Genomic DNA, 56103 nt, shown 5'->3' with positions numbered 1-56103 from the left:
AAGAGGTCAAGACATGAGAAGGAACCAGCCACAGGACTGGGAAGGACTGGCTGGGGAGATGGGAGTTTGGAGTGTGGCGTCCTGGATACAGGTGTTGAAGGCAGAGGGGCATGGAGAGAGCTGTTCTGTCTGCGTAGTCATTTCTCCCTCTGAGCACTAGCAGTTCTATATGAAAATGTGAAATACACGATGCAATTCCATTGTGTTGTCACTTTAAAAAAAGCACCATTCCAGCAGCATGTTGGAGTCTAGGAAAAGCAGGTGGAACCAGGCACAGTGTACAATTCCTGTGCTTGCTCTAATGCAGCCTGTGCACCGAGGTCCAGGCTGGGAAGGGCTTCCCTGAGACACGTGGCAGAGTTGCCTGGCAATTGTGCATTCAGGTACTGTAAGCCTCACTTTCCCCGTCTGTAAAATGGAGCTCTAATAACCTTCACCCTAGGGCGTTTATGAGGCTCAATGAAAAACTGCACCAGAATTGCTCAGCCAGGCCCAGGAACCTACCAAGTCCTCTGCACATGTTACTTACTGACTCTGTGACTCTCCAGGCCTCTGTCTGGGTTCTACACGTTGCAGCGCAGGCTCCCGTCAGAGCCGCATGGGATCCTCCGTGCAAATCCACTCATTTCTCGCCCCCAGTAAGTCACGCCACTCTTGTCATTCCAAGAAATCTTAATTTCTTTATTGATTTTTTTGACTCAACAATTTTTTTAAACTTTTTTTTTTCTGAAACGTTCTTGTTATGAGCCTTTTGTTTTATTCTCGTTAAATGCACTCGACCCAAAATTGGTTTGGCATATCGAAAAGGAGACCAAGGAGGGACTGGGTGTGTGTGTGGGGGGGAGGGAGGCCCGGATGGACAGAGAGAAATTGAGAGTGAGAAGAGGAACACAGACAGTGAGGAAGGAAGACACAGGGAAAGAGGTGGAGACACAGAGAAAAAGGAAGGCGAGGGAAACCAAAACAAACCAAAAACATAATTAACAAGATTTAAAAGCAAATGAATTCAGGAGCCCAAGGAAGGGAGTAGGAGAGGAAACCAAGACCCTTCCTTCTCTATACCGTCCCAGCTGGGGTGGGGGCATCAAGGCACCAGGTCTGGTTGGGGTGGGGGGGACACCTGGGCTCCTGGGGTTGGCTTTGCGCTGGACTGCAGTGGTGTCCAGCCCCACCAGGGGGCCCTGCCACACAGCTCTGAGGCCTGGGAACCCACCTTGGTGATTCTGGCTGGAATGAGAACCAAAGGACCCACTGCACCCTCTCTCTCCCTGCTTGATTGTCAGTGTCTGGAGAGATAAAAGGAGGGCTCAGCAGGGGCGAGGATGAGGGACTCCTTGCACGTCTCCAGTTCCCCTGGGAACTCTCCCACCCTGCCCTCTTGCAGTCCCCTTGCTGGTGTCAGAAGCAGCCTCCAGCCAGGTCCAGCTGGGCTGACACCTGGGCTGGACGACCACCTCCGTCTACCCTCGTCTCCCGCCAGCTTTGCACAGATCTCTACCCGCGCCTCCCACCATGGAGCTCCTGGCCTCCTGAAGCCAAAGCCGGCCACAGAGCTGGCTCCTGTGCTCCTCAGAGCCTTCTGGGCAAGACCATCCCCATCCTTACTTCTCCTCTCCGTCCAGACTCATCCATGATCTTCTGATGAAAGGGGTTAAGCCTTCCTACCAGAAGAAGCCAGAGATTGAACCCAACCCTGCCTTCTCCACACACCTGTCCCCCTATGCAGGACAAACCATCTTTGGTCTGACCCCTCCTCCCCTGACAGAGACAAGCCAGCCCCAGCTCCCCAGAAGGGAGGGGCTTTCTAGCAGCAAAAAGGGTCCCTCCAGCCACCTGTCTCTTTCCCCCAGTTCCTCCCTAAAGCCCCTCCCCCTTAACCCAAAGAAGTTCATGGCAGCAGCAGGCTGAGACCCGAAGATGTTTGAAAACTCATGGCACTTGTGAGAAAAGAGGGAGGGGCAAGAGACGAGGAGTCAGAGCAGAGGTGGAGGCCACCCCTGGGGAAATGGCAATGACGGGGCTGGGCTGGGGTGGCAATGGGACTAAGCTAACCCCAGAGTGTGTGTGTGTGTGTGTGTGTGTGTGTGCAGGGAAGGCCAGGGTGACAGGCCGGATAGGAGGGGGCTGAGAGGTACTCGGGAGACATCCCAAGCCTGGAACTCCTGGGGTCTGTATGTTTGGGGCTGAGCCCCATAACTTGGGAGTCCTACTCCAGGCCCTGGTACCTGGCTTTGCCTCCCCAGGGAGGGTGCAGGGTAGGGAAGGTGATCTCTCTCACCTTTGTGCCCTGCACCTTCCCCAACCTCCCCCGCCCCCCAGAGAAGTCCACCTCACCACTCCCAGCCCTCCCTCTTCACTCATACCCACCACTGTCAAATGCTGCTGCCCTCCTTTTCCTTCCGCTATCACCTCTCTAGGCAGGAAATCAGCCCCTCATCCCCAGCCCAGAGTTCCAGAAGCAATATACAAGAGGCAGGAACTCAAAGGGACAGCGCAGCCATCTTGGCAAAAGCATCTTTGGGTGTGAGGGGTGCCTCCCCTGGGCCACTGGGGAGCGGAGGGGGAAGACAGGCCCCTGGTCCTGGGGCAGGAGTGAGGTACAAGCCCCAGGAGGGCTGACTGATGCCAGGGGCAGGCAGAGCAGGGAAGGAGGCGACAGAAACAGGTGCCGGGAAGGAAACGGGTTCTTTGTTTCGCTGTTGCTTCTAGGTTTTTTTGTCTCTGAATTGTAAAAAGCTGCTCTGGCGCCCGCCCACCCCGGCTGGCGATGCACACGTACGGGAGAAGTCCTGGCTGCCAGGGCCCAGCGGCTGCTCTGCTCCCGAGGAAGCCGGGCTGGCGAGGCTGCAGGCTCCTGGTGGCTTCAAGTGATGAGATTTTCTTTGTCTTTTTTTTTTCTTTTCTATTTCGTTGAAATATTTACAGCAATGGGGGAGGAGGAGGAGAGTGGAAGGGGAAGAGAGCCCCCTAGGGAAAGATCCAAGCCCCGGACCCACTCCCCAGGGAGATCCAGACCCAAAATCTGCTCCCCAGATAGCCGAGCCCACAGGACTGGGAACTGCCCAAATATGGCCACCCCTGTGGGCTGGGGGCCCTGCGGGGAGTTGTGCTTCATCAGGAGTCACCCCAAGGGAGGGGGTCAGTGGGTGCACTTGAGGAGGGCTGAGGGGGCAGGCTTGCTGGGGAGGCAGGGATGAAGAGCAGAGGAAAGGAGCTTCAGAGAAAATTCCACCTTTAAACCACCAGCCACAAATGCACCATTCCTCTCACCCTGGGGCTTTCTCCTGGGCCAAAGGCCCCAGTCTCCAGGGAGCAGGGAACTGTAGTGCGGGAGGAACCTGTCCGTCTGTCCTCCTGCTCCTGGTGCAGCCCAGCATTTCTGGCTGCAGAAAGAGGAGTAGCTGACAGGTTCCATCCAGCAGGCTCTTTGGCCCAGGGATGCCAAAGCCCGCATTTCCCTCCAGCAGCTAGGAGTAGGGGAAGGGGGGAGTCAAGAGTGGGCTGCACCCTTCCAATTTCTCCTTCCTCACTCCCCTGGGGACCTCTTGGCTCCTCCTTACTGCAGTTCCCCCAAATCGAGCTGGTGCATGTGGCTGGTGGGAAACCCTGTCTGTGAACCCTACACCTCAGGTCCCATGGCAGAGCCTCCAAGGGGCCTGAAGGGCCTGTGGCCGAGGGGAGCCTGGAGAGAGTGGCCCACCAGCCACTGCCTCTGTCAGTCTCCCTCTCCCACCAGAGCCCTGCTCAGGGTTCCCTTCCTGGCCTGGGCCACCAGCCCTTGGTCCGTGAGGTCCCTTAGAGACTGGTGACCAGCTGCATCTGCCCATCCCCATCAGGCCCTGGCCCCTCGAGGCCTGGGGCCGCCAGGTAGCCTTCGTGGCTGGGCCGCCGCACCTGGTAGTAGCCCTGTAGGGGGTTCCGGGCCACCAGGGCCGGTGGGCGCGAGGTGTAATAGATTTCAGGGGGGCCAGGGGGCGCAGGTGGGGGTGGGGGCAGGGCTTCGCTGGGCCCCTCGGGGCTGCTGTCCGGGTAGGAGGGCGAGTCCCGCAGGTTGGCCCCGCTGGCGTAGAGGGAGTCCCGGCCCGGAGGGGAGGAGAGGGGCCGGCTGGTGGCCCCGTCCTCCGCCGTGCAGCTCTCCGACTCATCCAGGTCGCTCTGGTACAGCACCGACTGGGCCCGGGGCAGCAGCAATGGCTCCTCCAGGGCCTTGTAGAGAAGTTCGATCTCCGCCCGGTCAGCACCCCCGGGCCCGCCTGCCTCTTCCTCGCTGCCACCCCCTGGCACAGGTGGCACAGGGGGCTCGGGCGGTGGTGGGCCTTTGGCCCCGCTGCTGCCACCCCGCAGGTTGTTGTGCACCAGCTCTGAGATGATCATCTTTTCGAAGGCGGCAGCATCTGCCAGGTTCCGGCCTCGGGGTGGCTCAGGGGCCCCGTCCCCTGGAGGGAAATCCCCACTTCGCAAGGAGTAACTGTTGTTGAAGTTGCCGTTGAGGGGCAGCGTGTCCATGCCGCAGGCTTCCCGGCCTCCCAAGGGGTGCTCTGCAGGCAGAAAGGGGCTGCTCAGGAGTAGGGCCGGGCAGCAAGAGGGGTGTGAGCCGTGTGGCCTGGGGTGCCTGGCCTCACCCCTGCCCCTGGGGAGCGGGGTCTCCCATTCCCTCTTCCTCACTGACACTGGGGACACCCGCCATGCAGCAGGCTGGTGGAAGTGGGGGTGGAGACCAGTTTCCCGGGTCCCCTATCAGTTAGGGGTACAGAATCTCGGCAGCGTGAGGAGAATCTGGGTGTCTGGGTCCATTTCCTGTGCTCTGACCCTCATCACCTTCATTCCCCACCTGAGGCCCGAAGGCAACAGGAGCTAGCTGCCACGCCAGAGGCTGTGTGCGGATATGTTGGGGGGAGCACCCTGAGTTCTCCTCCCTAAGTGAGTGAGGCCATCTGAGGAGGCCACTGCCACGTTCCCCTCCTGGCCTCAGAAATGTTACCAAGCAAGTCACACTTACTGGGTTCTCGGTAGCTCCCTGAAGGTGCCAGCCAGGAGGGAAAAGAGAGAAGGTGAGTGGCTTAGAAGCCGAGGCCAGACCCCAGTTCAGGAGGTACGACGACAGCCCAAGTGAAGACCCCTCGGATGCAGGCCTCACACTCCCTGACCTGGGCTGTCGCCCTCTCCCACCACCAGATGCTCTCACCTGGGGAGTTGAAGACGGGGGGCGAGGAGGGATTGAAGCCCACTGACTCAGCAATGAGGGTGTTATAGGGGCTGGTGCCCCCACGGGGCTGCAGCACAGGGTTGGTCAGCAGGTGGTTCCCCATGGTACCTGCACGTGAGAACAGAGGTCACAGGAGGCCTGGAAGCTCCAGGGACTGGAACTGGGGGCCAGGGACACTGTCTCACCTCGGTTCAGGGTGGGGGTACTGTTGATGTCACCCGCCATGAAGGAGGATTCTGTCTGTTTCCTCACGGTGTCATTCCACATCCTCCGGATTCGGCTCTGGGGACATAGCCCAGACGTGAGGGGCTCTCGAGTTGCCCACCCCCCAGGATCTTTCTGAGACCACTCGCCTAACGAGCACTGCCAGGGACCTGGGCCGAGTGCTGCCCGCCTCTCAGGCCCGACACTCAGCCCCAGGGGGCCCTGCCTGTGCCCGGCCCAGCCCAGATACCTGCGTCCCTGTGTAGTAGCGGGTGTTGCTCCGCATGGCTGAGGTCTTGAGTGAGCCGTGAGCGCCCCCAGGCGGGGAGCGGATGCAGCAGTAGGAGTGTCGCAGGCACTTGCTGTACTCCTTGTGCACCTGAGGGGCGAGGACAGGCAGCTGGCAGCCAGGCCCCCACCTCAGCAGCCCAGAGACCAAGCTGCCAGTGGGCACGAGAAACCTCACCGTCTCCTGTACCCCAGCAGCCAGCGGGGAGATAGACTGTCTCTCCTCACTTAAGCCCATCCTCCTTTCTCCACCTCCAGGGATAGTTTCTCATCCATTCAGTGACTCAACAGCTCTTGAATGAGCATCGCCTCCGTGCCAGGCACAGTACAGAACCAACCAGACCCAAAGCCCGACCTCTCGGAACTGCTATCTTAGACACAACGTAGATGCCATCAGTACCTAATGGAGGATGTCTGATGGTGACAGACCCGTGGCTGAGAAGGGGCTCAGGCAGTGCTGGCTGGGGTTGTTTGCAATTTCAAATAGTTCAGGGGAGGCTTCACTGGGGACACATTTCGGCAAAGACCCGAGAGAGCTAAGGCAGCAGGCCCTGCAGATACGTGGGGAGGAGCAGGGCAGGAGCCCTGAGGAGGGTCCCAGTATAGGGGCCTGGGAACAGAGAAGAGAATGGCTGGAGGCGGCTCCTATAAGGAAGGGACTGTCACTGTATGTGAGGTGGGGGCCGTGCGAGGGCACTGCTTTTGACTGTGTGTCATGGGGGACATGTAAGGATGTCACTATCCCTGTGTGTCCAGTGGGGGCCACCAGATGGTTTTGAGCGGAGCAGGGATACAGTCAACCTTGCAGCAGGACTCTGATCACTGCTCTCTTCATTCCCCGCCTTCGCCTTACCCACCTCGCTGCCCCCCCCAGACCAACAACAGTCTGACGGGCCCCCCACTGCCTTCAGGACCGAGTATACAAATGCCTTGGCTCAGTTTCCATGGCTTGAGTCTTGAATGCCCTCTCAACATTCCTCTGCTTCTGTTATCTCCATTTATTTTAACATTTACATTTTAACACACTTTATTTAAAAAGGAAACTTTCTATCCCCACAAAACTCACAGTTCGTTCCGTAACTATTAAAGTAGGAAGCGTACGTCTGGGTGGTGGCCTGTCATTTCCCTCCACGCCGCGGAGCGCCTGTTGTCACGTCCCTGCCTGAGCCCCCCAGCTCCCCAGACCTGCCCGGCTTTCTCACTCCTCCAGTCTGTTGCATCTTGCTGCCTTCCAGAAGTCGCCACATGTGGCTGAACTGTCCCCGCCCCAAGCCCGTCCTGCCCAGGCAGCAGACAGGCCCCTGCAGAGGGGAAGCGCCGGGTCCCCTCCCTGAGCGCACCTTCTTCTGTAAGGCGCAGTGAAAGACAAAAATGAAGACGCCCTGGAAGGCGTTGAAGGTGGTGAAGAGATAGGCCATGACCAGCGACTCCTTGTTGATGAACAGGAGGCCAAAGGCCCAGGTGAGGCCCAGGAGGAACAGCAGCGCGATGGCCCCCAGGGCCCAGGATCTGGGGGGGGAGAGGGCCAGGGATGAGCAAAGGACCCGCCAGCGGGGATGCCTCCCCCTCTGGCCTCTTGGGGTGAGCAGGCCTCCGGGGGACGGCCGCCCAGTGACACTTGAGCCCAGCCTGGGCCTGAGCCAGGCACAGGTCGGCAGTCGGGGTTTGGGAATGAATGGCCAGCCCTTTCCCTGCATCCTTCATCCTTTTGGCCTTATTTCCAGCTCCTGAACTATCTATTGCTGCCTATGTCTCTTTAAGTTACCCGGAATTGGACTCACTTTTTGAACTCAGCTTCACCCTAAGAAGTCATGTCCCCCAAACCGGAGGATGGAGGTGCTAATGCCATGTACTGCAGTAATAAAACACCGTCCCTGTCCTTAAATCATATTGTGTGACACCACAGGAAGCCCAGTGTGGGGTTCTAGGGGACAGGGATGCGGGCAGAGGGGTGCTCACTTAATGTTGTCGAGGCGACTGGAGTCGGGCTTGAGCACAGACGAGCTGCGGACCATCTTGTGCAGGGTCACCATGAGGAAGACGAGGTTCACCTGCAGCGGCAGGGGCGCTGGGCTGGGCTGCTGCGCGGCCTTCTGGGCAGGCTCAGCCCGACCCCCTCCCTCAGGGCCTCCTCTGCGGGGGGGCCTGTCCCCTGGTGCATGGCTGGCAGGATGGGGTCCCCAGCCTGACTCAGCAGGGGCTCGGATCACAGCTCCGGGACGGACAGGCCTCGGTGCTGGAGCTGGAGCGCTACAGACCCCTGTGCTCCCACCTTAGCCGGCTGCTCAGTCCCCAGGGTTTGCAAGGGCTCAGGGAGAGTGGGGCTCAGCGTCAAGGCTAGCCAGGGGAAAGGACAGAGGTGCAGTACCAGGGCTACTACCTTCCGACTTACCACGATAACAAAGGAGACAGGCCCGATAAAGCTCCAGATGAAGTAATTGTCTACTCGGAGCCAGCAGCTGTAAAGGAAGCAGGGCTGGGGTAGAGAGAGCTGGGGGGTAGGGTGCTGGCTTCCCTCCAACCCCAGGAGCCCAGTGTCCTGGAGCAGCAGGGTCCTGCTGCTGAGCAGGAAACCAAGCAGGAGAGACGGGAGGGGGGCAACTCACGCCTTCTCGGTGCCATAGCTGCGGTAGTCAATGGCAGCCGCGATGCCCACCACCAGGGCCGGGAAGCAGTAGCCACCCAGGTAGTAGTACTTGGTACGGGAGTACTCGCTTTCGAACACCTCCACCAACAGCAGGTAGAGGTGCACGCCCTCCAGGCACAGCCACGAGAAGGCAGCCAGGAAGAAGTAGTGCAGGAGGCCAGCGAAGATGGGGCAGGCAATCTGCAGGATGGGTGCCACACGTGAGAGGCTGCGGGGCTCGGCCGGCGCTCCTCGCGCCCCCCACTCCTGCCCCAGGGCTGGCCCACCTCATACTGGGTCTTGTCTATGCCGACCAGGAAAAGCAGCTCGGCCAGGAAGAGGTTGATGCACAGGTTCTTGTGGATGGTGTTGCGGTCCGTCTGCAGTCCCCGCAGGAAGCAGAATGTGGAGATGCAGATGGCCAGGCAGACCAGGGAGATGACGATGCCCACCCACGTGATGACCGACAGCAGCAGTTCGTTGATGCGGCCCTGGTACTGGGGGGCAGCGGGGGGCACTCAGTGCCCTTGCTTGTGGGCAAGGCCTTGGGCCACAAAGAGCACTGGTACAGCCCCCCTGGCCCCCCAGCCAACTTGCCAGCCCCCACCCCTCTACAGGCAGCACGCTCACTTCCTCATGCTCTGGAAAGCGTGTGGAGAGATGACAAACGTGACACCAACTTGCTTCTCCAGAGTGCCTTGGCAGAAGGTGGGACCATGACCAGAGAGAACCAGACGTGTGGCCTCATGCCCTGGTGGCCCCCCATGCCCACGAAGTTGACCTTCCCTGGCACTGCCCATGCCGCACTCTATGATGCCATGCAAAGCCAGGCCAGCAGGCCCGCCCGGAGCAGCGCAGCAGAGCGCTGGCCAGCTTACGATCTCGCGGTGAGCCATGAGCACGGCAAAGTTGGTGAGGTGGCTGCAGGCACATGTCGTATGGGTCTTGTTGGATTCCACCAGGCGGCAGCCTTGGGTCGACCAGTAGCCCAGCATGGACCGCTCCGAGTAGTTCCAGAAGGAGCAGTTAGCATTAAAGTGGTTTTTCGCCTGTTATGTGGTGGTGACCGGGGAGTCAGATGTGGGGAGCCCCCCTTAAGCCCTCACACCTAGCTATGGGGATAGCAACAAACCTGGAAAAGTGCCTGGGGCTTCAGGCGGCTGTCTGAGATATCTGGGGACAAATGGCCAAAGCTGCTGAGGTGGAGGTTGGGGGCTGGTGGCCCAGGGAGGATTCGGAACTTGCTCTTGGGGTATATGAACATGCAGTGGGGGGAGTCACGGGGGAAGCTGAGACCACCATGAAGGGCGGGGTACACCTCAGCTCACCTCTAGGTGGGCCACGGTGAAGATGACAGGGTCCATGAGGAAGACTCGGCTCGACTCCTTGTTGATGGACGCTGCGATGACCTGCGAGTTCACCACCAGAGAGGCGCCTCCCGGGCCACCCGTGCTCGCTTCACCTGCCAGCTTCACCGTGGCGTTCTCGGTGGACAGGAAGAGGCCCAGGTTGTTATAGAGAATAAAGACAACTTTGACCACCCCTGGAAAGACAGGCACAGTGGGGTGTGCCGTCAGCCCCTGGCCAGCACACCTTCAGCCACCAGGACCTGGCTTCACGAGGCTGCAGCCCAGGCAAATGGGGCTCAGGGAGCCCTTCCCTGGGACCACGGCTCAGCTGTGGACAGTGCCAAACAGCAGGGCAGTAGGCTGGGCTGGGTCCCTGGGCACTTCTCACTTGCAGTGTAACCTCGAGTGAATCCCTAACCTCACTGAGCCTTAGTCTCAAACGGGACAATCCTCCCTGAGCTGTGAGGACCAAATGCTGCTGCACAGGAGTGAGCCCTGCAGACTGCAAAGTGTCCTGGGCTCTGTGGGGCTTTGGGTCCCCACACGCTTGAGCAGAGGACTTCTCTGTGTGTTGTTACAGGTCCCAACCTTTTCTTGGACCCTTCAAGCCCATAAAAGCTGAGAGCCACTGTGGCAAGCACAGCCAGCGTGGGGCCGGACACTGACCGTTGCGGCTGTTCTGCTTGATGGTGTTGGCCGACAGCTGGATGGAGTTCTCGCTCGGGTACTCCTGGGGGAACACCAGCTCCTGTACTTGGCCCTCCGTGTTCAGGACCGTGACCTCCAGGACTGTGGGGACAGAGGATGATGCGGTTGGGGACTGTCTCCAGTCCGGAGATCCGAAGTCAAAGGCCAGGGTGCCAGGGCATCCCCCATGGTCTTTGGAACAGGCGGACCCCACGGTTCAAGGTTTGCACCCTGAACTTGCCACAGTGAGACCGCAGCACTCACCCACATTTTGCTTGGCAGCCAGGAAGCGGGCCGGCTCCCTGACATTGTCAGCCAGCAGGAAGGCACCCTCCTCCAGGACGTCCAGGAGCATGGTGGCCGTGTGCACCTGTTCCGTGGCATTCATGTCCTTCCAGGACTCGAGAGCCTCCGGCCGCAGCAGGTTGTCCACTGTCTCCACCACAGCCTGCACGGGTTTGGGGGGGTGCACTGTGAGTCCCCCCACATCCTCCAGTCCATCGAGCTGGGCTCTGCATCCCCTCCTCTCAACCTCCGTTCCTCAGTGCCAAGTGGAGCCTGTCCCACCGCCCTCGGCCAGCAGGAGCCCTCTGGGCCTCACCTTGATGTAGTCCTTGCAGGTCCTCTCCCGCTTGTGCATCTAGGGAGAGATGGAGGCGCTGACAGGCCCGGCCTCCAGCCCCACTCCCTCACCCACTCTCATTTGTCTGCATCTGCCACCAACCTGGGGCTGGGCCATTAGCAAGAGTTGTTCCTAAGGGATCCCTGACCCCCAGGACCATCCAGGGCAGCCTAGCTTGAAGGTACCAGGCCAGAATCTTCCCGAGCCTCTGGGGCAGTGCCCACTGTCAGCCCCACTGCCAGCCCCACCTTATTGTAGTTCTTGCCAGCCGACTCGCGCTCGATGGGCCGCAGGGCCTGCAGCTGGGCATCCAGGATGTCTAGCAGCTGCTCCATCAGCTTCACAGAGGAGGACACGTCCCCTGCATAGATGGAGCCCCGGGTGTGGCGGGCCAGCTCGCTGGCAATGTTGGCTGCATTCTCCCCACTCTTGATCTGTGTGGGGGGACACGGCGGTGTCAGGGGCCATCGTGCTTCCCCCACAGTCCCTTTGCACATGCCTAGCCTGGTAGGCCCTTCTCACTGCTCTCTGCTGTCCCTTCTCCCTGTCAGCCCTCTTCCCCACTCTGTAGGCCAGGGAGGAGAACCCACAGTCTTTTCTCTCAGACCTGTTGCCCAATTGTCTCCCTCTGTCTCCCATTGCTCCATGGCCCCCGCTGCACCCTGCGCCCAGCCACCCAGGGCCCAGTGTGTGAGCACAGGTGCCTGTCTGGGAGGGGCGGCTGCTGCTGGTACCTTCTGGGCCACCTGGTTGACCCAGGGGGAGGTGCAGTTGCTGAGGTCAGGGCCCCGGGGGTTCCAGAGCCCCAGAGCTGGTAGACACTGGAAGGAGGCAATTCCTGCAGGGACAGACAGACAGGAACAGAGAAGGGGGCCACAAGGAAAGAGAGAAGGACGGGCCAAAGGAGATGACAGAGGGAGACAAGTGGGAGAGGAAAGTGGTGAGGGGAACATGGAAGACCAGACATGAGGTGGACCAGACAGTCAAGAGAGGTGTCACTCTGAGGTGACATAAGCTACCCCCCATTTCCCTAAGCTCTCCCTCTTGGCTCCCCTTCCATCTTTACCTACCCAAATTAGAACTTTCTAACCAAGGCCAACTTGGAAGCCCCCTCTCCATGAAGCCTCTTCTGACACTGCCCTCAAGCCCCTGGAGCATGTGGTCCCGGCCCACCCCTCCGGAAACTTCAGCTGCTGTCTCCTGCCACCAGCTGTTGCCAGGGCTGTTCCATCTCAGCCCTAGGCTGGAACCCACCCAAGTCACCTCTGTGGGCTCCTTGCAGGGTCTGCCTGGTGCTTTGCATGTGGCAGGTGGTCAGCACTGCAGGGAAGGACAGGGGACAGGATGACTGGGGACTAACTGAGCTGCTACTGTGCCCTGGGAGCTCTGCTGGGCTCTGGGGACACAGCTGCAGCTACCAGGCGTGACCCCTGCTGCATAAAGCCCACGCACTGGCAGGGGAGATGGACAGGTAAGTGGACCTATGCTAAGATGAGTGGTGGGCGTGTTCCCTGTCCCTTCCCTGGCCAGGCCAGCAGTGGCTACCCCCCAAACCAGCCACAGTGGAGGTGACCGAGGCCTCTGTACTCACCTCGAGTCCCCTTGGGGCAGGGCCTCTCCACCAGCATGCCCTGCTGGGTGGCTGGCCACTGGACCCGCCGTACCTCTCGAGGTTCACAGAAGAGCTCTGGGGACACATGTAGATTGGGGGCTGGGGGCCGCCTGGTGCTGGGGGCCGGGGCTGTGGCCGGAGGCAGGTCAGGTCCCAGCTGGTTGATGGCACCCACTGGGTGCGTGGTGAGAGGTGCCCGGCGGAGCGGGGTGGTAGCTGCGGGTGAGGCCGTGCTGGTGAGGGGCGTGGGCCGGACTGTGGTGGTCGTGCTGAGGGGCGGCGAAGTGGCTGGACCTGGAATGCAGAGGGAGTACGAGAGAAAGTCACTCCCATGCTCGGGCCCCACCACAGTGTGCCTGGGCACCGGGTCCCTGGCATCCGAGCATCTTTCTTGCCACTGAAGTGAAAAGGTGTCTTTGGTCCTCACTGGGTCTGGGAGTGGATCCCCTCTGCATTCTCTCTTTCCACACAGGTCCCTCACACCCGTGGGACCATCTAAAGCATCAAAAGGCAGTAAAAATTCACTCGTGTGCACTGTGAGGTCTGAGAGAGCAACGAGAGAGGACAGGCCAGGAAGGGTGTGAACACCACCGCTTCTCATTCTCACTCTCACTCTGGTCTCTGGAACTCTCCTTGTCCCTTTCCTCAGTTCCCCATTAGAAAATGAGGCTGGATTAGGTCAGCCTCCCTGGAGCTCTGGGGCTGCTCAGAGCTGGCTCAGGGCAGCTAAGGGGACAAATGAGACTGCAGAGGGGCCTTCATCAACATCAGCAGTGTCTGCCTTGTTCTGTTTTACCCGATATTTCGGCTTCCACCCAAGATTCTGGTTGATAAAAGTTCCACGGCTAAAAGTGCACAGGACCCTGGGAAAGGCAGTGAAGCTCCGTGATTAGGTCCAGAGTCCTGGGGCCAAATCCTCAAGTAAGTTATTCCCCAACCACCCAGTGCCTCAGTTTCCTTATATGTAAACTGGGGGAAGTTAACAACCCCTGTGTCACAGACTACAAGGATTAGACGAGTTAGTTACCAGCTGCTAAGTGCTTAGAACAGCTCGTGCTGTGTGAGTGTCTCCGACCTTCAGAGTTCCCCCAAACCCACCACCTCCAGATCCCTAAGAGCTCCCAGCGTGCACCCCCACTCCCGGGACCAGTGAACACGAGTTGTCCTCACCGGCACTGGGGTCGGGCGGCCCAAACTCCAGGCTATAGCGCACGACGAAGTAGTTGTTCCAGACATAGAGCTGGTTGTCGCGCGGGTTGTAGTCCACAGAGGAGACGAACTGGTAGGGGTTGGGAAAGGCCAGGCTGGCGGGCTCCTCGCGGTTAGCGTTGGTGTTGAAGGCGTAGTCCACGCGGTTGCCCGCGGCCTCGCTGTCGTCGTCCACGTAGACGGAGCGCAGCACGTAGAGGACGCCGCACACCATGAAGGCGTTGGAGGCCGAGCGCTTATCGTAGCCGGTCTCCCACGTGCCCTCGAAGCGCAGCGTGTAGGGGTTGAGCTGGCTCACCACCAGCCGCCCGTTGTTGCCCTCGGTGGCGTAGATGACCCACAGTCCGTTCTCGTCCACGGCCAGGTCGATGTCGGTCTTGCCCCCCCAGCGGTAGGGCGACGTGTCGTGGTAGTTGGCCGTGTTGATGACCGTCTCCCCGCTCTTGATGCGCGTGCGAAGATCGTACTTGACGATGTTGCGCGTGCGCTCCTTGTTGTAGAAGACGGCGCCGTCGTAGACCACGAAACCCGTGCCGTCCACGCGGTTGGGCAGGCGGTAGGTGGTGGTGTGGCGCGCGGCCACGTAATCCTCCCACGAGGCGTACTCCGTCAGCGTGTCGGTGCGGTAGGGGATCCACGGCATGACATAGATGCGGTCGCCGGCCTGTAGCGGGTCCTTGCACCACGCGCCGGACTGGTGCTCTGACTCGTGTGTGGAAGTGGGCTCCAGCACCTTCTGCAGGGTCCCTGGGCACACGAAGACTGGGTGGGCCGGGGTGGGTGGGGAGGAAACAGGACAGGAGAAGAGGTAAGGGGGGGGCGGGAGAGAGGGGAGAGAGAGGCAAGTTGGTCACAGGGTCGGGCTGGGGGAGCCAGGCTGTCCCCTCCTGCTGCTGCAGTCACGGTTGCTTGGTAGGGCTGGTGATGGGAAGGGGGTTTCCGGGCTGGGACCCCCCGCCCTGCCCAGCTGCCCCTCTCCCTGGAGATGTCAACCCTGGAGGCCATTAAGAGCAGGGTTAGTGGGGGGGAGGTAGTGTCCCTCTTTCCTTCCCTGGCTGCTAGAGACCCCACAGGCTGGGGATAAGGAGTTTGGCAAGAGCCCTCCCAGAGCCGTTCTCGTGTGCCTTAAGCTGGGCAGAAAATTCTCCTCACTGCAGCCACTGGCTGGTGGCTTTGAGGTTTCAGGGACTCAGCCCCCTGCCCCTGCGCCATCGTCTCCGCCCCCTACGGAAGAGCTAGAGTCCAGGGTCCCATCCTTCACCAATCACACCAGGACACAGTTTTGTTTTGTTTTTTTTAACTCCACTTTCTTCCTCCTGCAAAAATTGCAAGGTAGTAATGTTTCTGTACCCACTACGGGTGTCAGGTCGATGTCAGTCTTGCACCCCCATACCAGGGTGGGGGAAGCACCCAAGATTCCTGATGCAGCCTGTGCCCCCCACATGCAGTACCCACACAATCAGGAAAGGTTTTTGGAAAAGTTCAACCCCTCCCCAAGGCACCCTGCCCCAGCCGGCAGGGTCTCTCATGGGGTTTGTTCAGCAGCAGGCACTGACACTGGTGCACAGGGATGGGAGGATGACATGGGGGGAGGGGACTCCCCGGGAGAATTGGGGAGGGGAAGGAGAGCTGCGTGGAGGGAAGAGAGACAAGGTGGGGGGGCCTCAGCAGAGGTCCTGGCTCCAAGGGAGGCACACTGGAGACCACCTGGGAAGAAAGGGTTAGTGCTGGCAGAGGAGAGAGGGGGTGAGCAGAGAATTCACTCCAAGGCCCAGGCCGGACTGAGGGTCCCTCGAGGGGCAGTCCCAGGTCCAGCTCAGAGGGGGCAAGGGAGGGAACCAGGTGCTAGGATAAAGACCCAGCCCGCCCCAGCCAGGCCCACCACCTCCCCTGTCCCGACCCCGATTTACCTGCAACCATCCCCGGCTCGGGAGGAGGGACCAAGGCAGCGCTGATGTCAGAAAGGTGGGGGGCCCCGCCCCACCCCCCCATTCCCTGAAAAGGAGGAAAACCTCAACTGCATCTCGTTGGCCCCGGCTGGCCTGCCCACCCTTGCCCCGTCACATCCCAGTACCACCTACTCCTAGCCTCCCCTACTGACCCAGTGGAGGTCTGGACTCTCACGGTCAGTGGTCAGGCTCCCCTCCTCCTCCCAGAGTAGTGACGGCCAGAGGCCCCTCCATCCAGGATAGCTGGGGCCTCCCTCTCACTTCCCTGCTAGCAGAACCCACAGACAGGCCAGGGTGAGGGTTTGCAGTGAATTCTCTGCTTCTGCTTGGCCTGTGACCAAAGCAGCTGGCCCCAAGGGGGAGAGGGAGGGCTGGGACCTGGCACTGGCTTGGGGGGCAGCCCAAGGGTCCTCAGGCACAAAGCAGGCAGGAGCATGCCCTGTTTTAGGAGGGGGAGGGAAACCCAGGGTACAGAGGTGGGCTGGAAACAGAAGGATCCTGGCTTGGGCCCTTGGGCTCCACCATCTCCCTGTCCCCATCCCTGAGGTGTTGGCCTGCACCTTCTCTCCAGGACACCTGGCCTACACCCATTTCCTCTGTGCCCAGGACTCCCCTCTCCCCAAGCCAGGGGGGCCACCTGCCAGCAGTGTGTATGAGGGGAGCGGTGGGAGGTCTCAGAGTCTGACCTGGTCAGAAGGGCATGGAGGAGGAAAATGTGGTTAGAGGTTACCCCGGGGTAGAGGGAAAAGATGAAAAAGGGTCTGCCTGGGGCCTTTGCCAGCAAGGACCCCTCCCTAGCACCAAGCTCCCAACACCTCCTCTTCCACCCCCCACCCACATATTGAAGAGAAAAGATCCAGGGCTTCGTATCCAAACCACCACCGGGCCTGCAAGAAGAGTGTCTGGTGCTGGGTGGGAGAGAGACTCCGGGAGAGAGAGAGGGAGAGAGTGGTGGGGTGCTGTGAGGGGCAGACTGTGGCATGGCTGCCCAGGCCTCTCTGAGATGCGGGAGAGGGGCAGGAGGGAGGGGAGCAGCTCGGAGGGACCCCGCCCCACCTCCCTCAAAGGGGATGCTCCTCAGACCACCGTAATTTCAAGGCAAGAGATTGGAAAGGATGTCTCACCCAGCACTGCCCCTTCTGCCAGCCTCAGAGCTGTCAATTTCCCAAAACTTTCAGAGGAGGAAGCCACCATCCCCAACATCCTGCCCTCCAAGCCCTTCAGCGGAAGCCCTTGCCCACCCCCCATGATGGACAGCCCTATCCACCAGAGTTCTCCCATTCCCCTGCTGAAGGTTAAAGCCCCAAGAAATTACGGTGCTCCTAGAAGACCCAGCCTACACCACCCCCGCCCTCCCCCCTGGTCCTCTAACCACAACAGCCCAGAAGAAACCCTGACTGCAGCTTCGCAAGTGTTTCAGAACCAGAGGAAAAAATCACTCCCCCACCCGCACTCCCCACACCATGAGGCCCACCCCCACCCCCTTGCCCCAATTTGGCATGATGCCCTCCCAGGGCTAGAGACAGCTTATACCCCTCCCCAGGGCTGGGCCCCAGCTGGTTGAGGATGGGGGTTGGGGAGGGGAAACTGGCGCTCTGTGCTCCAAAACAGCTCTGGGCCTTGGAAACACCAAACCAGAAGGAACTTAAGCCACCAGGAGCCCGAGGGATAGGACGAATCTGCTCCCACAAAGGAAAACAAAGGTGTGCCTTCCATCCCACCTCCCCCACCGGGAAACAAGTTACTAAAGTTGGGGCAGGAAGAAGAGAAGAGAAAGACGCTTACCCGGTGCCCCCCCACCCCCGCCCCCATTTGGGAGCCAGGGAAGAGGGTCCCCACCCACCCCTGATGCTTACAAACTTCTCCTGAAGGAGGCAAAAGAAGTATGAGAGAAGGCCAGGTCCCCCGGAAGGGCCAGGGACTAGGAAGCAGGGACAGGGAGAAAGAGAGAGAGAGAGAAAAGAGAGAGAGAGAGAGAGAAGGTCCTGCCCGTGCTCAGAGAGGAGCTTCTTCGGGTGTCTGGAGGGTGGAGTTCCCCGTGGCTGGACCAGGGCTGGCCCCACCGGGAGGACACCGGAGTGGGGGCTAGCAACTGGACCCAGTGGGGGGTGGGAGAAGAAGGGGCCGAGAGGGGAGGGCGGGTCACATAAGTATGGTACAGGTAAAACAAAGTGTGAGTTAGGGGTTAGCATTGGTAACAGTGCGTTTACCTTTCTGCTCCACTTCTACTTTAAGCATCGGAAGAGAGAGAGAAAACAAATTGAAAAAAAAATGTGCAAGAAAAAAAGAGAAAAAAAAAAGAGATTAAATTGCTTTTGTTTCTTTTCTGGAAACACGCCCCCTTTTCCTTTCTTTCCTTACTTCTGGTTCCCCAACCCCAATGTAGCATCAGCTCAGCCCCCACCCCCCAAGTCCCTTCCTCTGGGGTAGGGTCAGGGTGAGAGGTTGTTGGGGAAGACAGTCACAGGGAGGGGGAGACACGCAGGAGGACAAAGACCAAGAGTGACACAGGGTGAGGCGGGAACAGGCAGGCAGGTGGACCATGGCCTCATATGAATGGGCACCCTCAGTGTAGCGGGGCAGGGGGGGAGTCCCAGCTGAGAGGCAGGCTCTGGTTAGGGGGATGCCAGGGAAGGAGGGGGAGAGGAACCACTTAGATCCCCTCCCACCCTGCCTGCTGCCCTCCCAGAACCAGGGCTCCAGGGGAGGGGGTTCAGTGCCTCCTAGGCCCTGGGCACTGGGAGCTAAGAGAACGTGCTGAACTCCTTTCGTGTCTGTGCTGGCCCTGCCCGAGTCCAGCTGGGTTCCCCCAAGCCCTCACAACCCAGAAAAAGCCAACACAGACAGAGGCTGGTAGAGCTGGACACAGAATGACTGAGAGGCAGACAGGCAGAGCCCCCGGGCATCAGAGAGCTGGGGTGGGGTGACAGAGGCGGCTGGGGTGGGGAGACGGCACAGACGGGGCAGGACAGCAGGTGGGGGCACAGACAGACTCCCACGCTCCCCCAAGACTCAGTTTCTCTGCCAAGTCCCGCCCCCGGGGGGCCCAGAGCCAGGAGCTCCATGCCACCCGCTGCCTGGTGAGCTGGCGGCACCTGGGGGAGGAAGGGGCCACGGTTAGACTGTGCTCAGCTGCAAGGCAAATGCATTGTTAGTCGGGCCTGTCCAATGTGTGTTTGTGGTATCCCACATCGTCACTGCCCCCTACCCACGGCAGCGCCTGCACCTCCCCCCTGCCCCGCCCACACCAGCACGGGGACCACCCCAGCCTCTGAAGCCCAGGGCAAGATGGATGCCATGGCTGCATCCCTCTAGGCTCTGTACCCCGGCCCCTCAGGAACCTCTGACCAGGGCCAGGCTCTCCTGCCACCTCTCTGGAGGTGGAAGCAGGGAGTTCTACAGGGTTTGGCTGCCTTCCTAGCGCCTCATCCAGGGCCCGGCACACAGGAGGTGCTCAGCGAACATTTTGGGGACAAGTGAGTACCCAGTCTCCCTGTTCTGGGGCCTATCTTCCACCTTCCAGTTCTCTTCCTCTGGAACCAGGAACTAGCTCAGCCTCCAGCTCTGCCTGCCTGGGGCACACATGGCCCGGCTGTGCCCCCCACACACCCACTGTGTGTGAGTCGTGTCTTCCCCAGGGCTCAAGCTAGCTCTCCCCCATCACACTGGGGGCTGCTCATCCCCTGCGCCGACCTGCCTCCCTCCTGGTCCCTGTGGGTTACGCCCCTGCCCACACCAGGCTGTGGCTCCAGGAGGTCTCTCCGCCCCAGGCTCTCTAAACTTTTTTCCTGCTTCTTTACCTGTATGTTGTCCACTTACTTTGGACTCCACTTGGACCAGGGGATTTTCCTCCTGCCCTTTATCCTGTCTGCCTCAGGAGGAACTAGGTTCATCATCTTTCATTAGTTTTATTTTTGATTACCAACAGCAATGATAATAATTGGCAGTTACAACAGCAATAACTACAAGTGCCCACATTCACTAGGTGCCAGGAACTTGCTAGGCACTTCCCGAGCAATCTTTTAAGAACCCTGTCTATAGATGGGGAAACAGGCTCAGTGAAATGAAGCACACAGCTGGCAAAAGTAGGCACCACTTCCTTTGCACTTATGGCTCAGGGAACACAAGGAGTTTTACTCCTGGCGGCATCCAAGGGAAGGTGTCTGGTCCTTTCCCCACATCACAGATAAATATACCAGCTTGAAAGGGCACCTGGACCATTACTGAGCACATCCTGAACGAGGAGCAGGTCTGAGGGCTGGAGGGTGAGAATGTGGCCTGTGCTACCAGGAGCACATTCTGAGGCTGGCCCTGTGCCAGCCGCTCTGCACGCATGAGCTCCTTGACTCGCCTCCTCTTACAGCAGCCCAAAGAAATTAAGTCATTTGCTCAAGTTGCACAGCCAGAAAAATCCAAGAGCCTGGCTGAGCTTCGAACCCAGCCTGATGTCCCTGCTGTGCTACACTCCCCACCTCCACCCTCCTTCCCTGCTGTCCCAGTTCCCGGGGTGGGGAGTGTCCCCAGTGCTGTGGGGAAGCTTCAAGGATCAGATGGGTGTCCCCCTCAGGCGGTAGCTGGAGGTCTCAGATGCTGAAAAGAAAAGGTGAGGAGTGAAAGAAGAAAGTTATGGAAGCACATAAGCGATCCTGTTTTCCCCAGTGTAGGTTGTCACCTGCAAGGAGAAATCAAAGGTCGGGGAAGAAGACTGGAGTGGGAGGGGAGAGGAGGGAGAGTCACAGGGCCTCCTATTCCTCCACCCCCACCCCCCACACTCTAGTGGCCCTGCCTCCTCCCCCCTCTGCCTGGAGGCCCTAACTCCAGGTTGGCTATGTGAAGCTGGGGGGTTGGGGGGAGGCGAGAAGCAGAGGGAAGAGTGAGGGCAGGAAAGAAGGATGATGTTAGGGTGGGGTGCTGAGGAGGAGAGACCCTGTCTTTGTCTGTTCCCCTTGGCCAGGTGCAAGCAAGCCAGGTCCCTGGCTCCCCAGATTACCTTTCTCAGGCTTCCTGGGGCCACCCTCAGTCCAACATGGTGGCACTTCCTCTGCAGACAGGGAGTGCTACGATAGTAATGGGCAAACCAACCGGAGACGGGACTCTGCGGAAGATGCCCCCAGCCCCACACACCGAATCTGCCACCAGGCCTCAGCAGGTGGTCTGCCTCTCTATAGGCATAGAATCCAGCTTCCAAGACAGGGAAGGGGCAGGAGTGGGGGCATGTGAGGGTTCAGGGGAACAACAGGAAGGAGAGAGAGTTCAGAGAGGAAGGGTGGTGAGGAGAGGGAAGAACAGGTATGTGACAGGAGTGCTCAAAAGGGACGAGATGAGAGAAGCAGGAGGTAGAAGGCGTAGAGGGCAGTGGGGTGAAGGCTGAGGGTGGGGAGAGGTGTAAGTATACCAAGCAGAGTATGGGGGTGTGGCCTTGAAGTGTGTAAATGAGCCAAGGGCATGGGAAGAAGCAGGGCAAGTGGACCAATGTCACAAGAGTTGGAGAAGGCAACCCGTGGAAAGGGACAGTCTTTGAGGTGAGGGGAGATGGGGCAGGCACTGAGAGTGGACAAGGGTGTCTGGGAGAAGAGAATGTGTAAGGGAGGAAGCAGGCTCAACTGTCCCCTTGTACCTGGCCCTGACTTGGCCGTGTGTGTGTGTGTGTGTGTGTGTGTGTGTGTGTGTGTTGGGTCAAGGTGTCTCCTCCTCGCTCATTTCTGGGAGGGGGAAGGGCCCACGCCCGCACAAGGAACAAGAAGACTCACTGTAGGGGACACAGTCGTACTGCACCTCCAGGTACTTGTAGGTCCCGGGACAGGGGTCAGGAAAGGCGTCAGAGCCAGCCACCACCACGCACTGGGTGCGATTGTTACACCTGCAGAGGAAAGACAGGGAGCTGAGAAAAGACAGGCTTAGAAGTGGGGGGCATCCCAGGTCAGGAGAGGAATGGACACCCTCTCCTGGGAAGGAGCCATGGAGCCCAAGGCCAGGGGCCTTTTGTGGGCATTGTTCTCTGCTTCCTGCCTGCTCTCTCTTTTCCACCAGACAGGGTTCTTCTACTCTCAGCCCCAGCACGGCATCAAGCTCAGGGCCAGGCCTAGCGCATCACCCCATAAACTGCTTCCCCGGCCACCCTTCGTCACTTCCATCCTAGCTGCCAGTCACTGGTGCCATCACATCCTTGGAGATTTTCCCTAAATGGACTGTGAAGCCCCTCCTTTGTCACAGAAGAGGAAGACATTAAAGCCACACATGGGAGGGGGTATCTTTGCAAAGACAAATGCTATTACTGACGTGCCCATTGTCTGTCTGTGTTCACCTCTTTGGATAGCGCTGCTGTGAGGATCTGCAACCAGGACAGGGGCAGAGTTCATGCCTCACAGCGAAGCCATTCTTGATTCCCCACGGGGAACTCGCTTCTCAGGGTCTCGCTAACATGTCACGTGAGGCCCACTTAACAACAAGCAAAAGATGTGTTTCTCCTCTGCTGTCTGTCCCCATAGTCAGGGTCTCCGTTCCCTGGAGCAGGCCAGGTCTCAGCCGGAGGAACAGTGCCCTGACCACGGGTGTGCCGCAAGCAGTTTGGAGGGCTTCCCGAGAGGTACAGGGCAGAGCAGGCTCCTGTGTCTTCTCTGTTCAAACCTGCTCTTCAATGAGGATCTGCTCATACCCACCCACATCAACCCCCTTCTTTAAAAACAGAACACTGGCTTCAGAAGGTTAAACAGAGTTACCTATGAGTAACCTATGACCCAGAAGCTCCACCCCTTGATAGACATGTATTCACAAAAGAACGGAAAGCAGGTGCTCAAACAACTGCTTATACACGAACGTTCACAGTCACCAAAAGGTGGGAATAACCTCAGTGTCCACTGGTGGATGAAGGATACAGACAACGTGGTCACCCACACAGTGGAATGTTACTCAGCCATAAAAAGGAATGAAGCACTGACACCCGTTACCACGTGGATGGACCTCAAACACATGCTGTGTGAAAGCCAGACACAAAAGGCCACACGTCTCGTGACTCTGCGTAAAATGTCCAGAAGAGACAAATCCAGAGACAGAAAGGAGACTAGTCATTGTCAGGGGGAAGGGAAATTGAAAATGACTGCTCGTGGATACAGGGTTTCCTTCGGGGTAATGAAAACATTCTGGAACTAGGTGCAGATGGTGGTTGCACAACGTTGTAAAATGTACTAAACACTACTGAATTGTTCACTTTCAAATGGTGAATTTTATGTTATGTCAATTTCCCTTCAATATCAAGAAAAGAGAAAGCCGCTGGCCTTCCAGCTGGAGACTGCATGTCCCAGCCACCCCTGCAGCTGGAAGTGCCCATGACCGAGATCTGGCTGGGGAGGTGGGAGTGGGCATGACATGGCCTTTAAAAGGACCGGGTGCAGGTCAGCACAAAGACAGGGAAGTGGGTACTGAGGGGCTTCTCAACTCCAATCACTGTATTTCTGCTGGGGCGTCTGTCAGAGCAGTGCGGTACACCGTAACTGATACAAAGTACCTCCAGGTTTCCAGATGGTGGAGCAGCGCCCTCAGAATACTGCCTCTGCTCTAGTGACCACAGCGCTGTTCCACCCTCTGGAACTGAGAACCTATGAGCATCTGAACGGGGCCAGTCACCGTGCTAGGTGCTGGGAAGATACCACAGATCCTGGAGCCAGTGCTCAATGAATGAAGTGGAGGGAGAATTTGGAGAGGCAGAAGGGGGAAAGGGGTACGATTATTGGAGGCGGATGGACGTTGAAGAGAGTAAAGAGGGAGGGGATGAGGCGCTCCTGCTCAACCAACCCATCTAAGTCACCTGACCACGTCCATCGCCTGCCCAAAATTCTCTGGAGGTGTTCAGAGATCACACCCAGCGACATATTCTGGAATCTTCTGCCAGCACTCAAGTTGCTGCAGAGCTGACCACAGCCCTCCTTCCCTTTTCCAGTTCTATGCCCTGGGTACAGAAGTAAACCCTGCATTCTCCCAGGCATTTGGCAAAAATTCAGTAAGTGCCTGCTGCAGACACAGTAATGACAGACCAAACTCCCTGTCCCCGTGGGGCTGACAGCCCAGTGAGGGAAGACATAAGATAAGTACCATAAAGAGGCAAAATATCTGGCGAAACTGTGGATGGAAGTCAGGGCTCGGAGAAAGATAGGGAAGGGGCAAGGAAGTGGGGGCTGTGATTTGAGAGCAGGTGGTCAGGCAGGCCTTGCGGAGGGTAACGAGGTGAAAAATCCCTGAATAAGGGGAGGGAAGAGCCATGTGGGTCTTGGGGAACAGCATTCCAGACTGGGGGGATCAGCCAATGCAAAGGCCCACAGGAAGCCCTTAGGGGAAGATGCTTGCTATGTAAGGAGCAGGCGGACTGGCTGGAGCAGTGAGGGGGTGTGGAGGAGGTGAGGGCTGGGAGTGGACAGGGCAGAGCATGCAGGTCTTTGGGGACCCGGGGGGGGGGGGGGCTGAGGTTTTTGCTCTGGGTGAGGTTGGAGCCACGGAGAGTTCTGAGCACAAGAGGGACGTGCCCAGACTCAGGTGCTCACAGGCGCCCTCTGGCTGCTGTGAAGGGAACAAGCTGCAGCAGGCAAGGGGGCAGGGAGAGGGGGCAGAAGGTACTGACTGCAGGACGTGGGAGGGCAGGGTGGACATGGATGTGGAAACAGGGTCAAATCAGTACAATTTGAAGGGAGCACTGACCAGCTCTAAGTGGCCTGGCTGTGGGTGTGAGGCTTCTGCAGCTTTGCACACACAGTGCCTCTGCCTGGCACTCCCCACCACACACTCACACACAGAGCAAGTCTTACACTCAGGCCCTCACACACACTTCTGTCATCCTTCTGTCATCCGTATTCAGATGTCACCTCCTCAGGAAGCTTGGCCAGATCTCTGGGCCCTCCCTCAGCTCCCATGACACCTTCACCCTGTCCTGCCATTGCCTTTACATTGCAAGCCCCCACGGCCTCCCGATAATCTTGGCCTGAGCTTCTGGGGGCATTAGGCTCATGTGTGTTAGGGGGTGGCATATAGACTTGTGGGGGCGACAGGCTGGGGATGGCATGGGCTGGGTCTTCTTTATTATTTGCATAGCACCTGGCACCCAGTAGGTGTTCAGGAAACGGGTATTGAATGCGTAAAAGGAAGACTGAAGGTGAACACGGTGCACTGGCCAGGGAGTACGTGGAGGACAGGCGCTGTATTCAGGGACCCCAGGAACGGACACGGCCCTCCTCCCAGGAGCCGGGCGGGACCGCTCACCTCTGCGACATGATCTTAAAGGCATCTGGCAGGTAGCACTGCACATTCTCCATCTGGAAAGGGTCAGCATCGCAGATTTTGTCATCTGTGCGCCCGTAGTTGGCGTTCTCCACCATGATGACGTCACTGCCTGGGCACCGCAGCTCAATGGGGTAGCCTTCGCATGCCAGCTCTCGGCGCATCAGTCCAAAGGGGAGCCCAGCCCTGCTCAGGCCTGTGTGGAACAAGGGAGGGCATCACACCCGGGCCACAATGAAGGGAGGGAAGACCCCGCCGAGGAGGTACCACCTCCAGCTTGGCTGTATCCAGGATACAGGCTCTATAAACCTCACTTTATTCATCTGTAAAATAGGCTTCTCAGTGTGCCCACCTGTGTAGTAAGTAAGGTCATTCACCTCAAAGGGAGCCTGGTCTTTACCTCAGCTCCTGGGAGGTGCCCTCCAAGCCCTTGGAATGTTCTGTCTGACAAGAATATCTGTGTACCTAAGGGCCTTGGGCCATGCCAAATAGTCTATGCTGCTATGGGCGGAATTGTGTCCCCCCACTCAAAATTCCTATGCTGAAGTCCTAACCCCCAGGAACTCAGCATGTGACTGAATTTGGAGACAGGGCCTTTACAGGGATAATCAAGTTAAAAGGAGGCCATTAAGGTGGTCCCTAATCCAACATAAATGATGTCCTCATAAAAAGAGGACATTTGGACACAGAGATACACACAGAGGGAAAATAACGGCCATCCACAAGCCAAGGAGAGAGGCCTGGAACAGATCCTTCCCTTGCAGCCCTTGGAAGGAACAAACGTGCCGATACCTTGATATTGGACTTCCAGCTTCTAGCACAGTGAGAGAGTAAATGTCTGTTGTTTGAGCGCTCCCAGCCTGTTTTACTTTGTTACAGTAGCCCTAGCAAGGGAGTACCCCAACAATGTGGTTTTGGGAGGGAGCTTTGGGTCATGAAGTCTCAGTTGACCTCTGGAGGGGCTGAAGATGAAGGCGAGCTGTGTGGGTGGTCAGTCATGTCGACATGACGGCCCCAGTAAAGACGGTGGACACCAAGGCGGAAGGGAGCTTCCCAGGTTGGCAGTACACCATGTGTGTTGTCACCCAGCATTGCAAGAGAGTTAACGAGGCCCACAAGTGCACTGGGAGGGGACAGCTGGAAGCCCCGTGTAGGGAACTTTCCTGGACACTGCCCATGTACCTCTTCTCTTGGCTGATTTTAGTCTGCGTCAGGTCACTGTTACCAGTTCACCGCAAACATAAGTTGAACAGCATTTCTGAATTCTGTGAATCCTTCTAGTGACTCATCAAACCTGGGGTGCTCTGGGGGACCCTGAACTGCAATCAGTGTCAGAAGTGAGGGTGATCTTGGGCACTTTGTTAACTTCACACCACCCCATAGAAGGAGCAAAGGTGGCACTGGGTGGGGAGGGGAGAATGCACTCATGTTCTGGAAGAAATCATAGTGCCTAGCTTTGCCACTTCCCAGCTGACAGGCCAGGCGTGTCCCTTGGGCCAGGGCTTCTCACAGTGTCGCCGGGAGATCAACAGCACCAGATGGCAGCTGGTTCAGAATGCAAACTGTGGGCCCCCCGGGCCCCGCCCCCACCCAGGCTTGCTGAATCAGGATCTCGGGGTAAAGCAGGGGCCTTTGGATCTACACCAGCAATTCTAACCTACACTCAAGTTTGTCCAGCCATTGCTGTAGCTTCCCCGGGCCTCAGTTTCCTGATCTACCGCGTTTCCCCGAAAATCAGACCTAGCCGGACCATCCGCTCTAATGCGTCTTTTGGAGCAAAAATTAATATAAGACCCAGTCTTGTTTTAATATAAGACCCGGTCTTTATAATATAATATAAGACCGGGTCTTGCATTAACGTTTGTTCCAAAAGACGCATTAGAGCTGATGGTCCGGCTAGGGCTTAATTTCGGGGAAACACGGTCTAAAGACGGGCACCCAGAGCCCAGGGCTGCACTGAGGAATCCACGTGCTAGAGAACGTTTGTGAAGGAAGGTCTGAGCATGGTGCTGTGCCCATCGAGGGCGCAACAGGTGGCCTCATTATCATCTGGGGACCCTCACAGGGTCCTGTGACAACGAAACGACATACCTGGGCAGGCCCAGCTCCCGGTGGGGTCCCAGCGTCACGGCAGTCCCCGTTATGTGCCATGTGGGGATTGAGAGCTTGGATTGAGGGGTTTAAATCCCAGCTCGGCCACTCCTTGGCTGGTGGCTTTGTCCCATCACTGACCACCTCCGTGCCTGTTCCCTTCCCTATAGAGCTGACAGCTCCCGCCTCATAAAACCAGGATGAGGGCTGCAGTGTGTGCAGCGGTTCTCAGCGAGACATGGTGCTAACTACTCTTATCATTAAGATGATTAAGGCAGCTAGTCTCTGCAGGATGGAGCAGGCGTGGACGGTTCGTGCCTGCCAGGGCAGCCACCTTCCCAGACACTGGGCACAGCTTCACAGGGTGCCAGTGGGGACACACAGAGTAGCCCAGACGCTCCAACATGGGGGTGACTGTCACTTGTAGAGGAAGAGAAGGTACCAGTGCCTACTGGTAGCAGAGCCAAGCAGGCCCTTTTCTGATATCTTGTCCCTCCAATGTTGGCTGAGGGCCCATGGAGAATGGCAGGTAGGCCCCTGGGGTTTTCTGGGGTGAGTTGTCCCACTTGGGGGAAAGTTTTACATGTGTTCCTCTAGCACCATCTGCTTCCACAGCTAATTTTAGCTGTTCCCGGGCCTGGGAGGCAGGCCGGGGGTGGAGGGCTGGCTCAGATGAGTCTGAGGGTGGAAGTGGCCCCTCCTGGCCCAGCTGGGTCTATGAGACAGGACCCGGATGGGCAGAAAACTCGGGCACTGGGGGAGCAGAGGGTACCAGCTGGTCAGATCAGTGCCAGGGCCCTGGGGCATGGCTGAACAATGCCCCTTCCCTCTTTGTGGCTCTCTGAGGCTGGGGCTGTATGTCCGGGCACTCGGAAGCAGCATCCACTGCCAGCACCCTCCAGGTAGGGCTGCAAGAGGCAGGCAGGGGACATGCCCCAGGGTTAGGGACAAAGCCAGTGGGCTCCTTCTCTACTTCCCTCATCACCCTGCCCTTGCCCCCACTAGGACCTGCCCTGGGGACCATAATTGAGTCATCGGTGAAGGTGGGCGGGCAGGCTCGGGGCACTAATTGTGGCGTGTGCAGGATCCCAGGGCCGGCAGAGGGCCGAGCAGGGTAATTAGTTGTTTTTAAATAAACGTCAGCGGACATGCTTTAATTAAGCCTCTTCCCAGTGAGAGCCTGGGAGATGTAATGAGAGAGAGAGAGAGAGAGAGAGAGAGACACGAGAGGAGCCTCAGCTCCCCAGGAAGGCCTGTGCGGGTCCCAGAGAGCCCCTGCCTGCGTCCCAGGCTCTGGGACCTGTGGGTGTTGGGGATGAGGGGCTGGGGACCCCTGGGTGGTGCTGGGGGTATGTAACCACCAACTCTTTCTCTGACTTATTTCCTGCTCGGTGTGGGGTGGGGTGGGAGCCATGGTTCTTTAATGAGTGGTCAGAGGTATTTCAATGCCCTACCCGTCCTCCTGGCCACACTTTGGAGACAGGGCCCCTCTGCAGCCCAACAACACCTACCTTGGGTGGCCGAGGTGACCAGGACGGCGGTGATGCAGAGACTCCACAGCACTGCAGCCAGGCGGGCCATAGCGGCAGCTGCGGGCGTGTTCGCGGCTCTCAGTGGCTTGTGCAGTGGGCCTCACCCCACATCACCAGGTGGGCTCCGCGGCCTGGCCCACCAGCCTGGGGGGTGGGAACAAGGACAGTGAGGCGGGGGCCGTCCCCCAGTGAGCCCAGGATGAGGGGCGTTTGGGCCACTCCCTCCTGTTGGTGGCCAAAGCCATCTGTCTGGCAGCACAGAGAGGGGCTAGTCCAGGTCCACAATCTCCACTGATAGAAGCCGAACCCTCTAGCCAGAGGCTGCCCCCTACCAGGGCCTCTGGCTCACACTGCACTCCCACTCCCACTCCCACCCCAGCAGACAGACCCACCTGTCTTGTCTGAGCACCTTGGAACTTCCTGGAAGCACCTCCCATGGTCTGATAGCCCCCCTCAGGTGGCAGGGGCAACTCACCAGGATGTCACCAGGCAGCCCCCAGATCCTCCACCCCTTTCGGGATGGGGAAAGGGACCCTCTGGAAGCCTCTTCCCCATCCCGAAATTCTAACTCTGTCCATTTGACCTCCTGCCTAGCTTCCTCACCCAGCATGGCGGCATCCAGGGTGGGGGACCCAGGCATACTGGCCCGACTCACAGCCTTTCCTTCCAGATCAGACAGGAACCCAGGCCCCACCCCCAGTCCCCTGCTTCCTCTCTCTCTTTCTCCCCCCCCCCCCCAGAATCCAGCTGGCTGGCATGCCACAGATTAGGGATCAGGGATAACTGTGTCCCCTCTTTCCTTTCCAGGGAATCCTCAGGGTAAGCTGGAGATGTGTGTGTGTGAGTGTGTGTGTTGTGTGCCCTCCCCTGCAGAGCTCTTTTCCTCCTTCATGGCTGCTCCTTCCCACTTCTTGCTGCCTTCGTTTCCTCTGGATGCTCTCAAGGTTGCATGCCCAGATCTGCACTCAGCCCTTTGTTGTATCTACACCCAGTTCTTCACGTGTGGCCCTGGCCCAGCAGCACCAGCCTGGCCAGTAACTTGCTAGAAACACATATTCTATGGGGAAGGCCAATGCCCATGTTTTAACCAGCCATCCAGTATACAAACCTCTGCTCTGCTGTCTCTCACTGTCACCCCAGCCTGTCCCCCAGTTTCAACACCATTCACCACCCAATACTTCCCAAATCTCTTATTTCCAGTCTGGAATGTCTCTAACAGAGTCCTGGCTACTGTTTTTCCCCAAAAAAGAAAGCCTATTGACCGGTGCAGTTAGTTCCTCGACCCCTGTCTCTGCTCCGGTCACACCTGCCTCCACTTCACCAGGCCCTGCCCCAGGGCCTTTGCACCTGTTGCTTCCTCTACATGTATCTTCTGCCAGCCAGTTGTTCACACGGCTGTTCCCTCTGCTCCCTTGCCTCCTTTAGGCCTTTATTCAAATGTAACTATCTCATGTACGGAACGGCCCCTGCACGGGCAGGGATCATTGGGATTGTTTACTTACAACCTATCCCCAGCTTCTAGAACAGGCCTGGCACACAGCAGTGAGTATTTGTTGAATGAATCTCAGACCCCAAACGTAGGAATGTGCCTTGATTCCTCACTTCTCCCCTCCCCTTCATGAGCTTCGTCAGCAAGTCCTGTGGGCTCTGCTTCCAAAGGATCTCACCAATCTGCTCACTTCTGGTTCCCAATGCCACCACCCAGGAATAAGCCACTATTCTGCTGCACCTGGACACTGTCCTGGCTCACCCTCCTGGCCTCCCTGCCTCCAAACCTGCCCTCCACTCAGTGCTAAGAGATCATTCAATGATATAAATTCCTCTGCTCTCCACTGGCATCTCTGTTCCTCACCAGAGCCTAGTGGCCACTGGAGATCTGGGGCCCCCGCGCTCTCTAACCCTCCGGCTCCTAGAACATTCCAGCCTCCTTCTGCTCCCCTCCCCTTTGCCTGGGCTGTTCCCGCACCCATGCCGCAGCTTCTCACTGTTCAGAGCTCAACTCCAAGGTCACCGCAGCAGAGTGACCAACCCCAACCACCTCAAACACTCCCGCCACCTTCACTCACCATCCTTTTGCCATTTTTAATTCATAGCCTTCAACCGCGCCTAACGGTACCTAATGACATTAGCAGATCTGCTGTCGCCCTTCCCCACTAGACCATGAGATCCTTGTGGGCAGGGACTCAGCACAGATTCTCAAGAAATAAAGATGGTGCGCCAAGCTCCTGGGGCAAGACACCCCCCCCCAGGTCTCAGTCTCCTCTCATGTGAAACGGGACAGTAAGTTCACAGTGCATCCCTGCACCACGTCCCTGCAACAGTTCTCTGCCCCATCCCCAGCCCCAGCCAGCAGGAAATCACCCCTGGAATGCCTGAAACTACAGCTCCTCCCACAACCCTAACAGACGTGGCCTGTGGTACTTCAGGTTCATTTCACAGCATTTTACATTTCGCAGCATTTACAATTGGGGGAGGGGTGCTCCTCACCACCTCATTTCTCCCCCCACCCTATCTCCCAGCCGGGGTCAGGCTCAGGGGAGGCGTTGACGCCAGGCTGATGGACACTCCTTTCCCCAGCTTCCCTGAAGTATTCAAACTGGTTAGTGGCTGGGTAATGCTGGGGAGGCTGGGATGCCAGGCTCTGGCGGTCTGTCATTTACGCACTGTGTGACCTTGAGTGGGTCCTTTCCCCTCCCCCACCCAAGTTCCCTCAGTAGCTCAAATCTGCAGGATTCTGGTAAGGACAATAGTCTATATACACGACAGGCGAGCCAGGACCCATCAGAGGGCGCTGTCCACTGCTTGGTGTGAGCCAGGGCACAGGCTCCGCTCCCTCCTCCCAGGTTGCACCCCAGTACACTGGGACCCCAAATGTAGTCCTCAGGCCTCTTCCCTATCCATAGCCTCCTCCTGGGAATCCCAAGCAGCCTCTTTAGACACCATCTATACCACGACGACTGCCACATTCGAGCTCCAGCTCGGTCTCCCTTCTCACTGTCTACACCTCCATTCGGGTCTCCAAGTCACTTGCAGCCTGACCAGACCAAAGCAAAGCCCCCCATATGAGTCCATGGTCCCACCATCCTCTCAGGACCTCAGGCCAAACGTTCAGGAGTCAAAATGCTTGGCTTCTCTGTCCCTCACTCCCTACACATACAGTTCAGGAGCCATGTTTTGGTCTGTGCCTCCAGAACATTCCAGAGTCCATCCATCCTCAGTAGCCACCCTCCAGACCTGGGCTCACCATCTACCCCAGATGGCGCTGACTCCTTCCCAACTTCCCTCCAGCCCTTCTGACTCCCACACTCCAGACTCCCGCAGCAGCCAGAAGGACCTTTTTTTAAAAATTATGATATATACATATATATGCGTGCGCGCACACACACACGTACAAAGTCTGACAATTAAGTTTGCGAACTCATCCTAGAAAAAGTGCTACATACCTCATTGCTGAATATCACTACGGCTACCTTCAAAGTACTCCCCTTGGGAAGCTATGCACCGACGCCAGCCCCTACCGTGTTTCCCCGAAAATAACCTAGCCAGACCATCAGCTCTAATGCATCTTTTGGAGCAAAAATTAATATAAGACCTGGTCTTATTTTACTATAATATAGGACTTAGTCTTATATTAATTTTTGCTCCAAAAGACGCATTAGAGCTGATGGTATGGCTAGGTTATTTTCGGGGAAACAGGGGAGTCCACGCTTCAAAGCAGTTTGGGAACTCTTTTTCTGGAATGGCCATCAGAGCTGTCGTATTACCCTTGATGTTCTGAATGTCATCAAAATGTCTTCCTTTCAATATTTCCTTTATCTTCGGGTAAAGAAAGCAGTCATTGGGGGCCAGATCAGGTGAATAGGGAGGGTGTTCCAATACAGTTATTTGTCTACTGGCTACAAACTCCCTCACAGACAGCGCCGTGTGAGCTGGTGCATTGTCGTGATGCAAGAGCCATGAATTGTTGGCGAAAAGTTCAGGTGGTCTAACTTTTTCACGCAGCCTTTTCAGCACTTCCAAATAGTAAACCTGGTGAACTGTTTGTCCAGTTGGTACAAATTCATAATGAATAATCCCTCTAACATCAAAAAAGGTAGCAACAACGTTGCATCAAGTTGGCGAACTTAATTGTCACATCTCATATATATGTACACACATATACATATGTATACACATACACACATATACGCACACGCACACAGAACATAAAATTTGTCATTTTAACCATACGATTCAGTGGCATTAATTATATTCCTAATGCTGTGCCAACACCACCATGATCTATTCCCAAAACTTTTTTTTATCACCGCAAACAGAAACTGTGCCTGTTTGGGGCAAAAACTCCTCCCCTCTCTCCCAGCCCCCTGCAACTGCCAATCTGCTTTCTGTCTCTATGGATTTTCCTATTCTGGATATTTTACATACAGGGAATCATACAACATGTGGCCTTTCGGGTCTGGCTTCTCTTACTCAGCCTGATGTTTTCTGGGTTCATCCCCGTTGTAGCTAGTGTGTCAGTGCTTCACCCTTTTTTATGGCTAAGTAATGGTCCACTATGTGGATGGACCACATTCTGTTTATCTATTCATCCAAAGATGGACACTTGGGTTGTTTCCACAGAGAGGTCTTTTCCAGGACAATCTGGATAGGGTGCTCCCCAGCTGAAATCCTGTACTGGCTCCCATTTCATGGTCCACAACGCCACGTGTGTTCTGACGCCTGCCCCCTCCCCCCTTGCTCCAGCCAGCCAGTTCCCACCACGAGCCCTCAGCCTGTGTTCCCACCTTCACATCCCTTAGATTTCAGCTCAGCTGCGCGCTCCTCAGAGATGCGCACAGGCCTCCAACACCCCATATCACAGCACCTGGCAATCAGTGCCTGCCTGTCCAGCCCCTGCCATCCTGGAACCTGTATCCCCCTTTTCTTCTTGGTACAATGGGGATACCTCATAGGATAGCTGTGCAACAAGATGAATTCACACACATGGAACACTCGGGGCTGCACCTGGTATGCAGTGAGTGCAAAATGTCCCCTGCAGCAATCGTCACCACCATCACCACTGATCACATCTCTGTCATGTGACTTTACCTGTTCATTCATGGATTTCTTTTGTACCCTCAGGAGAATGGAAGCCCCTAAGACCGTCTCCTGGCACCTAGACATGCAGTGTAGCCTCAAACAATTAACGAAGGAACCAAGGTAAGTGACTAAGGACGATGGTGGGTACTGCTGGAGACGGGGTGTCTGCCCTGTGACCTGAGGGCCAAGCCTAGCCCACACAGGCTAAGCACCATTGCTTTAGGGGCACAGGAAGTGTTCCCACAGGTTGCCCACTGCTCCCTGAGTTCACCTCCCTGGAGCTTCCCCAGGAAGCCCCAGGAACCACCAAAACTGAGCCCAGCTCAGGAGCTAGGCACTGTGGCTCGCGTTCCCGCCCTTCTGGCCTGACTGCACCCCCCCCCCATCCTGGAGAGTTTTGCTTGCCAGCTGGTGCCCACTTAGGTGGGGAGGCCAGGTGTAGATATGTGGGACCCACCTGGATCATCCCTGAGGCCTTGAGAGGGGGTTATTATGGACTGAATATTGAATTGTGTTCCCCCCACCACCAGAAAAGAAATGTTTGAGTCCTATCCCACAGGACCTCAGAATAGAGAGAGGGTCTTTAAAAAAGGTAATCAAGTCACTGTGAGGTCATTAGGGTCAGCCAATAAGAATGGTGTCCTTATAAAAATGGGAAATGTGGACACGCACACAGGGAGAACCCCACATGAAAACAGAAGCAAAATCAGGGCGATGCTTCTACAGGCCGAGGAACACCACGGACTAACAGCAGCCCCCAGAAGCCGGGGAGAGGCGTGGGGTGGGTTCTCAGAATTCCCAGGAGGAACCCACCCTGACAACACCCCGATCTTGGACTTCTGGCCCCCAGAACCGGGAGACAATACATTTCTGGTGTTAAAGCCACCTAGTCTGGGGCAGTTTGTCAAAGCAGCCCTAGGAAAGTCACACAGGTGTCAGGACACATGTTGGGGGGGGAGGCAGAGATGGGGGCAGAGCCCTGGGCTGCACAACTTCAGGGAATCTTTCACAAACTGCGGGAGAGGGGTAGGGTGGAGGGCTGCTGGGATACCTAGTGCCCGAACCACCTGAGGTGCCAGGCACAGCAGCTGACACCTCGTGCTCCGTGAGGAGCATTATGGGCTGACCACGAGAGTACCCCATTCAATCCTCACAAATTATCTCATTTAATCCTCATAAGGACTTAGTAAATGGGGGAGAGAGGACATACATACCCACATTTTACAGAAAAGAAAAGGAAGGTCCCAGAGGCACCCAACTGGTGACGGGGCTTTAAACCCAGGCAGGCTGGTCCCCTAGGCTAGACACGAGGAACTGGGGAAACCCTGGGGGCCCAGAGAGCCTCACCTGCTGGCCCCCGCTGCTTCTGTGTGACAGGCCCTCAGAGCTGGACGTGCCTGCAGTTTCCTCACCTGCAGGGCCAGGTGAGCCTGCACCTGCACCTGTCCCCACCTCGAGCCTCAGTGAACTTGGGTGACCCCAATTGAAGCCATGGGAAACAGGGCTCACTGCCCTCACCCCGAGAGGGGGACTAGCCCACAGGCATGTCCAGCTCCCAGGTCCTATGACTGCCCACCTGCCTCACACCTGCCTCAGTGTTTGCACCTGAGACCCACATCAGTCTCAAGCCAAGTGGGCGCAGTGGGCGTCCTGGGGGCAGGTGATGCAGCTCAGGCTCTGTCCTTGGGTACCCTGGGGTGGGCCAGGGGACGTGACAGGAGGAGAACCGGCTGCTGGAACAGGGGGAGCACCTTCAGCCTGCCTTGGAGTATGGCTGCCATGGCAACCCTCAGTGCTCCAGTGGGTGAGAGTCTGAGCGCCTGGGGGGGAGGTGCTGACAGAAAGGCTCTGGGCCCCTCACTGTCCCGCCCTTCCACACAAGACTCTGGCTCTTCCTCCCTCCCTAAACCTAGCAGCCTCCACAGGTCCACCTCCTCCAGACAGCCCTCAGGCATGACAGAGTGGGGAAGGAGCAAGCCCTGGGGTAGGTAGCACTAGGCTCTTGGGTCTAAATTTGCTGCCCACGGCTGGGCCCATTTCCTTTTCCCTACTCTGGACTAACATGTCTACCTCGAACAGATGGAACAACTGCCCAGACAGTGCCCTGCACGTGGCTCTCCTTCAGGAAGGGGACTGTGGCTCAGGAAAGGCAGGGTCCCGGCCGCACATTCAGTTCCACCACCACCACTCTCCACCCACCATCTTTCCACATACACTCAAGAACTGTACCGTTATCCTGGACCCCTTTCCCCCCTCACCCTAACATCCAACCACAGCAGCTCCCCCTTCAGAATCTGCTCACTTCTCTCCGCCCCTTGGCTCCCTCCCTGGCACAGCCCCACCATGTCCTACCTGCCCTAGCCCCACAACCCCCTCCCAGGTCCCTTCCCCCACTCTTGCTCGCCCTGCCCCCAGTCTGTTCCCCCCACAGCAGCCAGAGGGCGCCTTTGAGCACCTGAATTGCAGCATGTCCCTCCAAAGCTCAGAACCCTCCAGGGTTCTCACCTCACTCAGGGCCACAGCCCAAGTACCCCCTGGACAGCAAGCCCCTGCAAGCTCTGCCCTCTCACCTCCCTGTTCTCAGCTCCTCAGTCAGTCAGCTCCCGTTTTCCTGGAGGAAAACACCAGGCACAATCCCTCAGGGCCTTTGCACAGGCTGTTCACTCTTGTCTAGCCACCCACACAGCTCCTCCCTTGCCTCCTTTAGGCCCCTGCTGGGCCCAGCACTCCTACATCCCACTCTGCCGTTTTTTCCTTCACAGCACTCATCACTAGCACACTAGCCACGCATCTTACTTATTTGCTTATTATCTCTCTCCCACTAGATGTCTGCGCCACAGGGTGGGGTTTGCCAGTCTTGTTAAATTTCAAAAGGTCACTGGTTACTGAGTAGTGCTGGACTGCAGGGGAGTGAGGGCTGTTCAAAGCATACCCTTCCCTCTTCTCTGGTCTCCCCATCCATCTGCCACTCCCACCCCATCCCATTTCCATCCTGTAGCCAGAGTGACCTTTGCAAAATGAAAACGCAATCACTTCCCTCATTGCCTACAGTCCTCCATGGCTCCCTATTGCCTCAGGGCACTAACATGGTGTCTCAGGCCCTGGTCTCCTGCCACCTCGTCATCACCCCCTCTACGCTGGCCTCTGCCTGTTCTCTGCTCCCCACCAAAACTCTCTCTCACATCCACCCTCTGCCCCACTCTTCCTCCCAAAAGCTCTGCCCACCAAGACTGTGTTGGTCTCTTCTGTACCCACATTTGCAGTACACTGGGCCTCCACCTTTTGCTCCCCTAATCGGATTTGAATTCTGCTGTTGATCGTCTGCTTTGTCTCCCCACTGGGGACCCCACAGGGAAAGTTCCATCACTGTCACTTGGCGCTTCCAGCCCAGGGCCAGGAGTGGGTACTTGTTAATTTGTTTAATGAACAAAGATGAAACAAACCTAGAGAATAGGTCATCCATTCAGTGGATAGTTATCTAGTTCTCGCGGGGTCACAAGTGCTTTGGGGAAAAATAGGCCCAAAGGGGAAAGACAGTGGTGGGGGGAGGTTATGTTTGGGTGGCATAGATGGGGTGATCGGGGACTGCCTCATTGAGGAGGTGACATTTTGGCACAGATCTCAAGGAAGTAAGCCATCTAGGTACCCAGGGAAAGAGGATCCCAGGCAGCAGCAACAGCATGTACAAAGGCCCTGAGGCTGGATGTGGAGTGCAGCTGCAGCCAGGTGAGAAAGAGGGAGAGTGGGCAGAGGTGAGGACCAGGTGGAGGGGGGAGTCACAGGGCAGAGCATGCAGGGCCTTGTGGGCCTCAGGAAGGACTTGGGGTTTTTTCCGGGTGAGGTGGGAGCCACGAGGTTTTGAGTAGAGGAGAAATGAGACCTGACTCAGGTGTTCATGGACTCTTAATTGGAAGAGGAGATTAGACTGTGGGGGTGGGTGCTGAGAGTGGCAAATGCTCCCCACCCCACCCTCTTCTTTTCTCCCTGTCTACCCACTGTCAAAACTAGAAACCTGGGGGCAGCCCGGTGGCTCAGGTGGTTGGAACACCCGGCTCCTAACACCGAGGTCGCAGGTTTGATTTCCACATGGGCCAGTGAGCTGCGCCCTCTACAGCTAAGATTATGAACAGTGGCTCTCCCTGGAGCTGGGCCGCTGTGAGCAGCTGGAGCTCCGCGTGGGCTCCTGTGTGCTGCCATGAGTGGCTGGAGGCCAGTGTGAGTGGCCGGAAGTCAGCGAGAGCCGATGACCCTTGACCGACTGCCTCAGCCACGGGGAGCGCAAGACTCATAATACCAGCATGGGCCAGGGAGCTGTGACCTACACAACTAGACTGAGAAACAACGGCTTGAACCAGAGCGGGGAGGGAGGCAGAAAAAGCAGGGGGGAAAAACAACCAGAAACCTGCAGTTTCTCCCTCCCCCTCCCCTTTTCCTCCGCCCTCCAGCCAAACATCCACCAAATCATGTCAACTCTGACTTGAAAACCGCACACCAGTCCATCTCTAATGTTTCAAGGTCCCCACTGGCGCCCTCACCTTGACAGCAGCAATGGCCTCCTCTTCTTGCCCTCCCTTCCTGCCCTCTGCAGTTCTCTCCCAGGCAGCAGCCAGAGGGATCTCATATTGGACATTCAGACCCTGTCCTGTGGGACTTGACCCCTCCACAGGCCTTCCCAGCACCATGGACAAGTAGAAATGCAAACTCACAAACTCAGCCCTAGATCAGCCTCCAGTCTCTCTTTGCATGCCAGGCTCTGAAACTACATCTTTCCTTTTCCCCTTTAAGCCACCACCTTCTTTCTGACCTCAGGATGGGCCCCTCCTTCTCACTCTCCTTCCCCTCTACTTTATCTTTCCTTCTCCCTCTAGGCTGCAGCTGAGAAGCTTCCTCCTCCAGGAAGCCCTCCCTGACTTGCAGGCCAGCCAGGCACCGTCTCTGTGCTCCCCATAACAGAGGGTGGTACCATAGTGCTCCGTGGTCTATTTCTCCACCAAGTTGTTCACTGTCCAGCTCCAAGCCTCGCACTCCAGGCTCAGCAGAGCAGAGCTGGAAACAGTCACAGAAACAGAGGGCATGGGAGAAGGCTCTGGGTCCTCTGCTGCCACTAGACACTGGCAGAGACCAGAGACCTAGGTTCAAATCCCACTGTGCCCACTTCAGGCCATGTGATGAGGCCCCCTTTATTCTCTCTCTCTCTCTCTCTCTCTCTCTCCTGAAGAAATGGAACAGAACGGTGGTTGTAGGGCTTAGAAATATACGCAGCAATTCCACATGTTTTTTAGAGCACCTACTATGTGCCAGCCACTGATTTGGTGCTGGTGACACAGCTGTGGAAAGCCAGACACAAAGAGCACTAAAGAAATTCTGTGGTGTACTAATATCATGGAAGGCCCGACATTTCAGCAAAGCCCTGTGCAGGTGAGGGAGGAGTCATACAGGTGTCCAAGAAAGAGGAAAATGTTCCAGGCAGAGGACATAGCTCATGCAAAGGCCCTGCGGCTGGCCCATGCATGTTTGAGGACCAGTGAGGAAGCCAGTGTGACTGGTGGAGAGTAAGCACAGGAGAGCCAGAGGAGGTGAGGGCACAAAGGTGACAGGGACAGGCTGCACTGGACTCGCCCCTAATGGCGCTGCCCCTCTGCTGATGCAGGTACATCCACAGGTCCCCAACCTCCATTACCAAGGGTAATTTGGGGACGCTGTAGCGCAGGAGTTGACCACCTACGGTCCAGTCACCACCTGTTTTTGTACAGCCAATGAATTAAGAATGGTTTTGCTACTTTAAAAGGGTTGAGAAAAAGAAGCAGAGGAAGGATATGCAAAGAGCTGGTAAGAGGCCCACAAAAGTCTCCAATATTATTATTTGGCTCTTCACAGAGAAAGTCTGCTGACCTCTGATCTAAAGCAGTGGTTCTCAATGGGGGGAGGGGGAGAGGGGTTGTGGGGGACAACACAGGAGGAGGAGGAGGATTTTGCCCCTCATCCCAGGCCATTTGGCAATGTCTGCATTTTTAGGTGTTACCACCAGAGTGTGTGTCCGGGTGGCGAGATGCTATCTGGGATTTGGAGCATGGAGGCCAGGGAAGCTGCTAAAAGTCCTATGATGCACAGGACAGCCCCCCACAAAGGATGATGTGGCCCCAATGTCAGGACTGCCACCCTTCAGACTCTGCCCTGGGCCCCTCACCTGCCTGTACCACCTCCCCAGCAGCAGGCAGGAGCCCCACCTGCCTTTCTGGGTATCTTTACCCTCTGAGGGAGGGGCTTTGACTATTTTTAGCTGGTGGGAGGGCAGGGCTAGTTTTAGACTTGGCATCTATTTATTGAGATTTCTATCTTCCCCAAATTTTGGAGTTGGAGGGGTGGCAGTGGGCCTCTGCTTAGCTAGTTCCCCAGGGCCAGGGCAGACTGAAACAATGGGTCCTATCCCATGAGAGAGAGGCTGGGTCAGTGCCCCAGGAGGAGGTCGGGGAAGGGCTGCTCAGGCTTTGACGCTGAGGCTCTTACCCCTGGCAAGGGCAGGGGGCCCCCATGTTCTCCCTCTGAGCTCTAAACTCTATATTGCACACAGCCCCATAGAGGAGCTACCTGCCTGCCCACTCAGCCTCACCCACAAACACCAAAAGGCCACTTCAGAGACAGTTTGCCTAGATGTGCCAGGGGACAGCTGAAGAGCTGGTCTAGTCTGGCCCCTGGCAGGCAGCCTTCAATCCTCCCAAGGAGGCCCGGGCAATGGGAGCCCTAGTTGTGCACAGCCATGGGCGTTACACAGAAGTCTCTGGTCCTTTATGAGACGCCCTTCCATTCACTCAGGCAAGATTTCTTAAACACCTACTATGGGCCAGGTATGAGTCTAGGCACCTGGGATCCCAAAGCAAACCAAGTTACAAACCCCCCTGAACACTTGGATCCTGGTCAGGGAGACAGACGATAAATGAGGTACAATAAATCAGGAAATTACAGAGTGTGCAAAAGCCATCCATGCTAAGGAAAGTCAGGAGGCGGGTGGGAGGCTGCAATTTTAAACAGGCTGCACGGGGTAAAACTTACTGGGGAGGTGATATTTGAAGCAGGTGAGAAAGCAAAAGCCTTAGAGAGGTCTGGGTGAGGTCCCAGGTGGAGGGACAGCCAGTGCAAAGGTCCTGGGGTAGAATCGTGCTTCCCATTTTAGAGAAGCAGCAAAGAGAGAGAGGTGGTGAAGGGGAAGAGGAGACAGGGATGATTTTGCAGAGTCAAACCCAGGATGCCCCACGCCTAGGATGGCTGTAGTGCTGGGACCCAGAGGCTGCTGCCTTCCAAATCGGGGGCTGCCCTCCCCAGCTGCGACTCTGGCCACCCTGAAGGGGGAGACACAGCCTTCTCCACAACTCCTATGATATGAGCCCTTGACTGAAATCACTTATGTGTCACTAGACTGTGAGCTCCATGAGGACAAGACCAGGGCACTGTTCCCACGACATTCCCAGCATGGCACCTCGTGGAGAAGGCACTTGGCAAATGGTCACAGATTGTATAAAGAGGTGACCAGCCTTGCTCCAAGGATCCCGGCGTACACACACCTGGGCAAATGCCTGCACGTACACACAGGAGGCAGACAGCTGCTCACGCATGGAGATACATACACACAGGGCCAGCCCCTCTCCAAAACTCAAACATCAGCACACAGGAGACCCCTATGAACATAAGACAAACTTGATGACACATGGCCACACACTGGCTCAGCCAGGTCACTCAGAACTGGTACACACAGGTACAGAAGACAGACAGGGACAGAGGACTGATTCCAGGGACAATGAGACCCCCTCCCATCCTGGGACCCTATTTTCCTCTTGCATGGGGTGACTAAGACTGGGCCCAGGAAAGATGCTAGCTCACTCAGGCGTCGCCAGGGTCACTGTGGTTCCTGGTTCCAGACCCAGGGAACCCGCACTTCAGGAGCCCCTCCCCCTGCCGTCCCATAGCAGGGGCTGGAGGACGGGAAGTGTCTGGCCTATGGAAATCGGATCCTCCGGAGGAGCCCACACAGAAACCAGAGCCTTCCGTGTCCTTGGCCACCTGTCTGGCTGGAGAGGCAGGAAGGGGCATAGATCCTGATGGAGCTCTCTGGGGCCAGCGGCTGGGGATGGTGTTCCCCATTAGAGGTACCCAGTCCAGGGCAGAGCAGTGCAACCTCCTGGGGCTCGCAGGGAGGACACACACAAGACAGAGCCCCACACGCAGGAGGAGCTGCCCAGCCTGGAGCCCAGACCTGATGCAAACAGACTCCTGAGCAGCTTTGGCGCCTGTAGTCCCCTCCCCCACATCCCACATACCCACAGGAGTGGCCCCTGTGGGCCCCCTGGAGAAGGGGCTCCCCATCCAACCTTCTACCTCCTCCCTGCAGGGCTCACAGCTCAGGGGCACTGGTCCCCTGCTCCCCATCCTCCCCCCATCCCAGGCACCATCTCCATGCCCAAGGGCAGGCATCAGCTCAGGTGATTGAGCCTCACACGCCAGATCCACGCCAGATCCCCATGAGTGGGGGTTGAGACTGGCACCCTATGGCGGGAGGGCTGGCCTAGCAGGGCATTGGAGAGCAGGAGAGATGAGCAGGGGGTGGGTGGAGGCCCTGCAGGAGTTCAGCAAGAAACAAGGAGGAAGGTAGTGATGCCAGCAGCAGGGTTGGCGCTCACATGTGGGCGCGCACACGTACGTGGCTTGGTGCTATTGCTACCAGCCAGGGATCGAATTAGTTCCCTTTTCCTCTTTCCAGATGATTTTTCATCTCTGTAATTAATGGGCAAGTCAGTTCTGAACGGCATGGCAGGCAAATTGCTAGTTAGGAAAATCACGGATAATTTTCTCGATATGATAATGAAGGTTGTATTCCTTCTCTTATTCTCCCCATTTTCATCCTACTTTTAAGTAATAAATTCAGCATTAGTGGGAGAGGAGTGGGGAGGAAGGAGTAGTCACCTGGCCCCACAGCTGGGGCCTGACCGAGGCCCAGCCGGATTCATCAGCCCCTGGCCACTGGGCATGTGGAGAGGATGAGAAATGGGGACACTCCGTGAGGCACCCTGACACCCCAATGATCAATTCAGGGTGCCAGGCCTAGGAGACCTGGTGGAGGGCAGGCAGCCAGCCCCTAGGCTGTTAGCCTGAGTGAAGAGATTGGGTCTGGGGTCAGGTTACAAGCTCAGGCAGACCTTTGGGGTGTTGGAAAGGGGAGCAGAGACCAAAGGCCTCTACCCAAGCAGCATCGAGGTCAACAGGCCCAGAGCAAACATGCACCCTTAGGTGTCCCCAACACCTGTCCTCACATTGTCCAACCCCTTCTGGGCAGTGACTCCGGCAGTGACTCCAGTAGCTGCTAAGGAAACAGGGCAAGCAGAGGGAGAGATGAGAGAAAGGGAGGGAGGGACAGAGAGAGGGAGGGGAGGGAAGAAGGGAGGGTGGGGGAGAGAGGAAGGGAGGGAGAGGGGGAGAGGGAGAGAGAGAGAGAGAGAGAGAGAGAGAGAGAGAGAGAGAGAGAGAGAGAGGACCAGCCATCTTGGCAGCCATTTTGGACCCCTCCCCCTGCTCCCCCAGGCACACCACATGTTTGGATGTGGGCAGACAAACCCAGGTTCAGGGTCCTGCAGAAGCCAGGAGGAAAGGGGGGCCTGCCTCAAGACTGGGATGGAAGGACACCCACGCAGCTGCCATGGCTGGGGGAGGGGGGAGGACCAGGAAGGTACAGCGAGGTGCTGGGCAGGGATGGGGCTGGGTGTTGACCTAGACTAGAAGAGTATGGACAGGGCTGTTCCTGGGGGTTATGTGCAGGCAGGGTTCTGTCTTCAAATGGGGGACGGGAGCGCACTGGAGGGGCATTTTCTGGCAACGGCTGGAGCATATACAGCACCCTCACTCTTCTGGCCCAGACTCCTGTCCCAGGACCCTCAGATGGGAGGATGGCAATTGAAACCCCCCAACACCTGGTAGAGGGGGTGAGCTCGCCTTCAAAGCCCGAATCTGGTGGCTCAAACCCGACAGCTCCCCATGCTTAACTGGGTACCACGGAGAGAAGATGCTGCAGGATGCACCCCTCCTCCTGACAGCGGAGCCCAGACAGACCGCTCCCCATCCCCCGTACCTATGCCTCCCAGAGAAAAACAACCCCCAGCCCAGAATCCTGCGGTGCCAGCCCCCGACACGGCTCCTCCGAGGCCCGGGGCCCGCGCGCGGCGTGCACAAGCATCCTCTCAGCTCACACCCAGACACCTACACAAACAGGGCGCCAAGCACCCGCGCGCACACGCACCAGGGACACGCAGGCACTGCCGCGCCGCTTCCCCACAAAGGCTGGCGCGCGCGCGGGCACACGCAGCCACGCGCGGGCACACTCGCGGTCCCCTCCCCCCACCGGGTCCCCGCGGCCGCCCATCTGCACCCCCGCGCCCCGGCGCTCCGTGGGGACCGCTCCTCCCGGCCCTCTCACCCGTAGGGGTGAGGTGCCGGCCGCCCCCGACGCCCCTTCGGCTTATGCGCGGTGACCCGCGGCTCCAGCATCCCCTCCCCCTACGCGGCCCAGAGAGGCCCCAGCTTCCAGCCTCCCACCCTTGGCCCGCACACCTGGCCCAGGTGCGGCGTCCCCCTCGCCCTGGGCCCGCAGACACTCACCTGTCCAGCGCCGCTCTGGGGTCGGCCCTGCGCTTCTCTCCTGCGGCTCCGCGACCCCGGGCCCCCCGCCCGGCACATCTCCCGGAACCGGGACGGGGGGGAAACGGGTGGGGGATGGCGGGGAGAGGGAGGCCTCCGTGTCACCTCCTTCCCCTGGCCCAGCACCGCCGCCACCAAGCAAAAATTTAAAAAAAAAAAAAAAAAAAAAAAAGATCACACAGCTCCAAAGGCAGCCCCCTCGCGGCGGCGGCGGTGGCGGCTCGCGGCTGGGGGCGAGCGAGTCCGCGCCCCTCCTGGGTAGGGAGGCGGTGGGGCGGGGGCGGCGTCAGAGCTCCGGGGTCTGGGGCGAGGCGGAGCCCCCCGAGGCGGCGCCGGCAGCGGCCCGCATCTCCCCCGCAGCTCCGCAGCCCCGACGGAGGTGGCACGTGTACGCCCAGGCGACTTCCCAGCCCCCTCCGACGGCGGCGGCGGCGATCGAGGGGTTAACGCGGCAGAAGAGGAGCCTCTGCAGCCCCCCGCCGCCCGGCGGCGCCACTCCCGGGCCCGCGCGGCCCCATTCGCCGGGGCCTCCTCGGCAGACGGCGGGGCGGGGGCGCCGCAGCGCCGACAGCTCCCGCGCGGACGGCTTGGGCTCCCCGCAGTGGCCGCGGGGGGCTCGGTTGGGGGGCTGGCGGCGCAGAGCCTGGTGGGGGCGCGGCTGGAGGCGGGCACGGCGGCGTCGCGCCCCCGGAGCGGCCGGAAGGGGGGAGCCGGGCCGGGCCAGTGGGCACCGCAAGACGCGCGGACCGAGCCGGCGCCGGGTACCAGCAATGACAAGCCGCCTGCTCGCCCCGCTCCCGGGCGCACTAGCTCCGGGAGGGGGACGACGGACGCGCGCAAAACCCGGCCCGGAGCCACCGCCCGGGACCGGCCGCTGCAACCTGCCAGGGCGCACCGAGGGCAGGCCTGAAAACCCGGGCTGGAGTTTTCTCCCCTGCGCTTCCTCCAGCCCTCCTGGAAAACCTGGGAGAGGGACAGCGACGAGCTAGATATCAGCCTCGGAACGGGGAGTGGGTGAGGGGAGACGGGTGCATGTAAGACTCGGGGAGGATTTTTCCGGCAGGGAAGTAAAGTAGAGGCGTAGAGTCCAGAGAGAGGAGAAATGGGGAGAACTGGAAGGGGTATGCAAAACCCGGGTTGGATTAAACAGAAGGGATGAACGGGGAGGTGGGAAGCCGCGACTGGGCCAAATGTACCCGGGGGCACGCAATTTTCGGGCCGGATCCTTCCTCGGGAGACGGAGTAATGCGTCATGCTTAATGCAGTGGGAACAAGTAAGACCCGGCCTGTAATTTCCAGACCTGGGCTCGCGGGGGAGGGGGGGCTCAGGAAGGCGGCGTAGGTTGCCCCCATCTTCCTGTCAGCGACGTGTAAGGGGGGAGGGCAAAAGGAGGGCTGGACTCCAGCACGAGGGGATCCGGAGCGCTGGCTGCACCGGAGGGGCAGGTAAAAGCGGTTTCAGGATCCAGGGGCGATACGCCCGACGAGCTGTGAGGAGGCCGCTACCCTGGGAGACCAGACCTACAATAAAAGACGAGGGAGGCCCGCAAAGCCAGGACTGGAGTCGGCCGGACAGGACAAGACCCTAGCAGAAGATCCCGGGTACCCGGACACGGGCTTGGAGCCGACCGGGCAGCAGGGACGGAGGGGAGTGTTAAGGGGAGGTTAGTATCTAGAAACGCCTCAAACGTCTCGCTTTGGGAGGCGGGGGACGGGGAAGAGGGGGAAAAAATGAATTTTAGATTTTCGGCATGAGCTAAAACCCGCTACGGATTTCCACAGCCTAGCAATTACACTGCAGCTGGTGGGTTTGAAAAAGGCAAGGAACCGGCGGGATCCTAGGTATCTGGTGATATCTAGGAGGCCAGGGGCAGGTTTCAGCCAGAGGCTTCAGAGGGAGCCCCGCACCCCCCTCGGGTCAGACCTGGCTTGGATCCCTGGAGCCAGGGTGGTGACTGCCAAGACCCACGCGGGGAGGGGGGGCCTATAAAACCCGGCCCCAGGCCAAAAGTAGATACTTCAACAGAATGGACGACTCAGTGCCAGGCGGGGGCCGGGGGAGAAATTGGAGGGGTCAGAATCCTGGAGAGGGTTGTAGGGAGAAATCCTGAACGGTAAGATCCTGTGAGGATTTGGGGAGCCCAGACCTGGAAGCCTGTCTCCTGGCTCCATTTTATGAAAGATGGGTGAAACTCTAAGACTGATGGGTGGGAGGAGCAAATACCTGGCTTGGATCCTTGGGGAAGGGAGTCCATCCAAGTGAGGCCTAAATAGTAAAGCAAAGTCCAAAGTCGTGGCTGAATCTTAGTGGATCAGACTGGGCATTAATGGGGTGTGGGGAGGAATAGGGCAGACAAATGTGGATCTGGATTATAGAGGAAGGTGTTGGGCTAAGGATGGGGAGGGGGACAAATCTGGTCTCTGTCTCCAGAGAGGAGAATGTATTGCCACCCAAGCTTGGCTCCGCAGAATGGGTGAGGAATAGGGAAAGAGTATGGAAGAGGCAGTGGGAGGGGTTGGATGGCAAATACCCGTACACAGAACTTGGGGCAGAATTGCATGGGAACTATGAATATCTAAGAAAACCTAAATTTATTGACCTGGCCTCTAAGAATCTCTTCCAAGAAGCCTGTCCTCGTGCCTGAATTTAGGGAAAGGCAGAGACACCAGACTTGCAGGCTGGCTGAGTGAACAGGGGCAACCTTTGTGGCAACCCAAAACCACTCCTTTTACGTACAGCCTTCATTTCAGGACTGGGCAGGGATTCTCACAGCCCGTAACCTGGGTCCCATGGGTGCCCCAAACTTCAGGGTGAAGGGCATAGGTGGGCCACCTTCCTTCCCCCTTAACGCGCAGGACTCCATCGCTCCAGTGCCGGAGCCTTGAATCTGGATGGCCAGGCCAGATGGTGGGATCAGAAAGGATCCCATTCGTTTGGCCACAAATCTATCAATAGGTTGGGGGTGTCCCGCCTCTCTGTGCCTCAGTTTCCCACTTTAAGCTATATCCACAGCACCTGATAGGGTGCTGGAGAGTAGGGGTGGTGCTTCAGGGGGCAACCAGGACACCCTCCCCCCACATCCAGATAGCCAGCTTTCTATAAACCCAGCAGGATTGAAAGGGGGGAAAGCTGGGCACCTTCAGAATCCTCTGGCTCCAAATTCCTCCCATTAACCCACCCTCCCGACGTGCGCAGTAGCCCACCTACCGCCCCCCTGCAGACCCTAGGGGTTTGCCTAGGAGGTGATTCTAACTTGCATTCTCCAGAGACTGCGAGAAGGGATGGCCTTTACTTATATGAGGGGAAAGGGTGGCATGCTTTAAGGGTCCCCCGGCTCAATTTGGAAAAATCCCTACCAGGACCCCGTCCCAGCCCCTCCTGTCTTTCCCAATGCCTGCGTTCAGCGCAGCGCCCCTGGTCGCGGCTGGGATCGATTCCCCAGCCTCCATTCCATCTCGGTCTCTAGCCTCGTGGGGCGGGGGTCGCAGGAGGCGAAGAATGGGGAGAGACTGGGGGTGCAAAAGGGCCGCAGCTTCGAGACCCTCGGCTGCGCAGCCGCAATGGAAGCCAAGCCAGCAACCAGGCTCCGGGAACCAGCGCGTCCGCGCGCGCGCAGTCTCGCCTGGGCGCCGCGTGCCCAGGTCTGCGCAGGTTGGTTCTCACGCTCTGGACTCCCTGCTCCCACCCCGGTAGCTCCTCGTTTCACGCACCCTACCTTGCGCCTCCGGAGTCCCCTTCCCAGCGTGTCCCGCACCTTGGACATCCCAATGTCCTTTGAACCCTGTGTCAGGGCACCCCACCTTCTGTGCACCCCGTGCCAGAAAAAACCCACACCCAGTATTCCCACGCTTAGCACACCCCATGTTTGATCCTCCGCGTCTTGGGGACCCTATATGCTCTGCACCTAGCACCTCTGGCACCCTGACCTCAGACACTACTCTGCTCACTGTGCCCTCTGTTCTTGCCCTCCATGTGTTCGCCCACTGCCTCTGGCACCAACGCTGACACTAACGGTATTGGGTGCTGCTCTCCTCCACCCTCCCTTGTCCCCAGTGTTTTGCGTCCTTTGCCTCAGGCCTAGCTCCCTGGTTTTGAGTGTCCTGCCTCAGGCTCCTTAGGTCCTGCAAGGGAGGGTGAAGGTGGGGGGGGGGGAGAAACATATTTCTGGACTCAGGTGAACCAGGGCAAAGCCCAAGTCTCTGCTTCATCATCCAGTTCATGTATTCACTCCTTCCATTTCTTCCTCAGAGAGCGCCTGTAGGTACCCTTAGGACAGTGCCATGCTGGGCATTGAGGATGCCTAGTGCCCCACAATCGAGACTGGGAGCCCTCTCAGGCACCCTGGGGCTAGTGGGTAAGGCAAACACAGAAGACACGACAGAATTAGCCCTGGAAAATGAATAGGGTACTAAGGGAGTGGATGGTGGACCTGTCTGAGTCTTGAGGGGTGGGCCAGCGGGGTTCTGTGCGCCCCTGGCCCTCCTGGAGCTTCTCTGTACCCCCACTTTAGGCAATGTCTGAGCCCCATCCTGTCCTACACCCTTACCCAAGTGAAAAGTAAGGTAAAGAGGTCTTAGCATTGGACTGGGCAGATAGGATTCATCCCAATTGCTGTCTTTCTGGAGGGAACCATTCAGTCAGTCAACAAACATGTATTGGGCACTTACTGTGGGCCAGGCACTGTGCTTGGTGTGGGAACACAGCAGTGAGCAAGACAAAAAAGATTCTGTATTCTTGGGGCTGACGTTCTAATCAGGAAGGCAGACAAGAAATCAGACAAATGGAAGATACAGGATGTCAGATGATGCTAAGTACTATGGAAGAAAATTAAGAAAGGAAGAAGGAGGCATGGTGATGCTTCCAATTTAGATAGGGGAGGTCAGGGAAGATAGTATTTGGATCAAGATCTGAGGCGGCCTGGTAGGAGTCGACAGGAACTGGGGGAAGGGTGTTCCAAGAAGAGGTGACATCCTGTGCAAAGGTCCTAAAGCAGAAATGTGCTGCGTGTTCGAAGGTGCCTGTGTGGTTGGAGGGAATGAGTGAGGGGAAAAGAAGTTTTGAGCAGGGAGGTGATGGGGCAGATTGTGCTGGCCTGGTGTGCTTGGGGAGGATTTGGGCTTTTGCTCTGAGTGAGGTGGGAGCCGCGGAGGGATCTTGAGCAGAGGAGTGACATGTTCTGACTCAGATGTTCACAAGCACCCTCTGGCCATTGTAGGGAAACAAAGTGTGGAGGTCAAGAGCAGAAGCTGGGAGACAGGGAAAAGGCGACTGCATTGGTCGCCTCAATGCTGGGTCCCAGCTCAATGCTGGGAGTAGTAACAGAGGAGGTGAGCAGTGGGTGGGTTCCGGGTGTATTTTGAGGGTGGAGCAGATAGATTGGAAGTGGGATGTGAGGGAAAGAGGCAAGTCAAAGCTTGTGGCCTGAGCATCTAGAAGGATGGAGACGATGGAAGGAGGGGTGGTATTGGAGGTTAAATCGAGAAGTTACCTTTGGTTTGATAGATGTTCAAATAGAGATGTCGAGTGGTGGCTGGGGAGAGGCCCATGCTAGCTGAGAAAGGATCCAAGCTAACATTGCCCATCTCAGTTACTCTTTATGATTACCTCGTGGGGTGGGTACTTTCTCCCTAGGTTATAGAAGGGGAAACTGAAGCTCCATAACTCACCCAAATAGTTAAAAAAAACATGTCTGGCCCTGGGACTGGGTCACTTGGAGTCATTGCTCGGCTGTGCAGGGGTCACGGAATAGGGTTATGGGGTTGGCAGTTGCACAGCTCCCAGCTTCCCTCCTGCTCATCGGTTCATCCTCGAACACCTGTGATGGAAGGAGGGAACACCAGGCTCTGGCCAGTGCTGGCATTAGGGTGAGGGGAGTGAGGCGCTTCCTGGGCCACAAAATTTAAGAGGATACCAAAAAACTCGGTGATCAAGAGAAATAAATTGCAATGTAATATTTAAGAAACCCAAAATTCATGCCAAAAACCCACAATGACCAAATAATCAACTTTTTAAATAAAGTAAGAATGCCATGTGGAGACACACTGGAACCTGAGGGAAAAAGAAAGCAGGAATACTGATGCTGTCTTTTTATTGAAGATTTCACTATTTTATTCATCATGGATTTTTTGCATGAATTTTGATTTTTAAAAATATTGCATTAAAATATGATTTATCTTAACAGCTGAGGGTTTTTTGGCCTCACGATGGCTTTGACCCTGGTTCCAGGCTATCCATTTTCTGGAAGTCAAGGGTATGATGGTGAATAAGACACAAAGTCACTGTCCTCCTGGAGCTCACACTTTATTGGGGAAGCTGATGATTCACTAGTAACAAGAACATCTCAGAGAGTGATGGATGCTATGAAGGAAAAAACTGTGAATAGTCATGAGGCGGGATATGGATGAGTATGATTTAAGCTAAGGTGGCTTTACTGAGGAAGAGGCATTTAAGGCATTTGAGCTGAAACCTGAAAGCTGAGATGCAAATTATCACGTGTGATCCAAGAAGAGGGAACAGCAAGTGCAAAGACCCTGAGGTTGGAACAGGCTGGAAGGACCATTTGAAGAGCACAAGGGCCAGCATGATGGGACCACCAGGCATAGCCTCAGAGGTTGTGGGAGGGTCTGGATTAGATTCTCAGTAACTAGGAAGCCGAGGGCTTTGAGCACCTGCTGGAGGGTTGACATGATCTTATTTGCATGTTTAAAAGATTATAGGAGAAATTCCTCAATAAGTACAATGTAGAATTACCATAGGACCCAGCAAATCCACTCTTAGTTATATGCCAAAAATAATTGAAAACAGGGACTCAAATACATACTTGCACTCCAGTGTTCTCAGCAGCATTCCTCACAAAAGCTAGAAGATGCAAACAACCCAAATGTCCACCAGTGGATGAACAGATAAAATGGCGTGTATCCATGCAAGGGAGTATTATTCAGTCATAAAGTGAAAGAGGTTCTGACACACATTACAGTGTGGATGGATGAACCTTGAAAACATGCTAAGTGAAAGAAGTCAGACACAAAAGAACAGATATTGTATGATTCCACTTACGTGAAATGTCTGCCTTAGATAAATCCACAGCGAAGAAAAGCAGATTGGTGGTTGCCAGGAGAAGGATGGGGAGTGACCGCCACTGGGTAGAGTTTCCTTTGGGGATGATGAAACTGTCTTGGAAGTAGATGGTTTCACAACACTGTAAGTGTACTAAATGCCATTGAGTTCTTCACTTTAAAATGGTTAGTGGTTAATTTTATGTTATGTGAATTTTACCTCAATTGAAACCAAATTATAGGGGGGATTTGAGAGGACACCAGGAGACTGGGGAGGTGCATGCCTTTGCTAATCCAGGTGAGAGGCGATGGAGGCGTGGAACAGGATGCTGTTCCTCAGGGGAGGTGTTCAAATTTAAGGCATATCTTAGAAGCAGAGCCAACAGGACCCCTAAAGCTTTGCACCCCCCTCCCTCCAGGACTGCTAAAAAAGTCACCACTTTTCACCACACTATTGAAAATTGCAAACACACACCCCCCTCACTTCCTGGCTCCTCTCTCCCCTTTTCCCCTCCTATAGCTTTTTCCATCTAGGAACAGGCCATATTCTTACCTAATTTATTTCATGTGTTTGTTTGTTTCTCTCATTCGAATATCAACTCCTCCAGGCCAACGATTTTTGTTTCTTGTTCACTGCATATGCCTAGCAACTAGAACCGTTCCTGGCACATAGCAGTGTTCAGGAAAAAGTGGGGGAGTGGAAGAAAGCGAGAGTCCTGGAAGCAGCCAGGGGAAGAACCTGAGTATCCAGCAGGCAAGAATGATGGTGGTTCCCATCTTAGGCCAGGCACTAGCTGAGAGGGAAGCCCATTTGGGCTGCGCTTCCCTCCCCGGCCGCTAGGGGCCGCTGCCCCGCTGTTCTGTGGCCGCCAGGTGAAAAGGCCCCGCCCCTTCCTCGCCAGGTGCGCTGAAGGTGCGGCCGCCGGGCCTGGGGAGAGGGGTGAAGAGCGCAGAGCTGGGGGAGGAGTTGTGGGGGGAGGGGACAAAGTGGGGGGAGGGAGGGAGAGAGCTGTGCGTGTCTGAGGTGGGGGCTGCTTAGAGGAAGGAGAAAAGAGCCCTGGGAGGTTGGAAGTGTGAGAAGGTGAGGAGGAGAAGGAGCGGCTGAGTGCTTGAGAAAGAGAAGGGGTGTGGAGGGGAGAGCTGAGGGATCTGGCTGAGGGAGGAATTGGGAGGAAAACACTGAGGGCAAAGTTAGGGGAGGGAAGACAGGTGAGCACGTGAGGAGTCTGAGAGAGTCCTGGAGGGGACATTTGGACTGTGCATGGAGATAGCTGGGATGGTTGGGGGGTGGGCCTGGCTTGTGGGAAGTTAAGGACCTTAGGGAAGGAGCCCTGCACTTTGTCAGCCTTGGCAGGTATGGACTTTGGTGGTGAGGGTGGGGAGGTCAGAGGACACACAGGGATTTCTCAGGCCCTGCCCCCTTGGGCTAGCAATGGGAAAGAGCTTCTGAGGAGTGAGGTGTGCCTGCCAAGCTCATCCTAGGAGCCCAGCTTACTTCTGCAGGAGGTATGGCCAGGTACGTGGTTTATTCAACCTGGCACGAAGGCTTTCCCTCTCTCCTTCATGTCCCACACCCCATTGCCAGTATTCACTGGGCATTGAGCTGGGTGATGGGCAAATGGCAGTGAGTGACACAGACAGACTGGTCAAGGACTCATTAACACAGTGAAGGGTGGCAGACCCCTAGGGGTTGTGGGGGAGTACGGCTGGGAGACCTTTCCTGGCCAGGGGTTGCAGAGAAGCCTGCACTAGGGAAGGGACCGTAAGCAGGCCTGTAAGCAGAGAGCAGGGACTTGCCACTGAATATGGAAGGCCCTGATGGTTTGGGCAGAGAGGAGGTCCTGAGGATGTTGCCAAGAAAAAAAAATGCCAGCAGGGTCCAGGCTGCAGGAGGGCAATAGGGAGTGGGAGGGCCTGAGGCAACCTGAAAATGCCTGCCAGGTCTAGAAGGGATACAGGTTCTGTGAGATGGAGTGGAACTGGGAAGAATGTTGAGAATGGAGATGAGGTTTTCATGGAGATCAAGGCCATAGCCACAGGAAGGTAGAAAGTGATTCTTGACCTTGCATGGACCCAGGACAGGGGCTGCAAAGCCAAATGCCAACCAGGGGACAAAAACGCAGAAATGGGGCAGGTGTGAGGCAGTGAAGATGGAGGGTGGCAGCTGTGGGGAGCTGGAGACACAACCCCCTTTTAAGCTGGCAGCCATTTGCTACTACTCAGCTCCAGCTGAGAGCTACCACGTGGCAAGTCAGGCTCAGAGTTGCCAGAATGATTCTTCAAGAGAAGCCAGAAGTCAGGATTTTTGTTCAGAATTCCCTGAGCTTTAACTATCACATACTGATCTACTAACATTCCATTGTTCTGACCTAGCAATTCCATTCCTCTTTATTCCCAATGAGAACAGTCGCTTATGTCCACCCAAAGAAACACCAGTGTTCATAGCAGCTTCATTCATCATCTCCAGAAGCTGGACACCACCCCAGTGGCCGCTGACTGGCAAATGGAAAATAAACTGGGGTATATCCGTACAATGGAATATGACGCAGCAATGAAAAAGAACAAACCACGAATGCATGCAGTGTAGATGAATCTCCAGGCATAACGTTGAGCAACAGTGAGACAGAGGACACACAGTGTGGTCCTAGGTCACATTCCTGTGACATTCAAAGACAAGCACAAGTAATCCGTGGAGAGAGTCAGGGGAGCCCAAGCTTTCCTAACGGTGGCAACTGTGACACTTGGGGCTGCAGGATTCTCTGTTGGGGGGCATTCTGTGCATTAGAGGATGTGGAGTAGCATGCCTGGTTTCTCCCCACTAGATGCCAGTTGCATCTCCCCAGTTGTGACAGGTGTCCCTTGTGGGGGGCCACAATCACCTTCAGGTGAGGACCACTGGAGAAAGTGACCCCTGGGGGAGGACGCTCCCTGGAAAGTAGCCTTAGGAGCTTCTAAGGGACTGAAATATTCTATATCTTAAGCTAGGTGGTGGTGACAAAGGAACATATTTTTTTAATTCACAGAGTTGTCTTCCTAAGAGATTTGTGCTTCACAATGAGTTAACCCTACAACATGGATGAACCTTGAAAACATGCTGAGTGAAAGAAGCCAGACACACAAGGCTAGAGATTGTATGACTCCATCTATATGAAATGTCTAGAACAGGCAACTCCATAGAGACAGAAAGCAGATCAGTGGTTGCCAGGGGCGGTGGGTAGGGAGGAGGTAATGGAGAGTGACTGCTCATGGGGACAGTGTTTCCTTTGGGGTGATGAGAATGTTCTGGAATTAGATACCGGTGACAGTGGCACAACACTTGAATATGCCAAAACACCAAATTGTATGCTCTGAAATGGTTAATCTTATGTTAAGTGTTTTTGCCTCAAAACTAAATTATTTTTTTAAAAAAAGTTAACCCACACAGATTGCACAAGACACCACATGTCCTGGGCCAGCTTGGCCATTTTACAATGGAGGGGAGAATTCAGAGAAAGGGAGGCATCACTTTACAGCAGGAGCTGTGGGCTCTCGGTGAGGGAGGGCTGAAGCAACTTGGAGTTGAGAAAGTATGTCTGGGCTCAGGGGAGCACTCCCTCTTAACCCAGCCTGTCAGCCCTGGAAAGAAATCGGCTGGCAGGTCAGAGGCTAGCCTTGGAACTGTGGAAGGGACTGCAGAGTTCTGACGGGTGGAAGAGAAATGACAACCTCTCAGCCCAGCCCACCATGGAGGAATGATGAAGTGGTGCTTGCTGGGGTGTTCTCTGTGAGCTCGGAGCGAGGTGGGGGCTCACCCCAGCTCCTCTGCCGCCCACAGGGGAGCTGGCTTCCTGAGGGCTTGGCCTGCTTTAGAAACAGGGCCATCAGGCAGCATTTGGGCCTATGCCTACCCTCTTGGCAAGGAGACTGCCCCCTACCTCCTCCCAAAGTGGGCCAGGGGGCAGGGATGGGTGCCTGGTTTCTGTTCTCCGCTGGCTTCAAAAAATTGAATGAATGAAGAGAGAAAGAAAGAAAGCTAAGACTCCAGAAAACTGTGGTGCCTGTAGTGTTCTGAATGCTGGTCCCCACAAGATATATCCACCCAGAGCCTGTGAATGTGGCCTTATTTGGATAAAAGGTCTTAGCAGATGTCATTAGGGTTCACGAGATGAGATCACCCTGGATTAGGGTGAGCCCCCAATCCAATGACAAGTGTCCTTTAAAGAGGAGAGAAGACAGAGCGGAGGGCCATGTGAAGACAGAGGCAGAGATTGGGGTGATGCAGCCACAAGCCAAGAACCACCAGCAGCTGGGGAGGCAGGAAGGGTCCCCTCCTAGAGCCTTCGGAGGGAGCACAGCCCTGACAACACCTTAGTACCGACTTCTGGCCTCCAGCACTGTGAGAGAGTAAATGACTCGTGTTACGCAGCCTGGTCTGTGGTCCTTTGTTCCAGCAGGCCTAGGAAACGAATACAGGCCCTGATTTTCAATTCCACATGCATTTATGAAGCCCTGCAGGGGCTGGGGGTACAGTGAGGAAGCAAACACATGCGTGGATCCTTTCAGTGTGCTGGGGTCATCATTCACAGAGAGCTCTGGGGACAGGGAGGTGCGGCGGGGCGGAGGCTGCCGAGGAACTCGACAGCAGTGGTAATGACAGTGCTGGGCCCTGA

At 56.8% G+C, this 56103-nt stretch overlaps 1 protein-coding gene across 4 annotated transcripts; it reads right to left on the bottom strand.

Moving 5' to 3' along the window:
• Nucleotides 1-664: 664 nt before the first annotated feature.
• ADGRL1 (adhesion G protein-coupled receptor L1) lies at nucleotides 665-44541 on the bottom strand. 4 transcript variants are annotated; one of them, XM_081077562.1, is made up of 24 exons: nucleotides 44360-44541; nucleotides 28619-28783; nucleotides 24999-25212; nucleotides 21503-21612; nucleotides 17963-17980; nucleotides 13765-14565; nucleotides 12574-12888; nucleotides 11717-11820; nucleotides 11231-11416; nucleotides 10962-11000; nucleotides 10625-10808; nucleotides 10340-10462; nucleotides 9653-9867; nucleotides 9203-9373; nucleotides 8612-8821; nucleotides 8305-8525; nucleotides 8091-8157; nucleotides 7658-7749; nucleotides 7039-7207; nucleotides 5661-5789; nucleotides 5392-5488; nucleotides 5186-5314; nucleotides 5000-5017; nucleotides 665-4538 (listed from the first exon to the last, which is right to left on the bottom strand). In XM_081077562.1, exons 2-24 carry the CDS (start codon nucleotides 28686-28688, stop codon nucleotides 3796-3798), a joined length of 4425 nt encoding a protein of 1474 aa, XP_080933688.1. In that variant the 5' UTR covers nucleotides 28689-28783; nucleotides 44360-44541; the 3' UTR covers nucleotides 665-3795. The 4 variants fall into 4 exon arrangements, with proteins under 4 accessions (XP_080933688.1, XP_080933689.1, XP_080933690.1 ...); XM_081077563.1 differs by having other exon boundaries at nucleotides 17963-17977; XM_081077564.1 differs by lacking the exon at nucleotides 17963-17980.
• Between the last annotated feature and the right edge of the window lie 11562 nt (nucleotides 44542-56103).

Source organism: Rhinolophus hipposideros, assembly GCF_964194185.1.
Source record: "Rhinolophus hipposideros genome assembly, chromosome: 16".
Lineage (NCBI taxonomy): Eukaryota > Metazoa > Chordata > Mammalia > Chiroptera > Rhinolophidae > Rhinolophus > Rhinolophus hipposideros.
The sequence above is the reverse complement of the archived record's forward strand: the minus strand, read 5'-3'. Positions and strand labels throughout refer to the sequence as shown.

Coding starts and splice junctions, on each gene's coding strand:
- ADGRL1 (XM_081077562.1), bottom strand. CDS start 28,688: ATGGCCCGCCTGGCTGCAGTGCTGTGGAGTCTCTGCATCACCGCCGTC. Junction 25,213..28,618: donor GGTCACCTCGGCCACCCAAG/GTAGGTGTTGTT, acceptor TGTTCCACACAG/GCCTGAGCAGGGCTGGGCTC. Junction 10,463..10,624: donor GGCTGCCAAGCAAAATGTGG/GTGAGTGCTGCG, acceptor CTGTCCCCACAG/TCCTGGAGGTCACGGTCCTG.